Source organism: Cupressus sempervirens, chromosome 8 (assembly GCF_028749045.1).
Source record: "Cupressus sempervirens isolate cs-2001-9-10 chromosome 8, ASM2874904v1, whole genome shotgun sequence".
NCBI lineage: Eukaryota > Viridiplantae > Streptophyta > Pinopsida > Cupressales > Cupressaceae > Cupressus > Cupressus sempervirens.
The window spans coordinates 551,361,523-551,433,611 of record NC_143125.1 but is presented as its reverse complement, the minus strand read 5'-3'; positions in this window follow the sequence as shown (position 1 = coordinate 551,433,611).

Here is a 72,089-nt window from a genome sequence, read left to right as displayed (position 1 = left end):
AAATCCACATGTGAGAGAATACATACTCACAAAAATGGGACACAAGATATACCCTGGGAAACCCTCATTGAGCAAAAAGCCTAGCCTCCAAAATCATCCATCACAATATATTATTCAGAAAAAAAAACCATTAAAAAAAAACCATCGAAGCCTTCGAAGCCATGGACACAACCAAGAAATCCATTTGAACAAGCATGAATTCACAGATCCCATGCCATGTTTCCAACCTTTACAAATTCTTCCTTGGCTAAACTGTCAAGTCTTGTTCCACTCAACTCTTGCCTTTTCACCTTTTCTTCATTTTGTCTTGTATCTACAACTACCGTTGTGGCTTCTTATATAGTAGAAAGTCCCACAAAACCACCAAGTGATATTACATAAATCATGTCCTAAAACCATGTGCTACCTAACCCATTGACCCCACATTTAGTATTGGATATTTAATTATTTTTCCAAATATTAAATAATTACATCAAATATTATCAGAATGTTGCAATACAACTCATGAAATATATCCCATGGGAATCTTTACATGTTGCATGCTGATCTAGGTGGTCCTAGTTGCAACATAATATAATAAAATAAAAGAATAATATAAAAATATTATGTAATGTATGCAACACTCATAATATCAACAATATCTCACATGTTGTATGCATTGCATAGGGTCAATCCGTAGTCACATAAATGAACAACGAAACAATCCCCCCTAGCACATCCACCATCATAGATCAAAGTACACCATGTGCTCCATCCTAGTAACCACAAAAAAATCAAAGTATCCAACATTTAAAATATGAATAATCCCACCTTCTATTATGTTACTACCATCAGACATACATATAATCCATCCAAAGAGAAAGCCAGTCAACTTGTCACATTAGAAGATCATAAAATACTGTACTAATTGAAAATCCAAGCACAAATACCTAATCCAAAGGAAATCATATGTATCCATAGTTATCAAAATATCCATAGCTACAATAGAACCCACAAAAAGTTCCAACCAATCCAACTATCCATACCTCTAAAGGTCTACCAAGTGAATCTCACATCATCAACATATCCAATCTATAACCTACAATCACAAGCCTCATGAGCAATACTTGCCACATATATACCAAGAAGCTCCCACTACAAAAGATAATATCAAATCTATAACCAAGCCATTCACATCTCAATGAATTGAATCCATAAAGTATAAAGAACATCCACAATACATAAACTAATAACCTTCAAGAACAACTCTTGTCCAAAGTCTCCAACAGTCTCCCAAGTTCTCCACAGACAACAAAGAAAATAGATAAAGGAATCACCATCTCATCTCTCACATGATATACATGAACATAGAATAGTGATCACAGTCTCCAACCAATCTCAAATTCAATTTAGGTGAAACCAAATATTTAGGAAGATAACCAAAATCAAAGAGAAACCATGCAAATCATAACTTGTATCATATTGTTCTACACACACCTCTAGATGCAAACTGTGCAAGTATAATCTCTTCCATAAAACCCCAACCAAGAAGCCACAACAACACCAAACTATACCATATAATTAATCATGGATGTAATCCTCTCACAAGAAGATCAAACTTGAATACTATTCCTAATCCAAGGAATGCATTTAATATAAAACCATCTCCTAAACTCAACCAACAAAACATGATATACAAAAAGGAGATAACCAATATTAAACCATCTCTCAAATTAAACCTCTAGAACAAACTCATTTACCATAGCTCAAGATCCATATCCATGTAAGATAAACATAAACAATATAATACACTTGAGAGAAACAATGGGTTATACCTCTCAAGTACTAAATCTCCAAGTAGACCAAGAGTGGGGAATGAGAATGATCATCACGATATCCAAGTTTCCAACCAACACTCATCTAAGAACAATCTGCTCTCAAATCCATATCAAGTGAATGCCCCTTGGATTTCCTATTGAGACCATCAACTATCCCAACAAATACTTCTCTCATCCAAGAGAAATCAACATCACCACCGTCTCTAAGTATCCATGAGAACTTGTAACCAACCAATCTATGCCAACTCCAAATGCAACATAGCAATATCATGAAGTATCTAGAAAATGATTAATGTAATCAATACTAAGAAACTAAACCAAGATCAATGTCAAATTTCTAACAATGGCCTCAGGAATATAAACATGTCAACATGATCTAAACCATCTCAACCAAAGAGATTATATGCTCCATATGAACATACTATAACATGCCAAAACTCTAAATGCATATAAAGAATACAATGACATAATAATGAAACCATCTTCACACCAAGGATAACATGTAAAATGAAAGCATAAACCACACCTTTACCAAGAACCCCATGAATCCTCAAGATGAAACCATCTCCACATACCATTAAGAACCACTTCCACACACCATGAATGTAACAAGTGCACCATGCAAATCTCAAAGATGCTTATTTAGGAACTAGATCTAAGATAAACCTCCAATATCTACAAACACTAAATAAATATATGAATGCCAAAAACTCCCACTCAACCATGGTACCAAGTCATCGTAACATCCATCTCCTAAATGAAGATCCTCCAGCTCTATAATCACACATACCCAAAGTGTCAATACCAAGTGAAGCCAAGATCTCTAGGTTAAGAAGATATGAACCAAACTAGGAAATAATCCTGCACTAGCACCTCATCGCTATTAGAAACTCCCACTAAACTATGTATTCAAGCTATCTATTACATCATAATGAAAAACCTTGCTCGAACCATGAGAATCAACCAAGGCATCAAATAATTAAAGAACTCAAAGTGGACACCATGAGCTCCTCAAAAGAAGCCAAATAACCATGATCCTCAAATAAGAAATATACCACCATAACCAAAGAAAGAAGCCAAACCAATAAAACACCAAGAATGTATTTGTATATCCAATCATGTCATGCCAAAATCTATGGCACCATGATCACATCCATGAACTGAGCAACTAACTCTCAATGTGTCCAACCTATCAGCATAAAATAGTCAACCACAATTTTTCACCATGACTGTACTTGGTAACAATATCTATTCCCTTCTACATGAAGGAAAAATCAAAAAATCATGTGACTAAGGGCATAGAAAAAACAATTCAAAGCCATAAATATAAATATTCATCAATAATAAAAGATCAATGGGCAAAGATAACCCATAATCAAGCTATAAATGGAAATTGTAAGTATAGACCACTTACAATGCTGCACAATTTGTAGATCTAGTAAGTCATTATACATAGCCAAATCAAATAGTGATAATCATATCATCATGAGACCATTTTGAAATATAAACTAAGTATACAATTATATAAAATCCAAATCTCCAAAATATACAATGTTATACAATCACAATGTTACCATAGTTAATATATATCATAAACCATTTAGATCAATATATCACCAAATAAATCATACCAAACTTGCACAAAGTCTAAACTAATGTGTAGAGCTCTCCAAGAACTTTTTGTTGACTATTTGAAGTCCAAAATTTGACTCTCTTTGCCCAAGTTATTCCCTAATCTGTTCTGAAAATAAACAACATCCAACTTTTAGGCTCTTAAAATTTGATAAATGTCCAAATCATAAAATCAAACCTACACCAAGTTTTAGTGCTCTAAATTAGCTTTCCAACAACTATAAGAAGTCCAAAATCCAATATCCTCAGAGAAAGCTATGGTCATTTTACCAAGATATCATTTTTATCATTTTTGCTACGATATTTTTTAGTGATGAAATTTTTGACGAGATTAAATTTTATGGCCATCACAGGCTAAAGCTAAAAAACTCTTTCATTCCCTCTCAACATGGCCAACTAGGGCATATTATATATCAAAGTTTATGGAAACATCGACCCAAATTTAATGGTGAGGTCTAATTTTTACCAAGAGGTCATTTCTGCAAGCTTCTTCCTAAAACCCTCATTTAAATGAAACATCCAAAATATCCATTTGACCAACAATTTTAGATGCCCAAAATCTGCCAAGATCCCATCATAATAGAAAACCTAAAACCCTTAAATTTGCAATAAAAAAACTCATACATCTTGCCATTTCTTTTATACTCTCATGCATTCTCATGGATTCAATCTAGGGTTACAACAACAAAAACCATAGCTCTTCTACCACTTGTAAAAAAACTTGTAAGAAAAAATATATCCATTTCCATATAACCCATAGTAGATATGAAATAAATATGTAATTGAAATCCACATGTAGTAGAATAGGCAACATAACCAGAAAAATGTGACACAAGATATTGGGAAACCCTCTTTGAGGGAAAAAAATAGCATCCAAAAGAATCCATCACCATGTATTATTCATCAAAAACACCATTGCCATATAACCATAGAAGCTTTCAAATCCATGGCCTCAACAAAGAAATTCATGTGAATAAGCATGAATCCACACATCTCATGCCATGTGTCTCACCTTTACAAATGCTCCCTTGGCTAACCTGTCAAGTCTTGTCCCACTTAACTCTTTTCATTTCACCTTTTTATCTTATATCTATTGTTGGGAATATAAGGAAGGAAAGGTTACTAAGAGGGGAGGGGTGAATCAAGAACCACTAAAATATTTAACTTACTTCAAAAATCAATCCTTCATATATTATTTTGATCTAATTGCATGTATGAAAGAATAAAAGTAATAAAACATTCATAACACTTTGACAAAAGATATGGTGACACAAAAACCTTGCATATAGAAAGTAAAACAAGGGTGGAGATGATACCCATAACATTTAGTACAATAGTATACAGTTGGCCTATTAAAGCTTACAATTGACCACTTCTGGTGATCTTCCTTCTTAGGAGCAATAAGGATTGTTAGGTCCACCTTGTTAAAGGATTTACAATCATACAATGAAGTATGCACTCTATTAAAGGATTTAGAAAGAAATTGTTAAGTCCATGTTGTTAAAGGATTTTACTGATGCACTTGTTAGAATGAATTAGTGATTGATTTTGATCTACAACTTTGATTTACTGAATGAGATTTCTTGAATTACAATGATCACCTTCCTCTGATAGATAAGTCTCTACTATACCTTATACTTCTTGTAGCCTTCTTTAATTCACACTCATCTACTTTCTTCACATTCCATACTTGGATATGATATAATACATTACATATATACCAATCGAATTAATTACTTGCTAGAGTCGGCTACTATACCAAACTCATCATAATTCACAAAGTCATCCCATTGTTGTAATTTGGGTTCTGAACACAACTTAGTGATGTTCTAACACTTAGCAAACACTATCAACACTTGACAAACTTTGGAACTTCGTTGATGTAGAAGCTCAGTCCATATTGATCACTTCAAGTAGCATAAATAATGAAGGGTGCTCCCCTTAATTCCATAAACACATAATAGAAACAAAGAAAAAACAACAAGTGCAAGAACAAATATGGACTTATTATTATCGTTGCTAACCCACATGGGCACCTTCATTACAGTAATCTTCAAGATAAGTTGTGAACTATCACCCAGAGTTGTCCTAGACAATGTTCAGGTCTTTCTTAAATAGGAAATTTTATGTCACCTGGAAAGATTTTGGATGCTCAAAATTTTAGGTAGCCAAACATTGGAAGGTCATAATTCTCAAACCATTGCTCTGATTGGCTATTATAACCACTTTTTAGAAACACTAGCTCCTGATCTAGCATCATAGTCCACTTGAAACACCTTGTTAAAATCTATAAGTGCTAAAATAGGCTACTTAGTAACTTTATATTTCAACATATTGAAACTCTTAACTACTCCTATAGTCCACTTAAATTCTTTCCTATCCCCTCTCATTTTTTCAGTCAAGGGTCCACAAATACTGCTAGAACCTCTTATGAACTTTTTGTAAAAACTAGCCAGTCCATGAAAAGATCTTACCTCTGTCACACTCTTTGGAGTAGGCCATTCAAGGATAGCCTTCACTTTCTCTAGGTCCATTTTTAGACTTTCTAGTAAGAGATCCCAAGTACACCAACTCCTTTACAAAACTACACTTCTTTAGGTTTATAAAAAAATTTTCTTCCCTCAACTTATCAAACACCTTGCAAATATGAATTAGATACTCCACCAAAGTCTTACTGAAGATCAAAATATCATCTAGGTAAACAATAACAAACTTACCCATAAACTCCTTTAGTACCTAATTCATGAGTCTCATGAAAGTTCTTGGTGCACTAGTTAGCCCAAAAGGCATGACTAAGCACTCATATAGTCCTTCCCTTGTCTTGAAAGCAATATTCCACTCATCACCTTCTATGATACAAATCTGATGGTACCAACTCTTTAAATCTATCTTTTTGAAATACTTAGCCCCACTCAAACAATCTATAATATCATTCATCCTTAGCAATGAAAATCTATAATTGACTGTGATCTTTTTAATAGCATGAAAATTGGTGCAGATCCTCCATTCTCTATTCTTCTTTGGTGCTAATATGACTGGTACAACACATGGACTTAGACTCTCTTGAATCAACCCTTTTTGCAACAATTCATGGAATCGTCTATTCAACTCTTCACTTTATAATGGTGTCATTTTGTGTGCTACCTTGTTTGGAAAAATGGATCCTAGAACCAAATCCATCTAGTGATTGATCTTCATCATTAGGGGCAATCCACTAGGTGCATTATCTGATACATTATTAGAAAACTCTCCCAACATATTTTCAAATTCTGTAGGCACCTCCTCTACTTCTTCTTTACTATTTTTTGGAATTATAGAAAAACATACATGCTCATACCTCATACCTTTAAGAAAATCTTTTCCATCAACAAAACATATTCTGGTAGTACTACATACCTTTTCTTCTTTATCCTTCAATAGCTTTAGCTTATGTTTCACTCCATCCTTGGTCAAAGTATAGGTATTTTCTTGACCATTGTGTACAACATGCCTATCAGATTGCCATAATCTACCTTGTAATATATGACATATGTCCATAGGTATGATATCAAAAAGTCTAGTAGCTTCCAATCTTGAACTTCACTAAGCACTTCTCATTGACCATGACCTTATGTTTAGCTTGAACCTAGGCAATATGGTATGGATGTGAGTGTTTCTATCTTTTCAGCTTCAAATTTGTGACCATCATTTTTGACACTAGATTTTCAATACTTCTACCACCAATGATCTCATCACAACACTTATCCTCACATCTACACCTTGTGCAAAACAAGCTCCTTCTTTAATCAAGTTCATTCTCACCACTCCAAAGGACTCTTCTGTTAACTAGGACTTATCCTCTTTCACCATCTTTAGAATGTGATGATCTAACATCTTCATCAACATTTGCAACTTTGGCCTAGCCTTTGGTTCTTTGATCTATTCTTCCTTAGCACTGGAAACATTCAAATGCTTTATGCCCTTCTTCTCAACAATGAAAGCATTTCCCATGGAAGCCTCCTCTTCCAGATCCTTTTCCTTTGCATCTTCCTCTTTGATCTCTATTGTTCTAATAATAGAAATGATTGGAATTATTTCCCCTCTAGTTCTGACTACTACTCCCAACCTCATCCATGTTGTTCTAATCATCATTATAGCCTCCATAAGATCGTCCACTAGATCTTCCACCACAACCTCTTCCACTATTTTGGTTGTCAAAATTCTTTCTTAGTTTCTCATCAACTATTAGAGAAAATTTGTATGCCTCCTTAATATTGTTCATTCAAACTAGACTTAGCTCATCCTAAATACTTGGCCTTAACCAATTAAGATAATGGGCCACTTTCTCCTTATTAGCTTTTGCATGGTTGATTGTAATGAGAACTCAGTAGAACTCTTCGGTATAATCTTGAATATATTTTCCTACTTGCTTCAACCCTTGCATTTTTTTCAATAGATCAAGCCCATAATCCATGGAAATGAATCATTACTTTAGTTTAGCTAGCATCCAATCCCATCCAATGATTTTTTCCTTTCCCTTTCTATTCTGCTCCAACTAGATCTCCTATCACCAAATCTTTGCATGCCCCTTCAATTTTGACTTCACAAACCTAACCCTATAAGGATCCTCAATATTTCATACTCAATGTACTCCTCCAATTCATTGATCCAATTTATTAGCTCCTCTGGGTTAAGATTTCCCAAAAAATGTGGGAGCCTCAAACTTGGGTCTTTTTCTAATCTTGGAGATGTCCTTAAAAATCCTATCTTCCTCTAGATTTAGAACTGCCTCTACTTCGACATTTTCTTCTACTTTTTCCTCATCCTTTCTTTTATCTATTACATAAAGATTTATTTCTCTACACATTTTTTATTTCAATGCTTTCATTTGTCTTTGGAGGCCTTTAAAACCCTCATATATAACACCTACAGCTCTTTCACCATGCTCTCTTCGTGGAGGCATTTTTGCATTCCCACTATAAGCCTAGTGCAAATTGCCTCACAATTGGCCATTTATCTACATGCTCAGCCGAAATAATGGTCCTAGTGCAAAGTGCCTCATAGTTGGCAATATGTCTACAAACTCAAGAACCTAGCTCTAATGCCACTTGATGAAGGGTGCTCGCCTTAATTCCTTAAACATATAATAGAAACACAGAAACATCAACAAATGTGAGAACAAAATATGGACTTCTTATTATCACCACAAATTTGGAATTACATAATTTACAAGTACAATATGCTAACCCACATGGGTGCCTTCATTATAGTAATCTACAAGACAAGCTATGAACTATCACCCATAGTTGTCCTAGATAATTTTTGAGCTTTTCTTAAATAGGCAATTTTATGCTACATGTGAAGGTTCTAGATGCTCAAACTTAATACCTAGGGTTGACAAATCGTAACAATACATATCAAGTTGGCCAAATACATCTTTGACAATTATTTTGAAAATTTTGGGTAGCCCAACTTTAGAAGGTCATAACTCTCCAACCATTGCTCTGATTGGCTATTATAACCACTTTTTTTAAATGCTAGCTCTTGACCTATTCACTTGGAGTGGTGCTAGTGCCCTTCTATCAAGTTTTTAGACCTCATCTGGGTAGTCTAAGGCCTCCAATAGTGAGCCTAAAGATTTTTTTGCAAAATTTCCCACCGAAAATCCACAATAGATTCTTTGATACTTAAACTAGAGCAATGATATTTTTATGGTAGGATTATAATTCTAAAATGAGGATATTCTGAGCTTGTATAACAAACTTACTAAAAATAGCAAGTTACTAGAAATAGTAACCCATCTGTCTACTATTCCTTATTAAAATAGAAAAGAATAAAAATAAAAATAAATTTGGGTGATGCAAGATTGCCCTCACACCCAGGATGCTCCTGCATGAAGTAAACTTGGTCAGCACTATGTGAATCGGTGAACACTAAGACACTAATATACTTGGTTGGCATTAAAGAGCTTGTTTGGCAATGTGCTTCATCTTTGAAGCTCAGTAATATTTATATAACTTGGTAATTACTATAATCCATCTTAGATGCTTGAGATGAACTACAATCTGATTGTTTAGCTCTATAGCAACTAAACCAACTAACTAAATGTTAAGTCACTAATAGACAAATTGACCTTCATGTCAACAATCTCCCCCTTTGGCATTAGTGACAAAAATACTTATCATACCAAAATCTAAATTCTCAAAATTATAAATCAAAACTCCCTCAATCAACCATTTGAATCTTCAACTCAAGTTTGACTGCTATCTACTATTGTAGCTCGGTAACCTCTTACTCTGCTTCACTCTTTTTTTTTTTCATTTTTTAAAATTTCTTTTGTAAACATATTTTCTATTATTTGTACATGTGCTTCCATATTACTATTCCCCCATACATATATCTGTCTTGCATACCTAAATCTAGAGTATGATAATATTAATTTCTATACAAATAATCTTCTCCCCCTTTGTAATATAAATGCAAAAGGTGTAACATGTTTAAAATTTAATACTGAAATGTGACAAGAAATCACAATGTACCTTCAAAATTATTACCATGGTCTTGTCCCAATTGTCTTGCAATACCTTAGATGCATGCAAGGCTATCTAAACCTTTGCTAAAAGTTCCATCATGTGGTCAGTTATGGAGAAGTTATTGTCATGGACCAATGTTTTTGCATGTGCAATATGTTTTTGCATTGTATTCATTTTTGGAAGAATCATGCCTTGAATTTCTTAAAGTGTTGTCTTTATTCTGCCTTCCTCCCTTACTGATTTTTCCTATAGATCTATAAAGTACCCAATCTTTCTGAAATGTATAGAACTACAACTAGGATCAAGTGACAATTGATGTGCACTTGCCTTCAAGTCTTCATCTATCTTAAATAATTTATCCTTTATCTCCTTAGTAAAGATAGATGTGTCACTTAATTTGACAAACAAAGAAATAACATTATTGGTAGATGTTTCCAATGTAGCAAAAATAGTAGATAATTCTACTTGATCTATACCTATCTTCTATGCTACTTACTCCAAAAATTTGTTTTCAAAATTTCTTTCTACCTTTGACAATTTTTTTCTGTCCATTTAGTTCTTCATTGTATTTGTGGAAAATTTCAACCAATTGATTGAAAATAGGTTATTTCTCATCAACCTCAATGCTCAAAGAATCAAAAAATATGACCTTGATGTCTTCAAGTACCTAGTTTTTCTTTTTCTTTTCCTCTTTGACCTTTTTCTTCATTTCTCTTTTTGTCTAAAGTTCTCCAAGGGTATCCATCTGATCAGGAATCAGATTGGAAAGATCCCAATTTGGTATTACAATATCCTCCTCGAGATCAATTTCCTCTTCTTTACCTTTTTCTAATGGAATAATAGAGGCAACAATTTCCTTTCCTTTTCTCTTGACTTCTATGCTCAATTGAAGCATAACCTCAATTGTTATTGCACTTATGCTTGATATAGAAACAATAGTGGAAATAGTAGAAACAAAAAAAATGTAGGGGAAACAAGACTAATAGTAGGAAAATCTTGTTGCTGCTCAATCAAGCTTGATGGTGGAAAGATCTAAGGCTTTTTCTTGGTAGATGAAGTGTTAGACACTTCACTTATTGAAGTACTAAGTAAAATAACCCCACAAATTAGTTGGGTGCTTGGTGTTGCAGATTTGACCACAACCAACTTGGTAGAAGCATTCTTAGAGCTAGATTGCACTATGGCATTTCCCAAAGAATGAGAAAGGGAGATTAGAACCTCTATTGCTATTTTATCTACCTTAGTATCCTGAATACTCTAAATTTCTGGAAGACTTCCTCCTATAACTTTTGTTTCTTCGTCATCAACATCATCTACATTTTCTATTTCAACATCTTTTATTTCTTCATCCTCTTCCATATCATCTTCCTTACCATCCTTATCAAATATTTGCACAACATTATCACTAGGCTTATACATCCCATATATGTTTTCCAATGCAATAGTATTTGGCTTCACCATAGATTCAATTTCCTTTGACATAATCAACAATGTATTGAATTTAGGGTAAGCTTCTGCTCATTTTTCTTTAATGATTCCTTGACTTCCTTTTCTGATAGATTAGGCATAACTTGCCTCAAGGTCTTTCTTTGATTTCCTTAGCAACATTGAGTGCATTCTCCCAAAGTGCTATAACTACTTTTAGGATATTTTTAAGAACTTGTTTAACTATTTTATTAGAGGTATACTTCATTTTTCCATCCATGTCACTATGGTATCCTCAATCTATTTCTTCTCTTTTGCACTCCTGGTGTCATACTTAGGTGATTTGAAGGATATCATGCCTCCTCCTTCTTTTAGTCTTTTCAGCATCTATTCAAAGGTAGGGATAGTCTTCTAAGGTATGATATGATTTGCTTCATCCTCATCATCACCCAATTTAAGATTCCTTTTGGATTTGGTGGATCTCCTTGTGAACACAACAGGGAAAGACTTTGTAGGCTTCATTATTATGACCTTCCCTTTCTTCTTGGGAGGCTTCTCTTCTTTAGTTTATTTTTTCTCTGCATTCTCCTCTTCATCTTCATCTTCAACTATGTCATCTACCTTACTTTCAGTAGGCTTGAAAGGAGAGCTTGATGACTTGGTGTTCTTCATGATTTTCTCCATCCTCTTTCTTCCTTTGTTTACTGCTGGGGCAGCTTGATTTCAAGTTCAATCTTGGCTTTTTCCTCCTCATATATTCCAAAGTATGCAACCTTGGGATATACAAGATCATTAAGGAGAGCCTCAATAATATATTTGGTGTCATCAATATTCACCTCATAACACAAATGTTTTACCCATTTCACTCTTGACCTGACTACTTGTATGTGAACCTTATCACAGTCTACTAGAAAAAAGATATCCTGCTCAAAGTTTTCTACTAATCTCGTAGGAATCTTATCTCTGCTCCTTATTTTCTCTTTGAATTTTTCAAAGTATGCATCCATTATACTTTCAAAACTTTCTCCCATTCTAGTTATGAAATCATTTATTCAATATAATATAGGTGTATCTTTCCTCCATACCATAGTTCCTTTAGAAGGAAGAGAACATTTGAACATAGAAGAGTAAATAGGTTAAAAGAGAACCAAACATACACAAATTGTTCTTGGAGACTTAGATACTCTCCATGTTTTTTCCTAATTGATTTGGTAGTAGCTCACCAAGGTGAAAGGATAAATTGTTTTTCACCACCTTCAATGCTAGGTCAACTACTTCATAGTGAATGTTGTTCTATCTACTTAAGATATATATCTTATGTGCAATAACATGTATTGAAAACTTGATTTCCATGTTTATTACTTGATTAAGCTTCATTCCTCTAACATCCCACTCAGCAAGAGTTATCTTTTCTAGTTCAACCTAACCTAGTGTTTTCATAGTCTTAGCTTTATTTAACATCGACAACCTGACAATTCTATGTATCATCTTCTTTGTGATCTAGATAGGGTGATCCAACCACAAATACATTTCATGAACTCTACTCAAGATGTATCTGATCCACTTCCCTGGAAAATCTTATGGCATATGTATTTCCCTTGAAAATGTTAATGAACTTTGAAATGTCTCTTCACACTTAGCTCTATAAATTCATGGTGATTCGATGAATTTTCTCCTTTTAATTTTTTTTTTCTCTTTATAATTTCCATTAGTGCTTCATAAAAATGTTCATTTGATGATAGGCTTTTCTCTACTTGGTTTAGTCTTTGTGGCTCAGAAAACACCTTAAAATCGATAAAGTCTCTTGACTCAGTAGGAACTACCAACTCAAAGAGAAATTTGAACTTGGTAAGGTCACTCAATCTAAACTTGGTACTTGGTAGAGTCACCAACTTAGCGTCTGTATCCAAAACTACGTAAGTCTACTACATCCCTACCTTGCTCAATAAGGTCTTGTGACCCGACCTTTCTCGATAAGGTCTTCAACTTCCATCATCACTTGATGATTCTTGTGCATCTTAAATGCTAATATGGATCTTTTTTCTTGCTAGATGGAACTAATGTTAGATGACTTATTTTGAATCATAGTTTTCAGTGATCTCCATAGGGAACTAAGTCAAAATGATTGTGCTACCCAACTCATTAACTTGGGTGCCAACAACTTTAGTACTTTTTCTTGCATTCTCTGGAGAATTTTGCACCCATTGCTGCCTCTTTTTTTTTCTTCTAATATTATCAACCTTTTCTTTCATCTTCAATTCTTGCTCGATTCATATAGTTCTTGGAAAGATGTCCAACTTTTGTAAACATCTCTTTGTCGTCTCTCTCTTCCTCATGTTATGTTTTATGCAATTCACTCCAATGTTCCCAAAATCACAACAATAGTGACATCCACACCATGTATTTTAATCACAACCAAATAGTATTTTCACAATTTGTTCTATTGGGTTCCACTTCTTTTAATGATGTGATGTTCAAATTTTTGAAGGAAACACACAATCTAATGTCACCATTCTTTTTCCTTATAGGGATGAGATTAGAAACCCATGTGGAGTGTCTAATTGGTTTAATAAATTTCCTCATCCCTCATCTTTATTAGCTTCTCCTTTATCTTTGGTGCTAACATTGGATTTTTAGGCCTTTTATTTTTTCTGAATGAGTTAGCATCTTGTTTCAAAGGTATTTCATATTGGAAAAAATAATCTTTATAAGATTTTAGTTCATCACAAGATCATGGAAATCCATGCCTGTATTTTCTCAATAGAGAGATAAGTTCTGGTTAAATTTTAGAACTCAATTTTTTTCCAATGAAGATTTTTTTGGGGGATTTTCATTCCAAATATTTATTTTCTCAATCTCCTCTGACATTGTAGTAGGTTTGTAGGTTTTTGAGATTTTCTTATGTTAATCACATATTGGTTTTGACAAAGTAGAGATAAAAAACTTAGTAATTACCTAGCAAGAGTAGAGTGCATGCCAAACATAATTGTTCAGATAGTACATGTCCAGCACTAGTAGGTTCCAAGTAGTCAGTGTGTGTTGAGTCATTCTGGTGTCAAGCTAGTAGAGGAAGTTGAGTAGATAGTATGTCCCAAGTGACTTAGGTGTGAAGGAAATAGAGTGTGTCAAGCTATTCAGAAGTCAAGTTACAACATTAAGAGCATAGTGAAGGCTGACCAATAGAGCCTTTGGATGCCAAGTGAATAGTTTATGACATAGATATTTATAATGGCACAAAATTCTATATAAATTATTTTTTGGCTGACATAATCATATTTTATGATTATGAAAGATAAATATGGAGTCATAGTATGAATCCCTATGTAATACATGCAACCAATCAAATTGAGGGAAGGATTAAGTGACGATAAGTATAAACCTTAGTCATTGATTCTTACATAATCCATCACCACAAATATTTATAAAAGAAGGATAAAGCCTACGAAGTTTAATGTGTGTGTGAGGAGATGAATAGTAAGAGTTTAGAGGGCATTCATGGTGGTTGAGATGGCTATGACAAAGCTATGCATTATAGAATTAGTTTGAGAAGAACATAGTAAAGAAGTGAAAGGACAAAGGAGGCATATCTAATTAGGAGGATCAAGGTATAAGATCCGACATCAATAAAAAAGGTGTTGATCGAAGGATCATGCTGTTGAATCATTCTAATAGGTGATATAAAGAAAATATTTTAATTGAGTAGCCATAACAGACTGTTGTAAATCTCTTAACTAAGTGCTTGATTTATTGTAAGTTTAAATCCTCTCACAATGGAAGACCTAATAGTCTTTGTAAGTCTTTAATAAGGTAGACATTTCATGGGATTGATCATAGATTATAATCAAACACATTGTAGCCATGATAGGTCACACTTTACAATTGTAGTTGTGCAGAATTGTGGGTGTCATCCCCACCCTTGTTTTACCTTCTTATTGGAGGGGTTTAGGTAACCAAATTTATTGCCTTAGTTATTTACTTTCTGTTATGGATGCGATGCATGTTATGTTATTTTAGTTTACATGTTAAGTTATGAGATGGATGTTGGTGATATGTTTTACGAGACAAAATTTTTAAGTGTTGATTCACCCCCCCTCTCTACTTACTTTCCCATTGTTATTGCCAACATATTATTCATCAAAGATCCTTTCTAATGCTACCAATCCTTTGGGTATTTTGTTAGATCTAAGATAAAAAAAATTTCTTCTACAAATAATGTTTCCTCATCATCTTGATTTTCTACAAAATTATTCTAATCAATAATTTGATCTTTCTAATGGTCTTCACATGTTGAAAAATCAAGAAGATCTTTGTCATTATTAAAAAAAAAATCCAATTGTGCACATTATCAAGTATATATGACCTATTTTTCATTTCAAATTAACCAATATCTTGTACTAGGATATCATTATGTTTGATAGCTAAATTATCCATCATATCACCTTAAAAAAATTCACTCTCGTCAATCCATTTTGTTGAAAATGCATCAAGAATTTCAATCAAGTCCCAAAAATAATTTTTGTATTTCCCTAATCTTGAATTCATGTTGTAAAATTATTGGGAATTTGGATAGTTTATAATTTTTTATGTTGTCATTTATGGAAACATATCATCTATATGAAGTGAGCAAAATAGGAATATAAAGTTATGGCATGTATACTTAGAAAATTGTTTAAGTTTTACATAATTTATCTATCACAATAGATGAAGTTTTGATCAAAGTGGTTTACAAAGGCTATATTGGCATACGCATACTTGAGGACAACTAATAAAGAGTATGAGGATTCTATAATTGAGTTTTCAGGACAATATGATTAGTACAAACTATGGTATAATGTATTTTTCAGATACAACAGTATATAGACAGAACAAAGCATGGGGACGAAATGGGTTTTTTTGGATTAAGTAATTTTTACTTTTATGAAATAATTACTTAAATAATTATGGATGAAATCCTAGATATTAACTATAAGCAAAAGAAAAAATGTATTTTGATAAACCATATAAAGGTATGAAGGCCAACTAGGAAGATATTTTATAATTAGCAAGGTATAAAGGAAGATTACTAAATGCAAAGTTATATGTGAGTGAATGTGATATTGATGTAATGTTTTATGATTTGAATCAAAATGTATGATCAAAGGAATGAAAATTGTGATAATTTTTTGAAGAGCAGAAAAGGTAGTATTATATATTGAAGATGTTAGCAATAGTGTAAAGAGGATTTTGTATCTATCTCTTTTTATTTAAGAACTTTATTGTACATTGCATGTTTGGGTAGTGGGATTATCTTGCATACATTTTGTAATTGTATATAAAAAGTCCTAATAGGGTTGAACCTTATAACAAGTCCTAAGCCCTCTAACAAGGACCAAGACACTATACAGATGTAATAGAATCTTACTAGGGTCAATATCTATAACTAGTTACTTTTGATTAGTGGATCATTTTGTAGGTACCATCCCCACTAGGATTTTCCCTTTGCCAAGGTTTCCCTAGTTAACAAAATATGGTGTTATGAGTTACTTTATTGCATGGTTTTTTTTACTATTCAACATAGTTAGTTTACTTTCTTATCCATGTTATAAAGTTGTTAAAGATATCCAGTTTTAGGATAAAGTTTGTGAAATACTTATTAACCACCCCCCCTCACTCTTAGTTTTTCATATTTATAAAAATTGGTATTAGAGCCTAGTTAATTAGATAAGGCTTAATAGGTTGAGTAAGATCCCTATGGATATGGAACAATTACATATTAACCTAGGAGAACTTCTTGAGAAGATTGATATTCTTATTGAAGAAAGAGATTCTTTGAAAGAATGATAGGAAGGTAATAAAGACTACATTGGAAAGTTGAAAGACATGATAGATTACTTCAATTCCAAGAAAGAGCCAAAAGATCATATCAAGGAAAGTAATGAAGTTTCAAGAATGAAGAAACAAAATGAGATCTTAAAGCATGAACTTAAGATTACATATCTAAAGTTGATGTTGAAGGATGATACCAGTAAAGTTGAATCATATTTGAAGTCTAAGAATGTAGATCTGATATCCAAGCTTACCAAAGTGAAATCTGAGCTTCAGTCTACCAAGTTTTTGTATGGATAACTTGAAAAGTATAACACTATTGTGAAAGGAGAGTTAACCCTATCTAAGACAAAACTTGAAAAATTGTATTCTAGCAATGAGAAGATTGATGAAAAGATGTTTTTTCAAAGGCCTTCTTATGATAACACTGAACTTATATATTTCATTAAAGTAAATTGTGCTCAAAAGTCTAAAGCAAGAAAGAAACCTAATCCCAAAAATCACCATCCTATGCAAGAAAAGGTAGATCTGAATAAGATTAAATCAAATCAATCTAATGATACACATAGTGAGGTTGAACAAGCTAAGAAACCTGAGCAAGTTGATAAACCTAACTAGCCAAAGAAAATTGAATCACCTAAAGAAGTGAGATATGAATTCAAATGTAGATGTTTTAGACAAAGGAAAAAATAGGTTTTGAGGGAACCTGAAACCACTCACATCAACCAGAAAGATAAACATTAAAGAAACCTATGTTCACAAAAACAAAAGAAACCCACATTTTATAGGGATCTAGAACTAGCATAATAAAAAAACCCAATGAAAAACACCAATTTTTATAAGGAACTCAAACCTAAAGTAAACAATAATACAAAGATGGAAATGAGACAAAAAACTAGAAAACTAGAAGCAAAAACTAGATAAGTTCTTTAATAACCTTTACTAATTCCTTGATAGCTTCTATTGTACCCTATAGGATGTCTTCAATAGTAGAGTCTAGAGGCTCACTAGCATATTTCTTTGTGCTTTATCTCATTCTTTTACTAGGCCACCCAGAATCTTGATGTTAATAGCAGCAAGGGACATAATCTCCTCATTGCTCCTTTTACCTAAACTAGCAATAGCGACACATAAACTAGAAGTCACCATCTCCATTATTTACCCACTATCTTTTACTAATTGGGAAATTTTCATTTCATAGGCCTTCAACTTTTCCAAGATGTTCTCGACCTAATTCTTCAGTTTGACTCTCTTCATTTTTTCATCATCTAGTTCTTTCTGGATTTCTCCCATCTTTTTCTTGAGAAAAATAATTTCATTTTAGAGCCATGAATCAACCTAGAGAGAGGCACAAACTTTTAACTTGGCCTTGTAGAGAAACAACAACTTCACCATATAGTTTTCATCTCAAGTCTCATCATCTAACCTTTTCTTAGAAATAGTAGTAACTTCCTAGGTCACCTTAAGATGTAACTGATTTTCTTTTTTCAAACCCTCTTGATCCATCATTTCCTTCTAGTTCTCCTTATTTAAATTCTAATCTTTTATGAAAAGGGATTTTACCTCCTCATTCTTCTCCTTGTAAGAATCCTCCAGGTTCTTGACATCAATAATTTCCTTTTTAGATTGTAAAGGGCTAGCGCTTTGGTTCAAAGTATTCTCATTCTACCCCAAAGGTTCTAAAGTCAAATTTGAAACTAAATTCCCTTCTTTCCTAATTTCCCTATCATTATAAGCCACAGATATACTCCAACTATGAGAATACCTATTCAAGTTAAAACTAAGATCCCCATTTTCTGTTACCTCCTTTTCTTCAACACTTTTCTCATAATCCAAGTCTTCCTCTTTCACTTTCTTCTTTTTCTCTATCTTAGCCTCATTATTTTTAGCCTTACTATCACTAAAACCCTCCTTAGTTTTAATAGTCTTATTTTTAATTTTCTTAGTACTTATCTTACTATAAGGCTCATTACCAACCAATTTTCTCTTTTTCTCTACTTCTAGTGAGAACTTTACGATATTTTTACTACAATATCTTTTTATCAAAAAAATAAGCCCTTGATGGAGCATGAGCCTAGTTTCCTTCTTCCTATGGACCTAGACACTTTTAAGTAGATAAGATTTCAAGTAGAAAGGGAAGGATAACTTATCCTTATATTGGAAATGGTTCAAAAACACAAAATGGAATTTATGAACCCTTTCAATCTACCAACCAAAATAAAATACTCACGAACACATGATAAAACATCTTGCCAAATTACCTTGATTTGTTCCAAGTTGTAGAAGTCCCTGCTCATCACAAGCCTTTCTTCCTCCTTTTCATTTTTTGGGAATTGTTTGAAAGCAACATTTGAAATACTAGTTTCCTTTCTAAATTTTAAGCCCACCATTGGAAGCCTAGATATGTCTGCTATCAACTCCTCTATCAACTCCATAGTAACCCCATGAAGAGTGACCCTTTCCTTAGACCAATTCTTAAAGAAGTACTGAATAATTTAGGGTTCTTAACCTTGTAGCTTCTCAATATACACTACCACTTTTCCCTTCTAGAGAATCTCCCATACAACACTTTTCGATTTCCATTTTTTTTAGCTTGACAACTCCTACCTCCTTGGCTCTCCTCCCATAGTTATAACTACTCTATAAATGTAATGAGAAATGGTAGCTTTCATAGAAGACAAAATATGATTAACCTCACGAAGGCTTTTCACCCAAAAAATGTGCCAATTCCTTTTGATGATGACACAAAATTACCTCCTTGAAATATGATTACAGTCTTTAATAAAAAACCACTTTCTATAGTAAACCACAAAATCTCATGTAATATTTCCTTCAATTTCATTATTCATGTCATGATTAATGATTTCCCTTAACTTTCTTTCCTTGCTGAGGTAATGACTCAAGGTTAGCTTTTCATCCATATAGAGAACTTTGTTGGCTATCTAGTCAACAATTTTATTGCCTTCATGGAAATTATGAGTAATGCTGATTTTATCAAATTTTTTAATCAAATTTTTAATTTCCATAATATTACCATCAATATTCCAAGTAATCATATTTTTATTATTAAGCATGTTAACTATGTGTAAAGAATCCCCTTCCAGCCATAAGTTCCTACAACTAGATTTCACTACTAGTTTAAGAGTATAAAGGGTAGAAATGGCCTCAACTTTATGGCTAGTCAAGTGACCTATAGGGACAGCCACAACATCCACTACTCTTCTATTATGATCTTTCAGAACTTCACCACACATAGCTCTTCTAGGGTATCCTTTAGCTGAACCATCAAAATTGGCTTTCACCTATTCCATAGGAAGGGATCTCTAAGTCACAACCTATCTTTGTTCATTCTATTTTTTTTTAGTTCTTTTCATTTTCATTGGATTTCTTATCTGGACTTCACTATTTTTTTTATGAGAGATAAACTTCTCTTTAATAGCCCTAATGATATTTTGACCCACTACCCATTTAGTCATTTCTTTATTTCTAAAAATTCTATTGTTCCTTTCTTTCCAAAGACCCGAATAGAGATGGGGGATAGATATATTTGAGAGAAATTTAATTTCAGAGCTAATAGGAGATTTCAAATTTTGAAAGCATTTATCAATATTTCTAGGTTGAACCCACTAGATATTCCAATATTGATGGAGGGAACTCTAGACATTTTTACTCTATTTATAATTCATGAAAAGGTGGTTCATGTCTTCAATTTCCATCTTACATAGGGAACATCTATTCACTCTACGAATACCTCTTTTTTACAAATTAAACAAAGTTTAAAAAAAAAAATTACAACATAGTCCAAAATAAGATATTAATCTGGGGTATGAGACCCTTTATCCATGCTTTATCCCAAAGATGGGTGTTTACCTTCTTCTTGGTTATGAAGAGAAAAGAAACCTTGAAATAGCCACAAGGTTCAATCCCCCACACCATAGTATCTCCTTATTAGGATAAAGGTTATAAGAATTTAGGTAAATTTGAATACTAGAAAATCTTTGGAAAATTTCACCTATATTAACCCACCCATTGATAGTCTAGTAATACCCCACAAATACTCCAAAGACCTATTTTCATTTACTATAGGAGTGATATAATCAAAATCATCCTTTAGCAAATGATCCAACAACTACGCATCTTCCCAAAATTTTACCTTTCTACCATCCCCAATTTTACACTTACAACCTTTATTTACAATGTATCTAGATCCTTGAACAACTCCACAAATTGTAGAAGAGTTAGAGATAGTATGGTAAGATAAAAATTCAGACATAGAGGGAGCATTATAAAGGTATTTGTGTCTCTAGATAAAACTCCATTCTTTATCATCATGGTATACTCTCCAACCTTGTTTAACCAACATAACTTTATTCATCATTCTAATAGATTTGATACCCAAGCCTCCTTCCTTCTTAGGTTTTTAAACTTTTTCCTATGCAATCTAAGTCATTCTCTTCTTCTTATTTTTTAGTTCGAAACCACCAAATATTCTTTTGGATTTTATCAACTACGTCTACAATTTTTTTTGGAATTTTAAATAGTCTAAGTGCATAAGTAGGGAGACTTTGAAGACTTTCCTTAAGTAAAGTGACTTTTCCAACTTGAATCAAAATATTATCTTTCCAGCCAACTAATTTCTTGTTGAATTTCTTCTCTAACACCTCCCAAAAGGATTCAAAAGGACTAAGCCCCAAAGGGAGACAAAGATAAGTACTCATGAAAGATCCTATAGAACACCCCAAAATATTAGCAATTTTCTTTTATCTAAGAGAAGGAATATTGATAATAAAAAAATAGAGTAGTCTTATCCTAATTAATCAATTTCCTAGTGGCCACAGAGTAAAGATTCAGAGCCTTTTTTAGACTTATGGCCTCCCTAACATCAGCTTCTCCCAAAAAAATAGTATCGTCTACAAATTGTTCATGGGAGCAGATATGAGGATTTGAGGTAGGTCTCAAACCTTGAATTTCCCCTCTCAAGACCAATCTACCAATATACCTACCAAGACTATCAACCATAATTATAAAAAGAATAGGTGAAATTGGGTCACCTTGTCTTAGACCCCTATAGGGTATTAAGAAATTAGAGGAGCTCCCATTAACTAAGAAAACCAAAGAGGAAGTGGAAACAAGCTGCATAATAAGCTTAAGAGTCAGATTACTAAAACCAAAAGAAAGTAAAACCTCTTGAAGAAAGCTCCAATCAACTCTATCATAAGCTTTAGCTAGATCCACCTTCATAAAAAACCTTGAGAATTAGAAAGAGACAAAGAGTGAATATTTTCATGCACGGAGATAATAGATTTCAAAATTTTCCTTTTGGGAATGAAACCATTTAATTGTTAAGAAATAAGGTTAGGAAGAATGACCAACAATCACAGAGTAAGAACTTTAGAGATAATTTTGAAAATAGAATTACAAAGGCTAATGGGTCTAAAATCTTCAAGGGAGTGAGCTCCAAACTTCTTTGGAATAAGACAACGAAATGTAGAATTAATCTCCTTAAGCATTTTTTTTACTACAAAAAATATTTTCTCTACATCACACACATCTTTACCAACAACCTTCCAAAGTTTGTGGAAAAATTAAGAACATTGGAAATCTATCTGGTCTAGGAGATTTATCTCCTTCAAGGGAGAAAATAGCTATATATAAATTTCTTCTCCAAAAGGAGTAGCTATCAAAATTTTGTTCTACTCATTAGTGACCACATGAGGAATAGCTTCAAGAAGCTCTTTCTGACTAGTGCCATCAACATTAGGGTTTAAAGATATGAGAGAAGAGAAATAGGAAACTAATTCTCTAGCTATTTCATTTTCATTTTTTATTTTAATCCTTCCCCTAGAAAGACTAGAAATATGATTCTTAGCTCTATGTTTCATCATAGTAAGGTGGAAAAACTTAGTATTTATGTCATCTTCTTCAAGCCAGATAGACCCTAATCTCTGCAAGGTATTTTTTAGTGGCTAATATTCACAAATTTGCCAATTTTAGAATTTTTGGCTACTAATTTGGCTAATAATTTAAGATTTGATAAAACCTAAATTTCCATATTTTTATAAAAAAAAATTTCTAGAATATTTAAAATCACTCAATAATTTATTTTATTGAAAAAATTAAACTCAAATATTCATTATATGATCAGATTTGAGTCACCTAAATATAATATGCTATTAGAGAAATTAAATTGAGTTGATTAATAAATATTAGTTACTTTGGGGATATATCATCAATATTTAGTTTCACTATTGATTTAAAGTATATGTAACTATCCTCATAATATTTCACGTGGTAAAAAAAATCTTCAATTTAGATTTGTAATATTCCATGGTGATTAATGAGCTTCCTATTATCATTGAGATTTGTCAATATGTTATTAAAAAAAAATTATGATTTGAAAATAATCGTCAATATTAATCATATTTAAAATAAAAATTTGAGAGATTTGCCAATAGAAATAATTTTGATTTTTCAAAATAATGAAAGATTCACCAATATTTTATATCTCTTTTCGGAGGTGGCTTTCTTAAAGTTTTCTTTGGATCTCTGCCTCCAAAAGGTCTCTTCTTTCAAGATAATATCATGGTATTTAACCAACTTTTCATTTTCTTCTTTAACCACTTTATCTGAATAGCCTTCCACCTAAATTTTGTCTTAGATAATTTGAAGCTCATCATTTAGATTCAATTTTCTCTCAAAAATATTACCAAAAGGCTTCTTATTCCATTCTCTCAATCTTCCTTTAACATACTTAATTTTGGAAGCTACTCAGAATAGTGCAGTACCTATAATTTTGATATCCCACAATTGTTCCAGAGAGGAATTAAATTTTGGGTATTGTATCCATATTTTCTCAAACCTGAATGGGAAGTTCTTCCTTTTTTGTAAAGCTTCATCCTTAAATAGGAGCAAGAAGTGATCAAATGAAATATTTTGAATTGTTGTGAGAGAGAAGGCACAATAATTAGTCCAATGTGGAGAGGTTAGGGCTCTATCCAATCTAGCCTGAATGCAAACTTTTAAAACTCTTTTATTACTCCATGTAAAGTCAATACCTTGGAGTTCCATATCCATAAATCCTTCTTTATTAATAAAATCCATAAGGTCCAATCTTCCTTCCAGTTGACTTTTTTTTCCTCCTTTTTTTCATGTTCATAAAGAGGAACATTAAAATCCCCCAACATTATACATTTACCATTGTAATCTAAACTCTTAAATTTAGAGAGAGAATCACAAAGCTTTTTTCTTGAATTTTTGTTATTAGGATCATATATATTGAGAACATACTAGTAGTTTCATTGAGATAAATTCTACATCTTAACCACAAAAAAGTTCTTATTAGAATCCATCAAGGTACTAGAAAACATAGAATTCTTCCACATAATTAGAGTTCCTCTTGATTCTCCTTCAGAACAACTCACTAAAAAATCATAGTTATTAAAATATTTTAAACTTTCAGCTTTACCTTTCTACATCTTGATTTCCTAGTTCACCATAATGTTAGGCCTATGATCCGACACAAAATTTATAACTACATCTAATTTATGGATGTTGTTCATCCCCCTTACATTCAATGTTCTAATTTTCATTGCTTTTAAGGGTAAAATCAAAAATAGTTTCTTGCTTCCCATCAACAATATTCTACAAACTTTGTGATTCTCTCTTATTTTTGGATAATTCTCCACTAGATTTCTCTAGGGTTCCAACATTTAGTTTCAATTTGAGAGGTCCTATTTTGAATTCACTTCTTTGAGTTTCTAATCCTAAAGGAATAATAAGAGGTATCATTTTATTTTCATCCTTCTTTCTTTGTTCTAGTTTTTGTTTAAATTCTTCTTTACCTAATTTTGGTTTCTAAGAAGTAGGTTCAAATACCTACAAAGACATTTCATCAAAAAGAGGTTCCAACAAAGGAATATTTCTTCCATCCAAAGAATCCTCTAGAAATTTATTCAATAAGTCTCCCAACTATTCAATCCCTTCCACTAGGATTTCTCATTCCTGTAATTGCCCTAGTCCCTCTATGTCATCCATATCCTCACCATTATTCTAATAGATCATGGCCATCTAGTTCTATATACTCCTTGATTCCTCCTTATCTTGTGAAGAGGTTAAGGTTATATCCTCTTGATTCATAGTTTTCTTACCTTCATCCTCCAACTTCTCCTTCCTCTCATTAGGTTGTGGCCTAAGGATATCTTCAATTTTCTTACTTTTGGGATTAGAGTTTACAACTAAAACTTTAGGTTTCCATACCTTTTTCTGCACTTTATTCTTCACAATCACTACCTTTTTAACATTTTTAAGTTTTAGAGGACAAATTTTAGCCCAATAACCCTTTTCTTTATAGATAAAGCACACATTAGGAAGATCTTCAAAAATAACTTATTGAGAAAAATTTCCCAATTTTAAGTTGATTTCCACCTTCAAGTGCTTTACTTTGACTTGGATCCTAGGAAAGAAGAGTTTAGCTCTAGAGGTAGTCTATATTATCAATAGAAATAAGCTCTCCAAAGGATCCAAGTATCCCCTTAAAATATCTTCATGCTAGAACTCAAGTGGGAGCCTCGAGAGTATTACCCATACTAGAGTAGTGAGAAAGAACACATCTGAGAGGTCCATATTTGGTTCCCACTTTTTAATAGTTAAGCATCTATTTCCAAATAACCATGGTCCACCACATAACACCATATTAAAATCCTTCTTACAATTAAATAGAAAGGAGAAAAAACCTTTAGACATTAAAGCAATGTCAACCTAACCACAAAGGGCCCATTTTTTTTAATCATATTTCTAAAGGTTTCAATATCTAGATAGGTCCCTAGAAACTTCCCAACTAGGGTTAACTCTAGAGAAGATATAGAAAAAATAACTATTGGGTATGGGACAAAAATTTGAAACTCACATTTTTCCCAACATGATTTAGAGGTAACATGAGGGAAGGTTAAATTACCTCCTAGTCTTCTTCCAAATAAATAAGACCACTTTCTTTGACCATCTCCATCATTATCCTCCTTATACTCCTCATAATAAGAAACATCAGTTTCCTTACATTTTATAGAAGAAGGGCCCCATTTTGAAATATTCTCAATTGGGTCCCTAATAGTGGTAACAATTGTAGCCAAAGGATCAAATTGATTAAATTCACAATCCCCATGCCTTTTTGAACCAAAGCCCAACAAGACTTTGTCTTCTTCCTTCTCTAGAGATCTACTTGAACCACAACTAGAACCCACTACCACATGGCCAGCATTAGGGTATTTTTTAGTGGCTAATATTCTCTAATTGGCTAATTTTAGGAAAATCTTGTTGATAATTTAGTTCTTAAAATTTTTTAAAATTGCCACATTTTAATAAATTTTAGTTATAAAAATATTTAAATAGTATAAGATTTTCCAATTCAATAATAGAAATTATTTTTATTTTTCAAAATAATGTAAGATTTGCCAATAATTTTATATCTCTTTTTATAGGGGGATTGCTTAAAGTTTACCTTGGCAAGCATAGCCCTTTGTAATCCCCACAACCAGATTCCTACCTAAAACCTTCCCTTCCAAACTAGAGTCTATCCCCATAGCCAAATTTTTGCCTATCATCCTGAGTCTTTTGGTCATGTAATGCATGTAATGAAATTGGTCATATGAAAAGGAACTAAAAAATTATGTCATTTAAACCTATTATTAATTTGTATTGTTATTATTGTCATGGTTTTGGTCATAGAGTTCAACTAATTATAAAAATTCTAAATTTGATAATAATAATAATAGAAAAAGTAGAATACTTAGAGATACTAACCCCGCAAGAGGAAAATATGATGAACCAAAACATGGAATGAGAAGAAACATTGTGTGTTAGAAGTGGAACAACTTTTGACATATTGTTAGAGATTGTAGAGCACCTATTAACCAGCTTGGACCTAGATTTGAAACAATGCTCTAATATGCTAGTTATGTAATAACTTTGGTCATATATCAAGATTTCTATAGAATGGACATGAGAAACAACTAAAGTAATCCAAATTTTAGAAGGAACATGAACAAGAATTTTAGAAGAAATGGCAACACCAATAACAACCAAAAAGATAATATAAGAGAATGTGTAGAAGAATCTAAAGAAGTATTTTTCGAAGCCAAAGATCTATAAAGTTCATATGTGGTGTTCGAAGAATAGTCAAATGAAGCACTTGAAGGTAGATTGAAGTTAGTTATAATAATTGATTCATCCTAATTGAATAAAACACTTTTATAATGGAATTAACATTAGAAAGGTAGAAAAAGTGTTAAGAGAAGAGTTAAGGGATGGACATTTAGTATGAGGTCGATTATGTTGCATTAAAGATATGGTTAAGTATGCAGTAGATTCATAATTCATATGTGAGTGTGTGAAAGAAAACAAGTCTCCTTGTAATACAAATATCTTTTGTTTATTGTATACTTGTGCAATTAATGCAAAATTGAATTTGATGTAATTTAAGGGTTGAAATTGAGCTATTAAGAATCATTCGATCATACACAAGTTAAAGGAGAGATTTAGAGCCAATTTAAGGAGAATTTAATGAGTTTTAAAGATAAAATTGAACTATGCCTTAGTTATATAAAATCAAGGTATTTATCATGTGCATAATCATAATTTGATGTTTCAATTTGGAAAAATAGAAAGTCCTATAGTGTGTGATGTAAGTGATGTTAGAAACAATAGTCCACCAAGATAACTAGAGGGGGGGCTATGAATTAGTTACCAAAATATTAAAACATTTATCTTGTTTTAACAAACTTAACCATTCAACCAAAGTAAACAAAAACCATATTAAAATGCACATAGACAATTACACCAAATATGTTAACTAGGGAAACCGTTGATGAGAGGGAAAGCCCCAGTGGGAATGATTCCCACAAGATGATGTACTAATATAAATATTCCTTATCAGAGGATGGACCCTGTTAGGAGTCTATTACAAAATTTAGTACATAGAGTCCTGATGTAGGAGCATCCTAGGTTTCCTTACAATCTTGCACTTTTTCTCTTTCTGTAAGTGGCTACTGAATAGTCGATATCGAGTCATTCCTTTGATTGCTGATGATTCCTTTGGTTGTTGAGTGTTCTTTTGGTTGCTGAGTGATTTATTTTGGATGTTGAGTCATTTCTTTTTCAGCCAAGTTCCTTTGGTTGTTGAGTAATTTCTTTGGTTGCCAAGTGTTGGAGGATGTAGAGTTCGTAGTTGTTGTTGAATGATTCCTTTGGATGTCGAGCTCGTGTGGATTTCAAGTGCCAATATTTCATGGAGTGTTCATTTGTCGATTTATCTATGTTTGCTTCTAGTTTGGGCCAACTTTTCTTGGATTTAATTTCAGTATAGAAAGTTAATATCTGATGTTAGCTGACTTGTGGCTAGACATGAATTTAATATAGGATTCAATCATGTGATAGACCAACCTATGGCTGCACTTGTATTTAAGGAAGTCTTTGATCAAGTGGAAGATGTGAACTTAAAGTTGGATCATGGATCTATATTTGAATCTATTTTGTAATTGGTTGAAACCCAAAAGGCTTTTTAGCTAGGCATGTATGTTGAATATTCAATGAATTTATGAGCATTTGTTTTCTCTCTATCTCTAGTGTGGTTCTTGTATTTTTTTTTTCTATTGTGTAACTCTGGTAGGGTGGTCTAGATAGTTGGGTGTGCCCTTAGGCCTTGGATTCCTCCTTTCACCCTGCATTAGGAGGTACCAGAGCTTGAGTTTCATCCTTGTGGTAATTGGATCGTGTAGAACCCGAAGTGAATTTGGGTTATACGGTAGTAGATCTATGGATTTGACCTATAACTTGTAGAGGATTATAATCTTGTAGGAACATAATTTGTAAAGATGGTTTGAGGTAGAGGAAAACTTTGATAATGCTATCTTGGATACATCAAGACCAATAGAAGCTAGATTAGATGTTGTGAAGATAGCCCAAAGGAGAGGAGCACATCTAGATGATGTAAGTGATGATGAAGAATTAGCACCAAATCCAAATCAAGAACCTAAAGAAGACCAAGATGAAGCAAGGTTGTTGAGAGTATTGTCTAGAGAAAATAAAAAGCCTATTGTAGAAGTTGTTCCTTATGATGGAAAATTGGATACCAATGTTGTGTTGGATTGGATCTCTAAAATGGAGAAGCTCTTTGAGTATGAAAACAATCCTAATAATAGGAAGGTGAAAATTGTAGTTACAAGGTTGAAAGGTCGTGCCTCACTATGGTGGGAGCATTTGAAAACTAATAGACAAAGGATAGGAAAGGAGAAGATTAGGACTTGGGTGAAGATGGTGAGCAACGTAAAGAACAAATTCCTTCCTGCTAATTACCAAGTAAGCTTGTTGAGAAAGATGCAAAATTTGAGGAAAAAAGACATGATAGTAAAAGAGTATACTGAGGAATTCTATAGATTGGAGATCAGATCTAGACATGTGGATGATGATGTTGAGAAAATTTCAAGATACATAAGTGGATTAAGATTTGGAAATCAAGAGCAGATAAGTTTTTGAAATTGGAAAGTGTGGAAGAAGCCTATCAATATGCCTTGAAAGATGAGGAGATCTTGAAAAAGAAGCATGAACAAAGAAAAAGATGTAGAAGTGGTAGATTCCAAAGAGGCAGAGGTAGATCCTATGGAGAAGGTGGTAGATTTGACAATTTTGTGCTAGATAAGGGAAAATCTGAATGGAAGAGTGATGATAGAAATAAGACTGAATGGAAAGGTGGTAGTTCATACCAAGGAGGTATTAGTTCTTACCGAGGAAGAGGTAATTCTTATTCTAGAAGTGGTTTTCATGGTAATTGTTTTAGATGTTGTAAAGAAGGACATAGATATTTTGAATGTAGATCTTCTAAAAGTGGACAATGCAATAGAAATATTGTGATTCAAGGTGATAATGGGGGTTCACCAGGTGGACCTTAGGCTGGTGAAAATTTTATGGTGAGAAGAACCTTATGTAATAATGGAAGTGATGAGGAACCTATTTTAAGGAGAAGTATTTTCAAGACAAGATGCAAGATGGCTAGAAAATGTTGCAAAGCGATCATGAACAATGGAAGTTCTACAAATTTGGCATTAGAAGTGTTGGCTACAAAGTTTCAATTGCAAAGGCTGAAGCATCCTAAACCCTATCATGTTTCATGGATCAAATATGAGCATAAGATAATTGTAAGTGAGCAGTGCCTTGTGAAGTTCAAGATTGGACATTACTTTGATGAAGTTTTGTGTGATATTATACCTATGGATTGGTGTCATATTCTATTGGGTAGAGGTTGGCAATATGATAGATATTATATACATGATGGGAGTTTGAATCAATATACACTTTGGGTGAATGGAAAGAAGAAAATATTGTTGCCTTTGATTGAAAGTACAGATAAGGTTAATTGTACTACTATGAAAATTTGCATGGTCAATGTGAAACAATTTAAAAAGGAAATGAAAAAGAATCAAGTTTGTTTTGTCGTATTTCCAGGAAGACTAAGTTGTGTTAGCGGTGGCCTACTGACAATAGAAACTAATGGAAGCCAAGTACCAATAGAAATTGTTAAATTATTGAATAAGTATAAAGAGATTGTTGCAGAGGATATTCTTGATGGTTTACCTCCAATGAGAAGTATATGTCATTGTATGGGTCTAATTCCTGGAGCTATTTTTCCAAACAAAGGACCATATAGAGTGACACTTACAGAAATTGAAGAACTTAATAGACAAGTGTATGAGTTGTTATAGAAAGGTTTGATCAAAGAAATTTTGACTCCATGTGTTGCACTTGCTTTATTAGCACCTAAAAGAATGGAGAATGGAGAATGTGTATTGATTCCATAGCTATTAACAAGATAACATTGAAATATAGGTTTCCTATGCCAAGGGTGGATGACATAATGGATTGTTTAAGTGGAGCAAAGTATTTTACCAAGATTGATTTCAAGAGTGGCTATCATCAGATTAGAATCAAAGAAGGTGATGAATGGAAGACTACTTTCAAGATAAAAGATGGCTAGTTATTCCTTTTGGTTTGACTAATGCACCTAGTATTTTCATGGGGTTGATGAATGAAGTTCTAAAAAGATTCTTGGGTAAGTTTGTGATTGTTTATTTGGATGATATTCGTATATTTAGTAAAACTAAGGAAGAATATCTTGAGCATATTAGATGAGTGTTGCAAAAATTGAAAGAGGAAAAGTTGATGATTAATTTGAAGAAGTGTTCTTTTATGCAAGAAGAGATTGTGTATTTGGGATTTGTTATTTCAGCTGATGGTTTGAGAATGGATCTTGAGAAAGTTAAAGCAATTTTAAAATGGCCTACACCTAAGAATGTGGGTGAGATAAGATCAGTTCGTCATTTGGCTAGTTTTTATAGAAAGTTTATAAGGAGTTTTAGTTCTATTTGTAATGTTATGACTGAAACAATGAGAGGAAATAAAAATGAATTCAAGTGGACACATAGCGCTAATAATAGTTTTGAGCCTTTGAAAGAAAAGGTTGTTGAGTTACCTATATTGTCTTTGCTTGATTTCAATAAAATATTTTAAGTTGATTGTGATGCAAGTGGTAATGCAATAGGAGCTATATTAAGTCAAGATGGAAAACCTAATGCTAAAAGGAAGTATTTTGTGTATGATCAAGAGTTTTATTCTATTGTTCAAGCCTTAAAGAAGTGAATACATTATTTGATTCTTGAGGAATTTGTGTTGTATATTGATCATAAAGTTTTATAGTAGTTGGAAAGTCAACATAAATTGAATTAGAGACATATGAAGTCAATTGAGTACTTGCAGAGTTTTAAATTTATTATCAAGTATAAGAGTGGAGTTAATAATAGAGTTGTTGATGCATTGAGCAGAAGAGGTTCTTTGTTGACTAAAATGAAAGTTGAAGTTCTTGGTTTTGGTGAAATGAAAGAGTTGTATGATACTAATCCAGATTTTTCTGAAGCATTGAGAGAGTTCAAAGCACCAAATCTAACAAATCACATAAGAAAGTATGATGAGTGTTTCCTTCAAGAAGGTATGTTGTTCAAAGACATTTAGTTGTGTATTCCTAGAAGTTCTATGAGGTTGAATCTAATTAAGCAAAAGCATAGTGGTTGATTGGATGGACATTTTGGAATTGATAACACATGAAGTTTGTTGAAAGAGAAGTATTATTGGCCAAAAATGTGTAACGATGTTCAAAAATTTGTAAAGAGTTGTGGAGTTATTCATATTGAAAAAGGAGCAAGTCAAAATACTAGTTTCTATACACCTATTGTTGTTCTTGAGAAACCTTGGAGTGACATCAGTATAGATTTTGTTTTTGGATTACCTAAGACAGTGAAGGGATATGATTTAATATTTTTTGTAGTGGACATATTTTCTAAGATGTCTCATTTCATACCATGTAAGAAGACATCAAATGTAGAGAATGTTGTTGAACTTTTCTTTAAAGAGATTGTGAGATTGCATGAATTACCAAGAAGTATTATTTCTTACAGAGATAGGAAGTTTGTTGGTTATTTTTGGAAGACTTTGTGGAAGAAGATGGGTACAAAGTTGAAATTTAGTTCTTCATTCCATTCATAGATAGATGGATAGATAGAGGTTGTGAATAGAAGCTTAGGTAATTTACTAAGATGTTTATTTAGAAGTAAGCCAAGTAATTGGGAAGTAGTGTTGGCACAAGTTGAGTTTGTATATAACAATTCTATGAATAGGATTATAGGGTAAACACCTTTTGAGATTGTTTCTAGAATGCATCCTAGAGGTATATTAGATTTGAGAGATGTTACTGGTAAAGAAAAGAGAACCACTACAGGAGAAGAACTTGCTAATTTTATGGAGTCTTTGCATAAGGAAGTGAAGTTGAGGTTGGAACAAAGTAATCAGAAGTATAAGAAAAATGCTGATAAGTCTAGAAGACATCATAATTTTGAGGTTGGTGATGAGGTGATGGTTCATCTGAAGAAAGAAAGATTTCTTGTTGAAATATATAATAAACTAAAGATGAATAATTTTGGACCTTGCAAGATCTTGAAGAAATTTGATAGTAATAATGTATATGAAGTTGAGCTACTTGATGACATGGATATATCTCCTATATTTAATGTTGCTAGTCTATATAAGTATCATGAGCTAGATGATGATGTGGTTGTACCTGATGATTATCCTAAGATTTAGATTGAAGAGGTTGAACAAGTATTGGGTCAAAGAATTGGTAAGAGCACAAGAGGAAAAGATTACTATGAGTATTTGGTGAAGTGGAAGAATAGACCAATTGAAGATGCTACATGGATTTCCTAATTTGAGTTATATGCAACTCAAGTTGTGGTGCTTGCATGATTTAGGAGAGTCATTTCTCCAACCCTAGTTATTTGATGCAAGAGCATCCTGGGTTTCCTTGCAATCCTGCACTTTTTCTCTTTCTGTCAATGGCTACTGAGTTCTTGGTGGATTCTGAGTCATTCCTTTGGTTGTTGAGCAAGTCCTTTGGCTATCAATTTCCTTTGGTTGTCGAGTGTTCCTTTGGTTGTTGAGTGATTTCATTTGGATGTCGAGTCATTTCTTTGGTTGTTGAGTCCCTTTGATTTCCAAGTAAGTTCTTTTGGATGCTAAGTAATTTCTTTAGTTACCAAGTTCCTTTGGTTGCTGAGTAATTTCTTTGGTTGTTGAGTGTTGGAGGATGTCAAGTTTGTAGTTGTTGCCAAGTGATTCCTTTGGATGCTGAGCTCATGTGGATGTTAAGTGCCAATATCTCATGGAGTCTTCATTTGCCAAGTTATCTGTCTTTGGTTCTTATTTGGGCTGACTTTGCTTGTATTTAATTTTAGTATATGAAGTCAATATTTGACGTTAGCTAACTTGTGGCTAAACATGCATTTAATATAGGATTCAATCATGGGTAGGGAAACCTATGGTTGCACATGTATTTAAGGAAGTCTTTCATCAAGTTTTAGGGTAGAACTGAGAAGATTGAGAGGAAGATATGAACTTAAAGCTGGATTGTGGATCTATATTTAAATCTATTTTGTAATTGACCATAACCTAGAAGGCCTTACATTTGGGCATGTATGCTGAATATTTGATGAATCTATGAGCATTTTTTTTCTCTCTATCTCTAGAGTGGTTCTTGTGTTGTTTTTTTCCACTGTGTGACTCTGGTAGGGTGGTCTAGATAGTTGGGTGTACCCTTAGGCCCTAGCTTGCTCCCTTCTCCCTACATCAACTCCTTATTAGGAGACTTTGAACCTTTTCTAGGAGATTCCAACCCTGTTAGGAGTTTTAGTACAATGTATGTAAGAAGAGCTCACTACCCAAACATGCAATTTCAACTACAAGAAGAGCTCACTTCTCAAACATTTATTTTACTATTATGTTCTCCTTTCCTTTGTTTTTTCAATAGAACCAATTATTTTTAGACCTTGTAGACTATGTCATAAACCTTGGATCAAAATACCAAACATCATATCACTCAAGAAAACCTTGGTAATGAGGTTTCCTTCACTTCATCACTACTTTTCTCAACTTCACATTTTGTTGTCTATCTACATATAATCTCTTCAAATAAATATAATTCATATCTTATGTCACAATTCATGATAAAGGAAAATGTCCTTCCTTTATACTAAGTCCTCAAAACAATTCCTTGAGTCAGTTTTTAGACCTTCTCAATTAATTATTATATGACCACATTAAGAACACATTACACTTAGAGAAAACATTAATATTCTACCTTGCAACTTGAATAAATTTCTTTACACACAATTTTATGATGATCGAGCTTATCCACATCATCACCAACATGTCTTCTTCATTTCCTCAACCTCAATCCTTAGAATATCAACTCTACTATGAGATATAACAAGTTACTAAAACATGCCTCTATAAACTCTATCTCAGAACAGACATCACCAAAACTTACATAACTTCTTCTAGAATTGTCATTTCTTCTTATGATCTTAATTGCATATACTAGATACTTTTAAGTATCTCCCATAACCTTGGATAGTGTAAACACTCAACTAGTCATCTGTACCAACTTGATATTTTCATTGTTCTTCTTTCAGATACCATAAAAAACTGCTATATTGACATCATTGAAAAACTTAGTCATGAATGTAACATATTATCATAGTAACATATCTACAGTACTCCACCATAGGAATACCATTATAATTCATGCTTGCAACAATCTTCTAACAATCTCCCCCTTTGGGACTGATGGCAATATAGATGAAAAAAAATCTAGTTCCAAGAATACAAACAAAAGATTGTTAATCTTCTTTTTCAAATCCTCTTCATCAATCATTCTCCCCTATTGATATACCTCAATGTGCTTTTTGTCAAACTAAGTTTACTAAAATTGGTGCTTCTATAACTAACTTGTTCCTTCTCTCTATAACACAATTCTCTTTAGAGGTTCTCAAAGTTGATACCTATCTTTTAATTTCATTTTCTTCACAAAACATTTTAAACTCATTTGATGTAAATTCTCCTCCTCTATATGATCTTAAAAATTTAATCATCATACTAGATTCATTATCAATCCTATTCTTGAATATCTTAAACTTATCAAATGCCTCAGATTTCTCTTTAAGAAATGCAACCCACATTATTCTAGAAGAATCCTCAACTAGAATCATAAAATACCTTTCACCATAGAATCATTTAGTCTTTGTAGGACTACTAAGATCTGTGTGTATAATCTCCAAATTTGCTGTAGTGGTAAACTTCTTGCTAGGAAAAGAAGTTCTATTATGTTTAGCCTAAATACACTTGCAAATTGTGTTTGTAGGCTTTACAATCTTTGGCAAATCTCTAACTATAAACATTCTACTAGTCCTCACAATACTGTCAAAGTTTATATGATAGAATCTCTTATGTCATAACCAATTGTCATATGCCTTTGCAATAAAACATGTCATTTTAGTAGGATTCAACTGAAATACATTACCTATAGAGTTGGTTCCTATTCCAATTACCTTTCTATCTTTTTCATTGATCATGCATGTCCTTTCTATGAACTGCAACTGATAACATTTTCCTACTAATTGTCCAACAATCAAAAGATTGTGCTTTAAACCATCAACAAAGTATACAACTTCAATGTTATCCTTACCATGCTACATTGTTTCCAAATCTAACAATTCCTCCAACCTAACTTTTGAAGTCAACAAACTTGTTCATGCCACCAGTCATATGATGTGAACAACCACTATTAATTATCCAATTAGATTTCTTCTCAACCTATGACATAAAAGCTACCTTCTCTGGACTTTCTTCTTTAATTTCCACAAATCCAATTTCATCATTACTAGCACTTAATGCTTGTTCATCAGAATCATTATCTTCATTTGCATACAAACACTCTCTATCCTTTCTTGGTTTGTAATTTCCCTTATACATTTTCTCTCTTTTAGGATACTTAGATGCATAATGACCATATTCATCACAAGTCCAACATTAAAAAATTTCTTACCTCCTTTTTCTCTTCTTACCAGAATGGCTACTCCTTCTTCAATCTTTTAGTCCTCCTTAGATCTTCTACTACTAGTAAAATCTCCTCTAGCACTTGTGCTCCTTGATAAATTAGTTTGAATATCCAAAGCACTAAAAGCTGTCTCTATTCTCGTCAATTCTCTAGATTGTCTAAGTTCATTCTCAACTATTGCAAGTTTTCCAAGCAAAGTCTCCCTTTTTGAAATATTTGGTACAAGATATCAACAATTGTATCATTTAAACTGCTGACTTAAATTGTAGTGTTGGAGTCTTCAGTATCTTCCATATAACCTCATCATCTTCTTTGGTTCCTCCTTGAGCTTTGATACCTACAATAATTTTTGATATCCTTCCTATATATATTCTTATAGATTCATCATCCATCATTTTAGCATCTTGAAACACAAAAATCCAACTTTGTAGTCTCAACTTCTTAGAATGTAGATCTCCTTCAAAACTATTTTCCAAATCTTTCCAAATCAAATATGAAGTAGCAAGTGATTTTACCTTATTGTAATCAATTTTAGGAAGTGCAGTAAATGGTACTTCTCTAGCTCTCATGTTGCAAATAAAAATATCTCTTTTTGCCTTGGTACAAGTTCCAAGTCCTCTTCAGCAATGATTTTCTTCTTTTATTTTGTCAAGATCCAATATCTCAGACCCATATACAATTGATGTGTCTTCATCTTTTCTTTCCAACTGTCATAATTTGTTCCATCAAACTTCAAACTATCTTTCCTGAACATGTTTTCCATGGATCTCCAAAGTCATTAAACTTTATTTTCAAGGACCTGATGTCCTGATACCAATTGTTAGAATCAATAGTCCACCAAGATAACTAAGAGGCAAGCAGGGTGAATTAGTTATCCAACAATTAAAACATTTATCTTCTTTAAAAAAACTTAATCATTCAACCAATGTAAACAACAATAATATTGATATGCAGATAGACAATTACACTAGATATGTTGACTAAGGAAACCCTTGATTAAAGGGAACACCCCAATGGGAATGATGCTCACAAGATGATGTACTAATTTAAATATTCCTTGTTAGAGGATGGACCTTGTTAGGAGCCTATTTAAAAATTTAGTACATAGCATCACTGTTAGGAGACTTTGAATCCCTATTAGGAGATTCTAACCCTATTAGGAGTTGTAGTACAATGTATGGAAGAAGAGCCCATTGCCCAACCGTGCAATTTCAACATGTAATTTACTATTATGTTATTATTTCCTTTATTTTTTCAACCAAACCAATCACTATTAGACCTTGTAGACTAGGTCACAATCCTTGGATCTAGATACCAAACCTCAGATCACTCAGCAAAACCTCAGTTTTGAGATTTTCTTCACTTTCTCATTACTATGCTCAACTTCACATTTTCTTGTCTATTTGCTTGCAATCTCTTTGCATCAATATAATTTATATCATATTTCACACCTCATCTTAAAGGAAAATGTGCTTCCTTTATACCAAGTCCTCAAAAAAATTCCCTGACTTGGTTTGTTAGACCTTCTCAATTAATTATTATAGGACCACATTAAGAACACATTACACTTAGTGAAAACAATAATTTTCAAACTTGCAAATTGAATAATTTTTCATACATGCAATATTATGATGAGTGAGCTTAGTTGTGTCACCACCAATATGTCTTCTTTATGTCCTCAACCTTGATCCTCATAATATCAACTCTGCTAAGAGATAAAACAAGTTTACCAAAACATGCCTCTATAAACTCTATCTCAAAACAAAGATCACCAATACTTACATAACTTCTTCTAGACTTGTCCTTTATTCTTTTGACATTAACTACATATACTAGATACTCAAAACTATCTCCCATAACCTTGCACAGCATAAACACTCAACTATTCATTCGTACCAACTTGATCTTTCCATTGTTCTTCTGTCAAATACCATATAAAACTGCTATGTTGACATCAATGAAAAACCCAGTCATGAATGCAACATATCATCATAGTAACATATTGACAGTACTCCCCCATAGGAATATCATCATCATTCATATTTGCAACTTCTAACAAGTGAGAGGCCTAGGTACAAGTTTAAGAAACACCCATATATTTCCATGGAAGATTATCCTCTAGGAGCCTTTTCTGAAGTTCCCCATAATTTTTTATATATTGAGGATGTTAGAGCATATATTCGCTATAAATTTGAAAGCATTGGTGATAGTGACATCCCTAAGGACATAGACCTAGTCTATAATAGTGACCTACTATTAAAATAAGGGGTTAAGCAATTGAATGAGTTAAACATCATCAAAAACATGTTTTACACCAAGCTTGATAATTATGAGTGAATTTGAATCATCCTAAGCAGAACTCATGAGAACATTTTTTACGTAGGTGACATCCCTATCATGATTGAAAGTGAGCTAATTCATAAGCTTAATGGTTTGAGAAATGAGGTTGGTAATAAATAAATGAGAAAAACATGAAGAAATTGGTAGAGACAAACTTGAATACTAAATAGTATGAGACTAGACATGATAACTAAGATAGTAGTAAGACTAATAAGGAAAATCATTGGTTAAAAAATGAATTATAGGTCAAGACTAAATTTAGTTCCTACTAGATTTATCCATGCAAGCTATTTGATGACATTGAAAAGGGAAAAGCTAAATATGTGTGAAATTATGAAACAATAGTTATTGGACAATATAGACAGATTAAATAAGACTAAGATGCAATGTTTAGATTTGAGTCCTTAATAACACATTTTTTTTAAAAAGAAATTTAGAAGATTTATTGGAATGCCATATCATCAATGAGACAGTAACAATTTTTCAATAAGCATGATCACTTACCATTACATAAAACAATAAAAAGATAGGATGACATAAGATATTGCAAGGATGATGAAAAATTCTCAAGAATCTATAAAGAAAAGGTATAGGATACCTCCATCATTGGTGGAAAAATATAATAATGACATTTATTTCGTGGTTGAAACCAATGTAACATGCATAGAGGAAATTGAACCAAGGGTCAAGTTCATTGATTCTATGGGGTATTAAATGATAGAGAATCTCATAGAGGGTTATACAAAGATAATCTTAGAATCTTAGAGAGACAAGTAGTGTTCTCTATGGTGCACTTGTGAGGAGAAAGTGAAGGAAGTTCCCAATGAGCATCATAGCAAAGAGATAAAAAAGGAAAGTGAAAAAGAAGATTGATAAAATTTTGAAGGAAGCAAGTGTGACAAGAGAATAATATAAGGAAGTCACATTAAAACAAGTGGTCAGTCTGAGATACTAATGGCTTAACCTTTAGAAATTAATGTTGGATCAATGCTAGGGGGTCACAATAGTTGGACCATCAGCTAGTGCACCTTATATATGGAGCAATCTCAAAAGTATAGCTACAAGTTGTACCAACAACCCATAAAGAAAAGGATGAAGAAGATGTGAGCATCACTAAGGTTCAGATAGTTACCCCACCTAGCAGTAAGATGTTTGTGATGTTAACTAAGGTTAAATATTAGCAAATGGAATCTTCACACACAAAGGAACAAAAAAAATGACAAGTGGAATGGGAAGGAAAAGGAAAACATTACATGACACATAGAGAAGGAAGACTCGGGTAATTGAGTTTGAATCAAATGAATCTAAAGAAGGTGAAACATAGGCAAGATAGACATAGCAAGTAAAGGAAGTTGTGAAGGAACATACTAGAAGGAATCCTTGGAAATATAATTTAGAAATAGTTAACATTTCAATCATCAATAATGGACATTTTGAATAACTAAATCTATTTTATGATTTGTATGATAGTATAGATAGTCTACAATTAGAAAATGTTGTAGTTAGATACATTATTTTGTCAAATAAGAGGTTTGAAAATATACACAAATAGATATAGAAGGATTTCTATGATATATTAATAAATGGAAAGAGAAGATTAATTGATGAATAAAAGAAAATTAGATAAAATATGCTACAAAAACTATGTAAAGTGAAGATTGATGAATGCCTCAAAAGTATAATGAAGGGTATTGAGACCCTACTAAGAAACAAAAGAAGAGAAATATTGTTGATGGGAGGGAAATATGAGGAGGTTAATGAGGGAACCAAAGAGATGTGTCGAATTCATGATCTCAACAGCTAGCCAAGATCAAGAAAGCAAAGACTTAGGGGGAGAAATCCCTAAAATTACAAAATCAATAGAGAAAAAAGATAAAGAGACACCATCAGTTGAACCAATAGCAAAAAAAGTAACTTTTTTAGAGGCACCATGTGTGGTACCAACTTAGTAGAGACACAAGTTGCAAAAGATATAGTTATGATAGATGTTACTCTATAGGTAACTATTGGTATTGATACCATGCAAGTGGACAGTACAAGAATTATCTTGGTTACAACAGATGGTCCATTCAAGGATTACATACCATTCATTGTTGATATTTTGGTTGGGTATTCTAGTTCTAAGGATGAAGAAGAGAAAAGGAGAAAAAAAGAAGAGGAAGAAAGGAAGAAAGAAGTGGAGAAAAAAAAAAGAGATTAAAAGAAAGAAAGAATAGAGAAGAAGAAAACAAAATAAGAAGAGGAGAAGAGGAAAGTAGAAGAGGAAAGGACAAGAGAGGAAGAAGAAAAGAGGAAGGAAGAAGAAATGAAGAAGAAAGAAGAAGAAGAAAAGGAAGAAAAGAAGAAAGAATAAGAGGAGGTCACAAAGGAGAAGAAACAAGAAAAGAGGATTGTAAGGAATTAGATAATAGTAATGTAAGAGTAAACATTCTTGCCACAACCAAAATGCATTGAAACTAAATTTAACATATTTAAATTACAACATAAAGAGACATTTTACTAAAGACCTCTGAGAAGACCAAATCTCCATTGGAAACAACATTAGAAATTTTTTTTAGAGATTATGATGATTAGTTAGGCTTGATAACATATTTGAGTAAATTATTTGAAATAAACAAGAAGGTGAAAGTATAGAAAAGACTTTAGAGAAAGTTTCTGAGAAATTGCAAGATGTGATAGCTATCAAGGTGATGGAGAATGATCTACAACTAAGAGCTAAGGAGTTGGTAAAATCATTTGATAATGAGTTTACTCATATATTAGAAGTAGGGGTGGCACAAGCATAGATCAAGCATGATGCACAACTATTTTTCTATAGTGTGCAAAAATGTTCAAAAATATTTTTGAATACTTGATGATTGTATCAAGCTTCCAAGAAGATGCTAAAAATAAGGAAGGACATTGTCTAGGTAGTGCACCCTATCATAAAATTATGTTAAGGACATAAATTATGAGCTGAATGGAAAACTGAATGAGTTGCAAAATTTGGTGAGAAAGCTCTAGTGTCTTGACACCAAGATTAAAGATCTTGAAGTAGCTATAGAACACATTCATGATGACATCAAGATCATTGATATGAAGAATGAGAGAATAATAAAGAGGTTCTCTTTGTTGAGAGAACATTTGATGCTAGAGATTAATTATGTAAAAAAGTAGTTGGATGAGTGTCTTGCAACAAAGAATCTTATGAGAAATGTGTGTATTATGATCTTAATGTAGTTCAAGTAGCATCCTATGGTTTATGTGCTCTTATCAGTATATCAAAAATAGTTAAGGTCACATGGGAAAAAGAGTTTGAGAGTTTGAAGTCCAACTTTGTAGACAATATTTCCATGATGTCAAACTTAGCATGAAGGGAAATATAATACAAATTTGACTTTTACATAAGTTTTGACACATTTTTCATTTATGTCAAAGGGGAAGAGACAAGGAAAATTGTATGTATTTGTAAGGAATAATATAGTGTAGAAATATAATGAAGAGAAATAAGGAAAGATTATATCTTATGACCTACAATTTTTATCATTTTTGTAAAGGCCAAGTTTTGAGAAGTTTTGTTTTGGGACCCATATGTTGCCATCAATGTCCAAGGGGGAAATTTCTGGCAATTTGGCTAGGTTAGACATTTTTATGTTGTCATTTATGGAAACATATTAGCTATATGAAGTGAAAAAATATGAAGATAAAGTTATGACATGTATACTTAGAAAATTGTCTGAGTGTCACATAGTTTATCTATCTGAATATATAAAGTTTTGATCAATATGGTTTACAAAAGCTATATAGGAACATGTACACTTGAGGATAGTTACTATAGAGTTAGTATTCTATAGTCAAGTTCATAGGATAGTATTCTATAGAGTGTCACTATGTACTGAAAGTATTAACTTTTATATACTAATTAGGGATTACATCCTATATGTTAACCCTAAGTCACAAAAAGTTAATTTTTTATTTTGATTAAGTATATAAAAGTATGAAGGTTGAATGAGCATATATTTTATAATTAGCAAGGTATAAAGGAAGATTGCTAAATACAAAGTTATATGTGACTGAATGTGATATTGATGTAATTTTTTGTGATGCAAATTCTAATGTATGATTAGAGGAATGTGAATTTTGATAATTTTTTAAAGAGAAACAAAGGTAGTATTAGATAATCACTATATCAACAAGATTTGTTGATTGTGTTCTTGTTTAGGTTTATGATGTCTTCTTACATAACTGGGTAGCATATGTACTCTCCTTCTTTATTCTTCAATAGGTTCATCTTGAAAAATAATCTCAAGTTCATTATTTATTTCTTTTTCAAGTTCTACATGATTGACATTTTCTATATGATGGTCAACATTGCATATCTATGACTTGACATCTTCTATCTATTGCTCAACACCCACTATCTATTGCTCAACAATCTATTGTTGCACCTCATCATTTCCTATCTATTGAGAAACTATAGCTTGGTTTTCTTGTTCAGTAGGAGTGTTGGAAGAATCATCATTGGATGTACTATAATCTTCAGGTTCATCATTAGATTCAACATCATTTGTTTCTACAAATTCATCAACTTTCACAGTTTCACTTTCCACAACTTTGTTAGTTTTAGAGTTTAAAAACTTAAGTTTTACTCTTGGTGGAATATCCTAGAATTGTACATTCATCACTCTTTATATCAAGTTTTCCGTTCCTACTATCTCAAAAAAATAGCATTTTCTTCCAAAGATTTTGAAATATTTCACATTAGGAGCATATGTTGAAATAATTCATTTATTGTGTATTGTCTTTGATGTTACACAAAATTTCATTTCATTACTAGTCAATGTATGTAGAGCTCACCCACACATTGAATATAGTTTTCTATGCCTACCAAGCATTCTAGAGTTTGCCTAGTTTTGAAGGCAATGTCTACCAACTTCACTTGGGTGCCAAGGCAAAGTTTATAGAAGATGAGTGTTAACTAAGATCACTCGATTAATGAAGGAAATGTTGGATGGAACTAGTGTTAACTTGTTGGATACAATTGATTAATTATATATTGTCTTTTATGTTACACAAATATCATATCATTATCAATAAGTACATGCTGAGATCACTCGAGTAGTGAAGATAGTTTTTGTGTGTATCGAGTGTTCCTATATTTTCCTAGTTCAAAAGGTAGTGTCTACCAAGTACACTTGGGCATTGAAGGAAATTCTATAGAAGATGAGTGTTAACTGAGCTCACTTGGTTAATGAAGGAAAGTTGGATGGAACTAGTGCTAACTGAGCTCACTCAGTTACCAAAATATTTGTGTGAATATGTAGTGTTAACCAAGTTTTAGTTGGTTAACATAGGAAATTATTTCTTAGTATCTACTAAGTTGGGTTGGCTAACAAAGAATTTTCTTATTTTGGCATATTAAGCTTAATTGATTTATCTATTGGTTCTAGCCAACTGAGATGATGAATATTAATTATTCTATGTTGTATTTGAGATGACTTGACAATATGAAAGATATAAGTATAAGGTCAAGTTGAGAATCTCAAAGAGTGTGTGAGTATGAATGAATTGAAGATTTGATGATGAAGAAAGGAAATGAATTTGAAGAATGAGTAGAATATCCCTAAGGAATAGAAAAGATATATTTGATCAGGAAGAATCAAGTACAAGCCAAAAAAAGAGATTTCTAATAAAAAGAATAGCTACATTTAACTCAAGTCATCTCATTGTTATTCTCTAACCATTGTAGTAGTGATCTAAATCTCTTAATAGAGTTGGCTTAACAGTTATTTGTAAATCCTCTAGCAAGATGGTAGTTTTGTTGAATTGTCTAAAGACCTCTAACAAGGCCACTCCTAACAAGGTGATTAAATCCTCAAATAGGGTCACACTTAACAGTGTATTTTGTAACCTTTAACAGGGTTGTCTCCTAATAGGGCTCACTTCAGAAGAGTGAAAATAGTAACTAGTTGTAACTGGTCATTTTTTCCAAATTTGATTTCCACATTAAATCCTGGTGTCAATTGTATTCATGCTATATTTTTTTATGTGTTTGCAACTAAGTTAAAGTAATGGTAATCATAATTAACATCTAAATATTTGCATGCTAATACTTACTGAGCAAAATCAATTCTTACTGAGTTACAACATTTTATGTGTGTTTGTCAAGCATCAATAGTATTGAGTTCTTTGAGTTTATTTTGTACTAACATCTAAGGGATCTGGGATTTATTTTAGTAGTAGTTGATTCACCCCTCCCCTCTCAATTACTCCTCTTATATTTCCAACAATTAGTATTAAAGATTTTGTTGCTTGAAGAGAAGGTTTCAAGGACCTAAGCTAAAGATCAAGATGTCTTATAGGAGAGAGATTCCTTAGCTAAATAGAGACAATTTAGTAGCATGGGAAGGACTTATGAGGCTACATTTGGATTCCATCAATGATTTAGGATGAAAATATCTTATTACTAAATACAAGACTCCCACTAGAACATTATCAATTGAAGATATTACTAAAAAGAAGAATCATAACATCCTGATGATTGATATTGCATCTACTCTAAGCTATGTTGAATTTGATGAAGTTAAAGATTGCAAAACTGCTCATGAAATGTGGACCAAACTAAATGACATATATGGAGGAGATGGAAATGTAATAAGAGCTGAGCCTAAAAGTCTTAGAGGCCATTTTGATCAGATCAAAATGAGAGAAGATGAGAACATTGGAAAATATGTGGAAAGAATCAAATCAAATGTAAGTGCAATCAAAGCATCTAGAGGAGACATTGTAGAAAAAATAGTTGGAAGCATGGCACTTAGAACTCTTCTTCCTATCTATGCAATTAGAGTATATTCTATTCAAGAGATGAGGTGTGATCCAAATAATAAAATATCTTTGGGTGCTCTTGTTGAAAGATTGGCATCTTTTGAGTTAGATAACTTTGATAACTATGTTCCTAGTTCAAAAGTTATTGAGTTTGTTAGCTTAAAGAATAAATTTGACAACTGAGTGTCAATACACTTAACCAAGATCAAGAGTAAGTTTCGAGTAAGATAAGGTGTCGAGTGATAACAAGTGCCGAGTGTAACAGGTGCCGAGTGATAACAAGTGCCAAGTAATAACAGGTGCTGAGTGATAACAAGTGTCGAGTACAGCATGTGCCGAGTGATACAGTTTTATTCATGTGCTGAGCTATCTAGGAAACAACATGTGTCAGCATAAAAGTTTGAAATTGCACAAACTATGATGCAAACAGTTTTTGCAACCGATAGAAGGTAAACTTCGAAGGACTTATGATATAATCCAATTTTTTATTTTTCCTATGTAATTTGCATGCAACCAATTAGAAAAATGCTAAAGGCATGCAACCAATCAGCAAAAGATAAGTATTGAGCGGGGAATTGAGAATCAATATGGATCATAGATCCAAAACAAACCCTAAATCTTTGAAGTCTTTATAAGGAAGACCAAATTTTATTGTAAATATACATATGGAAGGACATACAAGGGTGCATAAGAAAATCTATTTTTTGAAGCAAGAGTTATTAGATCGCAAAGGATCAAGATCAAGAGAAGGCAGAAAAGGAGCCTGTATTCAGCAATCAAGGATTGTAATCTATCAGGTTTATTGTATCTAATACTCTCTAGCAATTGTATTAGAATGAAAATCCTATGGTGATAGGTTAGCTTTACAGCTATTTTGTAAGATCCTTATGATTAGGTGATTAAAATCCTTTAACCGGGTGACACTTCATGTTAAGTGTTTGTAAATCCTCTAACCAGGTCACTATTAACACAATGTAAAGCCTTTAACAGAGCAAACCATTAGAAGTGGTCGAACAATATTGCTGTAGTAAATTTTTGTGGGTATCATCCCAACCCCAGTTTTACCTTCTTATTCCTAGAGGGTTTCTAGGTTACCAAAATTCTGGTGTTATGAGTTATTGATGAATGAGTTTTGTTACATGTTTATTTGATGTATTTACATGCATGCAACTTACTTTCAGTTAAAAATTTTATTGGCTAAAGTTTGATACTTATGATTCACCACCCCCCCCCCCCCCCCCCCCCCCCCTCTCATAAGTACTCTTTCTATATTTGAATATTCCAACAATTGGTATCAGAGCTGGACAGTTTCTCACAAGGAAAAGCCTAACAGCTTGGAGGGAAAGATCTAAAGATGGAAGCTTTCAAACTTGGAAAGATAATTGAAAATCAGGTGATAGATGTGCAACTTGCTCTGCATAGCTTGGAGGAATTCAGAAACAAATTGAGAAACTCATTAAAAAAGGGGAAGGATCTAGCCATAGCTGAAAATGATATACACTACAAGGAGATTGATACTACCAACATATTTTCCAGTGGAGACACTAAAGAGTTTGATGCAGCAATAGCAGAACTGATGGAGAAAAATAAAATTCAAGCAGATGAGATAAGAACTCTCAAGATGGAACATGAACCACAGGCTATAATGATATGTGAAATTACTGAACAAAAGAAAAGAGTAGTTGATGATAAGGTCACGATGGAAAATGACAAAAGGAATCTTGCAAACAGACTTGAAGAAAAATGTACTGAACTGACAAGAGTCTCAAACATGCAGATGGATACACTTTCCCAAATGATGAACCTTCATCATGAACTCAATGTAAAGGATATTGAGATCTCTACCTTGAAGATGCAGAAGGAAAAAATGCAGAATGAATTAAATAGAGAAAGAGAGGTGGCAGAGAATCTCAACAAATCAAGTGAAGCAATCAAGTATTTTGAACAGTTGCTGAAATCACCAAAATCTGCCCATGATACATCAGGACTGGGATATAACAGCACTGAAGTTGGAGAATCATCAAAGAGTGCAGAACAAAGAAGTGAAAAAGGTAAAGATGTTAAACCTACATGTCATTTTTGTGGAAAGAAAGGACATACATCTAATGTCTGTAGAAGCAAGCATGCCCATCAGCATGACAAACCCAAAAGCATAAATCATTGTCATAAATGCAAGAAGCAAGGTCATCAAGCATATGAATGCAGAACCCAAACTATCATGACATCAAGATTTGATGGACATTGTTATAATTGCAAAAAGTATGGACATAGGGCATTTGAATGCAGATCAAAACCTATGTGGACAGTAAATCAACCAGCAAAGACATCAAACCATGAATTTTGGGATTACAACACCAGGTACATCTGTCACTATTGTCAAGAATACAGACATATCCCATAGAACTGCATAAGAACACATTTTAGAGGGAACTACAAAAGATGGTTGAGTCAAACCACATGTTTCAATTGCTTAAAAATTGGTCATGTCAGCAGGAATTGCCCAACAAAGTCAAAGGCATCAAGTTCTGAGTTCAATAATAGAAAGGCAAAGATAGATGTTGGACATATCAGAAGCAAAATGAATAAGACATGGAGGAAGAAAGATGAGTCTAGCACATCAAATACAGAGATCACTTCACCTAATAGGTCAAGTGATCACACTTCATCAAATTAAGAAAAGAATGAGTGTGTGGGATTGATAAACCTAGTCACATCATAAATCAGTCCCAAGACATATAAGAACAACAAAAATGAAATCAGCATAAACAAAGATGCTAAGTCAAAATTGAGAATTTTCGTGAAAATTTGTCAAAGTTACCTTCAGGAGCTGAGTTGCTAACAACAATCAAGTCAATAGTTGATGCCGAGCTATGAAATATCAATAGGAGTCGAGTAAAGTAAAACACAATGGGAGCCGAGTCATGAAGAAACCTTTCAAGTGCTGAGTAGACAGTTGGCAGCATACTAAGCATTTATTACTCTATTTTGAAGGGTACATAAATCCAATGTTCGATCATTGTCCCACCATTCAAACAAGAAGCAAAGTCAGAAAAGAGCGGAGAAGATCAAGAGAAACTCAAAAGCCATTCGTGAAGATTTCAACAGCGATTCAAGACAAATTTCATCAATTTAAGGTATTTTACTTAAGTGTTGAGCTACGTAGGACTTATAAACTTGTTTAAATTATAAACCCTAGTTTGGAAAATAATGGCATCTGGGTGAGGAACCACTAAGGGTTTAGAGAGTCATGAAGTTCAGTTGGTCAGCAACGAAGTTAAACAACCTAAATTTAAGCTCATTCTATAAGTAGCATACAAGAATGACCCTGCAGATGCATTATCAGTTATTTTGGATAAAGTTGTTATGGTCCAAGATGTTTGCAAATGTTATAATTGCAAAATTGGTGCCATAGGAGACTTAAAAATTCATAATGCATATGATAAACTATGTGAAAACAAAGTACTGAAAAATGAGATTTCAATAATTGAAAGAAAAGGGTTAACCAAAACCCTAGCATTTCTGACTATTTTCAAAACTAAATGGGTATGGATAGTTTTGAGCTGAATACATGACGGAGCTTTTTGGTTAGAGTCAGGGCCAGTAAAAGTCACCAAGAAAACTATTCATAGGGTTATTGGTATTCCAACCCTAGATCGGCCAAAGACCCTACGAAGTGACAAAAGGGAAGTAATAGAGAAAAATATAGGTGCCAAATGGAACAATAGAGGAATGACTATCGACATAGTCATAGATCCCCTACAAGATTTTGTTGAGAGAATCATTTCACACAAATTCTATCAATCAAGTAGGTTGAACAGTGTACCTTGTATAGCAGTTGATGTTGCATACAAGATAATCAAAAGGGATCACACTTATGATTTGGCAGAGCTCATGTTTCAACAGATTAATAAAAATCTGGGAGCTATAAGGAAGAGCAAGGGAGCTCAATGCAAATTTGGATCAGTTTTGATGTGTATGTTTTTCTATCTGATGAAAGAATTTTCTTCTATGGGTAAGGTAAGATGGAATCCAGATAAAACAATTGTTGAACAAATTAATGGATACATTGAACAAATGGGTGAAAATTTTGATGCCCAAATGACTAGTTATTTTGAAGACTTGAAAAAGTCCATGAAACAAAGAATGAGAATTCTAATCTCATTGACTGAGAAATATGAAAAAGAAATTTGTTTTCTTGTAGATATAGATTATACTTACATACAAGCAGTTATACCTAGAATAAGATGGCTTAGGCCACTAGGTTATGAACTTGATGTTGATCAAGCCTCTGCAACAATAACAACTCTACTTGTAGAAGAAGCTGATAAAAATGCAAAAAAATTTGGAACCTATGATGTTGTCAAGTCAAAGGTAATAACAGATTTGAAGACTGCTTCAGCAGTAAAGAAGAAAGAGAAAATGGTGAGACAAATCAAAAGAAAATTTGGTGTGGAAGAAGAAGAAGGAGAAGACATTGAAGAAGAAGGAGATAAACTTCAAGGTCAGACTCAAGGGTCAGGAGAAGACAAAGAGGAAAGTGTTGAGGTAGAAGAAGCCAAGGAAGCACCAATTAAGAGAAAGACCACAACTCCTTCTGCTCCTAAATCCAAGGGGAGGAAAGTAGCTGCCCCTGCACCAAAGAGACCTACCACAAGGGCTGCAGCACAAAGAGCCCAAGAGGAGGCAAAAGGAAAGAAGAAAGACTCAAAGAAGACTGTTGCTGAGTCAAAGAAAAGGAAATTTATTCCCCAGCCTGAAACAGATGAGGAGAAAACAGAGTCAGAGGACAATAGTCAATTTCAAGTGGTAAGACACAAACCCCAGACTGTTGTTGATAAATTATGTTCAAAAATTAGAAATAATGATTTAAAAGGTCTAAAGAACCTGAATTTTTCTAAGCTCACCAAAGAAGAGCAAAATAAATTAGAGGAATCTGTGTATGCTATGATGGCTAAGTATAAGCACACACCTCTAGAATTAGATGAATCTATGCCAAGAGAATTGTATAAAATTATAGAGGATAAATGGCATTTTTGTTTACAAATGGAAAAATAAATAAGTGAGTCAACATTGGCAAGATTGTTGCCTGATTTGACTAAAGATCAAATAATAAATGCCGTAAAAGGCATAATAACATATTCAATCCCAAGTATAGAGCATTCAGCATATTGCAGAATAAAATTGAAGAGGTAGTTACTAAATCCACAAGATTGTGGAAAATAGTTTACAAGAAAATTGAAGATGTATATAATGAAGAATATAAGGTAGAAGCAATTGCCAAGACAAAGGAAAGGAAAGTGTCAAAAACCAAAGAGAAGAAACTAGTGGAGGAGGAGAGTAAAGAAGAAAAGGAAGAAGAGGCACATAATGAGGAGAAAGAGGAAGAGAAAGATACAGCTGAGCCACAAGATCAAAGTATGCAAGACACACAAGTATCTCCTCCTAGTCCTCCTCATGCCACCATCAGACCTGCAGATTTCATAAAAATAAAGGATGTTACAGAAATTTCAAATCTAAACATCAATCCATTAACTGCAAAGGATTTGGAAATCCTTGACCAATCATCACCAGTAGCAAAATTAAGTTCAAATCCTATATTGGTCAGTGTTGATGAATTACAGAATCTAGAAGTCAAGGTAAAAGCACAAGTGCCACCTTTGACCATACAAACTACTGGTATTCTATTCCTTCCACCACCACCTCCACCAAGTATAGTCACTCATACAGTCAAAGTGCCGAGTACAACAGTAGGGGAAATAAAAGAAACATCTGAACAACCAACAAGTTCAACCCCACCTAGCATTCATAAAAGGGATATTCAAGCTGAAGAAAAAAAGACACAAAAAAAGGAGGAGACTGCAATACAAAAATTGGTTACATTACCAAAATCAAGTACTCCAACACAAACTCTTTAGCAGCCAAGCACAGATGGATTACAGCTGAAAATCAGAACACCAGGCTCGAGCTCATCAAAGGCAGTTAGGAGACTTCACTATGGAGTTCTTGAGCTTGATGAAGAAATAAAGATTCCATATTATGAATCTAGCACTCTTACTGAAGAGAAGATTAATGAAATTCAGAGTGCATTGAACAAAAGAAGAAGACAAGAAGCACTAAGAAAGGAATACAAGCATAAGCTTACATTGAATGAAATTAAAGACATGTTTATAGAAGCTTTTTGCTTACAATCTCTAGATGAGTCAAGACCAATCATGGAACAACTATCTGATATAGTTAACCAGGTGACTAATGAAGACCAGGAAACAAATGCCAGATTGCTTGAATGGTTAGAAAAGAAGTTCCAAGGAAAAGTAAATAGTAAAATATCCGATGATATGGCACTGTCTAAAGAAGAACTAGCAAAGAAAGTTATAACAGTTAAAATTGTACTAAGAAACATCTTTCCCCTGTACAACAAGTTGTCTGATTTTTCCACATTCACACAAGACACTAGCCAAAAAATACTGAGCTTGGAAAACAATCTGAAAATTTCTAGCATGCAACTCCCCACAGATCCAGCTCAGAGTGAGAAGCATTTTGCCCAATCACTTCACACATAAAGAGAGTTAGCTGTCTTAGCAGTAGAGGAGGCAACCACAAAAGCCAAATTGATACAAATTCAATCGTCAATTACTCCTCATTTGGAATTACTTCACAAGGAGTAGATAAATGCAGAGACAATCCTCAAGAAAGACCCCAATCTTTCTTCATCTGATGGACTTGTACACCTAGCAGCAGAGATTGCCATCTAGCATAAAACATTGGATATCACATTAGCAAATTGGGATGCAGCTCTGAAGGTACTCCTTGAAGTAAACAACACATTTTTGGCCAAGTATGGCATTTCATTGTAAAGACCCTTGACATAAGTGTCAAAAAGGGGGAGAATAAGTAATAAGAGTTAAGTACAGGAATGAAATGATAAGCATGATAAAAGGGGGAGATAGAAAATTTTGAAATTTTGGGGGAGATAGCAAATTTTGGGAGCAAATTTTGAATGAAGGATAAATTACTGAGTCAAATGGATCTTAACTAAGTGTTTTTGCCACTCATGTCAAAGGGGGAGATTGTTAGCTTAAAGAATAAATTTGAAAACTGAGTGTCAATACACTTAACCAAGATCAAGAGTAAGTGCCGAGTAAGATAAGGTGTCAAGTGATAACAAGTGCCGAGTGTAACAGGTACTGAGTGATAACAAGTGTCGAGTAATAATAGGAGCTGAGTGATAACAAGTGCCAAGTATAGCATGTGCTAAGTGATACAGTTTTGTTCATGTGCCAAGCTATCCAGGAAACATCATGTGCTGAGTATCAGAAATACTTCAGGAGTCGAGTAACTCAGTAAGATCAGCATTAAAGTTTGAAATTGCACAAACTATGATGCAAATAGTTTTTGCAGCCAACAGAAGGTAAACTTCGAAGGATTTAATGATATAATCCAATCTTTTATTTTTCCTATGTAATTTGCATGCAACCAATAAGAAAAATGCTAAAGGCATGCAACCAATCAGCAAAAGATAAGTATTGAGCGGGAAATTGAGAATCAATATGGATCGTAGATCCAAAACAAACCCTAAATCTTTGAAGTCTTTATAAGGAAGACAAAATTTCATTGTAAATATACATATGGAAGGACATACAAGGGTGCATAAGCAAATCTATTTTCTGAAGCAAGAGTTATCAGATCGTAAAGGATCAAGATCAGGAGAAGGTGGAAAAGGAGCCTATATTCAGCAATGAAGGATTGTAATCTATCAAGTTTATTGTATCTAATACTTTCTAGAAATTGTATTGGAATGAAAATCCTATGGTGATAGGTTAGCTTTACAGATATTTTGTAATATCCTTATGATTAGGTGATTAAAATCCTTTAACCGGGTGACACTTCATGTTAAGTGTTTGTAAATCCTCTAACTAGATCACTATTAACACAGTGTAAAGCCTTTAATAGGGCAAACCATCAGAAGTGGTTGAACAATATTGTTGCAGTAAATTTTTGTGGGTATCATCCCCACCCCATTTTTACCTTCTTATTCTTGGAGAGTTTTTGGGTTACCAAAATTTCGGTGTTATGAGTTATTGATGCATGAGTTTTGTTACATGTTTATTTGATGTATTTACATGCATGCAACTTACTTTTAGTTAAAAGTTTTATTCGCTAAAGTTTGATACTTATGATTCAACACCCCCCCCCCCCCCCGCTCTCATAAGTACTCTTTCCATATTTGAATATTCCAACAGAGTCTACATTTGAAGCTGAAATTTCCCTCAAGAAAAAGGGTAAGAAATTAAAGTCTAGTGAATCAAGAAGTGAAGAGGAAGAATCTAAAGAAAGTTCAGATAGTGATCTTGAAGTTTTTGAAGCCCTATTTGCAAGAAAGTATTCCAAAGGAAGAGGAAAGTACAAAGGTAAAGTTCCTCTGATCTACTTTTCTTGTGAAGAAATTGGTCACATTGTTGCAAGATGTCCAAATAGAGAAAATAATGGTTAAAATAAAAGCATCAAGAATAAACGAAAGAAGGATTTCAAGAACTACAAGAACTTCAACTAAAAAGGTAAGAAATCTTTCTTTATGGCTAAAGATTCTGATAATAGTGAAGATGAAATGGTATATATCGTTGTAAAAGATGAATCTGAAGATGAAGGAGATAAGATGGCACTTATCTCCCATGTTAGAAAAATCGATACATGGATTATTGACAATGGCTATTCATATCATATGATTGGAGATTAAAAAAAATTGAGAATATGGAACCTTATGATGGAGGTAGTGTGAGATTTGAAAACAATGAACCTTGTTGCATAAAAGGAAAAGTGTGTATCTCATTAACTAATAAACTTGTATGTGACAATGCTTATTGGGTTTACAGATTAAAGTATAATCTACTAAGTGTGGAATAGTTGAATAACATTGGATTCAAGGTAGAATTCATGAGTGCATAGGCCAACTACTAGATGGTAAAGGAAATCTAGTTGGATCTACCAAGAAAATCAAAGGTAATCTATTTTATCTTGATCTCAGTGATTGTTCATGTTTTATTGCTCAAGTAGAAGAAAGATGGTTATGGTAAAAAAAGATTTTTTCATGTAAACTTTGATAATCTAGTTAAGATAAGAAAACATAGAAGAGTAAGGGGTATTCCTAGTTTGAAGAAACTTGATATGGGTTTATGCAAGAATTGCCAAATTGGTATGATGGGAAAGACTAGTTTCAAAAGAAAAAACTATCAATCTAAAGAGGCTTTAGAAATTGTGCATATTGACTTATGTGGACCTATTGGAATAGAGAGTTATAGTGGAGAAAAGTTCTTCATTCTTTTTGTTGATGATCATTCTAGAATGATGACTATAATGTACTTGAAAGAAAAATTTGAAGCTTTTCAAAAGTTACTAATAAGAGGTTGAAATGTTTAAGATGAGACAGAGATGGAGAATTCATCTCCAATGAATTCAATAATTTTTGCATTGAAAGGGAAATTATGAGAAAAGTATCAGCTCCTGGCACACCACAATAGAATGGTATAGCTAAAAGAAGAAACAAATCCATCATGGATTGTGCAAGGACATTGATGATTGAAAAGAATGTTTCTCTCAAATACTAGAAGGAAGAAATTAGCACTATAGGTCATACCTTGAACAAAGTACAGTTGAAGAAAGGTTAAAAAAAAACTACTTATCAACTATGGTATAGCTACAAGCCTAATATAAGTTACTTGAAAGTATTTGGCAACAAATTTTATAAGTTGAAAGAATCTAGAAAAGGAAAATTTGACGTAAAAGGTGATGAAGGCATATTTCTAGGATACTCCTCCAAAAGTAAAGCATACAAATGTTTGAATCTTTCTACTGATAAAATCATAGAAAGTGCACATGTTAGAATTGATGATTTTGCAAAAAAGAGTGAAGAAGAAAGTAGCAAATAACCAAAGGATTATAGAAATTTTTTTACTATAAACTTAATACCCTACCAAATCTATGTGAAATAAAGAAGGCTTCACCTCTCGAGTCCCCAAAATCACCAAGAGTTACCAAGTTGTAGATAGTGCAACCCAAGTCTCAGTCTAAAGGACCTGAGTCATAGTAAGCGGCTATCAAGCTAGTTCAAATTGAGACTGATGGACCTGGGACACAGATAGAAGGACTGAAACTTGAAACTAAAGTTCATAATGAAGATAGTGAAACTCACTAAAAGCATAAAGAGCCCATGTTAGCAAGATATTTCAAAAGGCATCATGCACCTGATTAGATCATTGGAGACAAATTTGATGGAACAATGACAAGAAGTAAATTAAAAGGTACATGTTTACTTGCTGAATTTGAACCTAGAAATGTTTAAAAACCTCTAGAAAATGAAAGTTGGATTGACGCAATGAATGAAGAGATAGAAAAGATTGAGAAGAACAAAACTTGGACTCTTGCTCCTAGACCCAAGGACAAAAATGTAATTGGCACAAAGTGGATATTCAGAAATAAGTTGAATAAAAATTGAAAAGTTTTAAGAAATAAGGCAAGACTAGTATGCAAAGGTTATTCTCAAGAAGAAGGTATTGATTATTGTGGAACTTTTGCTCCTGTTGTAAGATTAGAAGTTGTTAGAACTTTACTAGCATATGCAACACATAGAGGATTTAAAGTATATCAAATGGATGTTAAATCTACATTTTTGAATGGAATTCTTGATGAGGAAGTCTACATTTAAAACCTATAAGGTTTTGTAGATCCTAGCAAAAGAGACATGGTTTGCAAATTACACAAAGCATTATATGGTCTCAAGCAAGCTCCTAGAGCTCGGTATGAAAGACTTCATAATTACTTGGTATAGATTGGATTTTAAAAAATAAATTATAACAATAGTCTGTATATCAAGGAAGGACCAAACAAGAAGATTGTGTTGGCAAAAAAATTTATTGATGACACTTTATTCATAGGAAATGATGACACATGCAATGCATTTTTAGAAGAAATGAGTAAAGAATTTGACATATCCACGTTTGGTGAGATAAAATTCTTTATTAGGTTGCAGATATAATAGAACAAAAAAGATATCTACGTCACTCAATCTAAGTATGTGAAGGAAATATTAAAGAAGTTTGGAATGGAACACTCAAGACTAGTTGGAACCCCTATCTCTAAGGACACAAGCTTTCCAAAAATGATGATTCTAAAGAGGTAGATTAGACCACATATAGATCAGTGATTAGAAAATTGCAATATGTAGTGCATACAAGGCTTGATATTTCTTTTGTATTTGGTATGGTGGCAAGATTCTTAGCGAATGATAGATAAAATCATATGATGACAATCAAAGAATCATGAGATATCTAAAAGTTATTGAAGACTATGGCTTATGGTACAAACTTGTAGGCAATTTGGACTTGAAGGTGTTTACTAATGTTGATTGAGCATGAAGTATTGATGACAAGAAAAGTACTAGTGGTGGAGTATTCTTTCTTGGTAGCAGACTAGTATCTTGGACAAGAAAGAAGAAAAATTGTACATCTCAATCCATAGTAGAGGTAGAATATGTGGCTATAGTAATTAATTGTTCAAATATTTCTTGGTTAAAAAAACTATTGGTAGGTATGAAGATAGAAATCAAGGATCCAATAGTCATATACTATGATAACACCAGTGCAATCAATATATCAAAGAAATTGGTGATGCATCCCAAAAAAAAGCACATTGCTATAAAATATGACTTCTTAAGAGAATTGGTGCAGAACAAAGAAGTCAGATTGGAATATGTTAATACAAAAGAATAGATTGCAGACATATTCACCAAGCCATTACCTAAGGATTAATTTCTATATCAAAGAGGTAAGATAGGGATCATCCCCATGTTTGAAGCTCACTAAATGAAGTTTAGTGATGCATCAATAAAATCTAAGTTGAAGATCAATCAGATGGTGTAGAATGGATACGAGCATATTGCAAATGAATAAGTACTTCAGGTACATTGATATTGACAAGTTGTTGTCTTTGGCATGTGTTGTCAAAGAGGAAAAAGTTATTTTATCATTTCTCATAAGAAATTTCTCTAAGGGGAAGAAGTTTGTAGTAAGAGGAGAAGTTTTTGAAGTTTTCTATCATAGAAACTTTATGAAGAGATGTCAAAGAGGGAGGATGAACTTAGCAAGAAGTTGTTGGAAGTAGAAGTTTTCTGATAGAGGGAGAAAACTAAGGGTAGAAGGAGCTCATATTAGTAGAAGGAGTTTTCATGGATGAGAATCAGAATGAAACTAAGCATAGGTTTCTTACCTTATTCTTTCTCCAAAATTTCATTATGTTATGACATGTTGTGTTGACATCAATGCCAAAGAGGGAGATTATTGGATATAGTTGATTAATTGTGTATTATTTTTTATGTTAAAAAAATGTCATATCATTATCAGTCAATACATGTTGAGCTCACTCGACTAGTGAAGACAGTTTTTATGTCTACTAAGTGTTCCTATGTTTTCCTAGTTTAGAAGGCAGCATCTACCGAGTACACTCGGGCATCGAATAGAAGTCTATAGAAGATGAGTGTTAACCGAGCTAACTTAGTTAATGAAGGAAAGCTAGATGGAACTAGTGCTAACTAAACTCAATCAATTACCAAAGGATTTGTGTGAATATGTAATGTTAACTGAGTTTCAGTTGGTTAACATAGGAAATTGTTTCTGAGTTAGTATCTACTGAGCTAGGTCAACTAATGAAGGATTTTCTTGTTTTGGCATATTAAGTTTAATTAACTTATCTATTGGTTCTATCCTACTGAGGTGATGACTATTAATTATTCTATGTTGTATTTGAGCTAACTTGATAATATAAAAGATATAAGGTCAAGTTGAGAATCTCAAAGGGTGTGTGAGTGTGAATGAATTCAAAATTTGATGATGAAGAAAGGAAGCAAATTTGAAGGATAAGAATAATATCCTTGAGGATTAGAAAAGATATATTTAATTAGGAAGGATCAAGTACACACTAGAACAAAGATCTATAATCAATAATTCAGATGCATTTAAATTAGGTCATCTCATTGATACTCTCTAACAATTGTACTAGTGATCTAAATCTATTAACAAAGTTGGCTTAACAACTATTTATAAATCTTCTAGCAAGGTGGCAGTTCTATTGAATTTTCTAAAGACCTCTAACAAAGCCACTCCTAAAAGGGGGATTAAATCCTCTAATAGGGTCACACCTAATAGTGTGTTTTGTAAGCTTTAACAGGGTTGGCTCCTAATAGGGCTCACTTCAGAAGAGAAAAAATAGTAACTAGTTGCAATTGGTGGTTTTTCCCAAATTGGGTTTCCACATTAAATCTTGGTGTCAATTGTGTTCATGCTATTTTATTTTATGTGTTTGTGACTAAGTTAAAGTAATGGTAATCATAGTTAACATCTAAATATTTTCATGCTGATACTTACTGAGAAAAATCAATTCTTATCAAGTTACAACATTTTATGTGTGTTTGTCAAGCATTAGCAGTATTTAGTTCTCTAAGTTCATTTTTTAATAACATCTAAGGGATCTGGGATTTATTTTAGTAGTAACTGATTCACCCCTCCCCTCCTAGTTACTCCTCTTATATTTCCAACATAACTGAGCTCACATGGTTACTAAAGGAACTTTGTGAGTATGCAGTGTTGACTGAGTTCACTTGATTAACACAAGAAAATCATTTTTGAGTTAGTGTCTACTGAGAAGGGTCAACTAACAAAGGATTTTTTTTTTTGTGGCATATTGAGTTCAATTGATTTATCTGATGATTCTAACTAACTAAGAAGATGAATATTAATTATTCTATGTTGTATTTGAGTTGAATTGACAATATGAAATATAAAACTAAAAATTCAAGTTGAGGATTAGAAGTCTCTAAACGCATGGAAGATAATTGAAGATTTGATGATGCTAAGAAGAAGTGAAATAGAAGGAGAACTAGAATATCCTTGTGATGCTAAAAAGATATATTCAATCAAGAAGGACAAAGTATAAGATAGAATTGTGATCTATAATTAGCAATTTAGTTGCATCAAGAAATCAAGTCATATCATTGTTACTCTCTAACCATTGTAGCAGTGACCTAAATCTCTTAACAGAGTTGGCTTAACATCTATTTGTAAATCCTTTGACAAGGTGGCAATTCTACTAAATTGTCTAAAGACCTCTAAAATAGCCACTCCTAGCAAGGTGACTAAATCTTCTAACATGGTCATACCTAAAAATGTGTTTTTTAACCTTTAACAAGGTTTGCTCCTAACAAGGCTCACTTCAAAAGAGTGAAATCAATAACTAGTTGCAATTGGTGGTTTTTCCCAAATTGAGTTTCCACATTAAATCATGGTGTCAAATTTGTTCATACTATTTATCTTATGTATTTGCAACTAAATTAAAGTTAAAAAAAACATAGATAACATCTTAATATTTACATGTTAAGTGTGTCCCAAGAATTCTTAATATTTACCAAGTTACATCATTTTTCGTGTGTTTACCATGCATCAACAGAGTATAGTTTTTACAGATTATCTTTTTGTACTGACATCTAAGGGATCTAGGATTTATTTTATAGGTAACTAATTCACCCCTCCCCTCTCAGTTACTCCTCTTATATTTCCAAAAATTGGTATCAGAGCTTTTGGTGTTTTCAGAGAAGGTTTCAAAGATCTAAGCTAAAGATCAGGATGTTTTATACAAGAGTGATTCCCAAGTTGAACCAAGACAACTTTGTAGCACGGAAAGGACTTTAGAGGTTACTTCTATAAACTATCAGTGATTTAGGTTGTAATTATATTTATGTTAAATACACAACTCCCACTGGAACATTGTCAGTTAAAGACATTACTGAAAAGAAAAATCAAAATATCATGATGATTGATATTGCATCTCCTCTTAGTTATGTTGAATTTGATGAAGTAAAAGACTGTAAAATAGTTCATGCAATTTGGATCAAACTAAAAGACATTTATGGAGGAGATGAAAATGTAAGAAGAGATAAAGAAGAAAGTCTCAAAGATCAATTTGATCAAATGAAAACGAGAGAAGATGAAAACATTACAAAATATGTGGAAAGAATCAAAGCAAGTGTGAGTGCAATCAAAGCATTTGAAGAAGACATTGATGAAAAAAGAGTTGTAAGCAAGGTACTTAGAACCCTTCTTCCTATATATGCAATTAGAGTGTCTACTATTCAAGAGATGAGATGTGAATCAAATAGAAATATAACTTTGGATGCTCTAGTTGGAAGATTGACAGCTTTCGAGTTGGATAACTATGGCAACTATGTTCCTAGTTCCAAAGGTAATGAGTCTGCATTTGAAGCCAAGCTTTCACTCAAGAAAAATAGTAAAAAATAAAAGGCCAATCAATCAAGAAGTGAAGAAGAAAAAAAAGAAAGTTCTGATAGTGATCTTGAAGTTGTTGAAGCCCTACTTGCAAAGAAATATTCAAAAGGAAGAGGAAAATACAAAGGTAAGATTCTTTTAGATTATTTTTCTTGTGAAGAAATTGGTCACATTGCTACAAGGTGCCCAAATAGAGAAAATAAGGATGAAAATAAAAACAATAAGTAGAAACGCAAGAAGGAATTCAAAAACTACAAAGACTACAAGGACAAAGGTAATAAATCTCATTTTATAGCTAAAGATTCTGATAATAGTGAAGATGAAATGGTATATACTGCTATAAAAGATGAATATGATGATGAAGCAGATAAAATGACACTTATCTCTCATGTTAGCAAAAATGATACATGGATTATTGATAGTAGCTACTCACATCATATGACTAGAGACAAAAAAAAGTTTGAACATATGGAATACTATGATGGTGATAGTTTGAGATTTGGCAACAATGAACCTTGTTGTATAAAAGGAAGAGGATACCAATGAACTTGTATGTGATAATGCTTATTGGGTTGAAGGACTAAATCATAATCTACTAAGCGTGGCACAATTGAATAACATTGGATTCAAGGTAAAATTTATGAATGTGAAGGCCAAACTGATGGATGGAAAAGGAAATCTAGTTGGATCTGGCAAACAAACAAAAGGTAATCTATTTTATCTTGATCTTAGTAAAAGTTCATGTTTTTTGGCTCAAGTAGAAGAAATTTGGTTATGGCACCAAAGATTATGTCATGTAAACGTTGATAATTTGGTTAAGATAAGAAAATATAAAACAGTAAGGGGTATTCCTAGCTTGAGGAAACTTGACATGGGTCTATGCAAGAATTTTCAAATTGGTAAGATGGGAAAGACTAGATTCAAAAGCAAGAACTATCATTCTGAAGAAGTCTTAGATCTTATGCATATAGACTTATGTGGACCTATTGGAATAGAAAGTTATAGTGGAGAAAAAAATTTCATTCTTTTTGTTGATGATTATTCTAGAACAATGACTGTAATGTATCTAAAAGAAAAAACAAAAGCTTTTCAAAAATTCAAATGGTATCTGGAAAGAGTAGAAAAAGAATCTAAAAATAAATTGAAATATTTAAGATTAGATATTCATCTCTAATGAATTCTACATTTAAAAAGGAATTAAAAGATAAGTATCAGCTCTTGGTACACTAGAGTAGAATGGTATAGATGAGAGAAGAAATAGATCCATCATGGATTGTGCAAGAACATTGATCATAGAAAATAATGTTGCAATCAAATACTGGAAGGAAACAATCAGTACTATGGTACATAACTTGAATAGAGTATAGCTAAAGAAAGTATTTGGTAGCAAATGTTATATCTTGAAAGAATCTAGAAAAGGTAAATTTGATGTCAAAGGTTACAAATGCATATTCATAACATACTCATGTAGAAGTAAATCATACAAGTGTTTGAATTTGTATGCTCATAAAATCATAGAAAGTGCACATGTGAGAATTAATGAGTTTGCATAAAAGAGTGAAGAACAAAGTAACAAAGATCCAAAGGATTACAAAAGATTTGTTTACTATGAACCTAATATCTTGCCAAACCTGTCTAGAAGAGAGGAGGCTTCACCTACCAAGTACTTAAAATCTCCATCAATTACCAAGTTGTAGATAGTGCAACCCAAGTCACAGTCTAAAGGACCTGAGTTAAAGGCTACCGAGCTAGAGCGAATGGAGTTTGATGGACCCAAGTCATAGATAGCGAGCCCCAAGCTTGATACTAAAGTTCATGATGAAATCAATGAAACTCATTCCAAATCCAAAGAACCTATGTTAGCAAGATATGTCAGAAGGCATCATGCACCCAATTAAATCATTGGAGATAAATTAGATGGAATAATGACAAGAAGAAAATTGAAAGGTACATGTTTACTTGTTGAATTTGAACCCATAAATGTTAAAGATGCATTGGATAATGAAAGTTGGATTGAAACAATGAATGAAGAAATAGAACAAATAGAGAAGAAAAAAACTTGGACTCTTGTTCCTAGACCCAAGGATGAAAATGTAATTGGTACAAAGTGGGTATTCAAAAAAAATTTGAATTAAGATGGAAAAGTTTCTAGAAACAAAGCAAGGTTGGTATGTAAAGGTTATTCTTAAGAAGAAACTATTGATTATGGTGAAACTTTTGCTCCTGTTGCACGATTAGAAGGTATTGGAACTTTACTAGCATATGGAGCTCATAGAAGATTTAAAGTTTATCAAATGGATGTAAAATCTACATTCCTAAATGAAATTCTTGATGAGGAAGTTTACATTGAACAACCTGAAGGTTTTGTAGATCCTAGCAAAAAGGACATGGTCTGCAAATTACACAAGGCATTATTGTTGATAAAATTGATTAATTTTCTATTATCTTCGATGTAACACAAATTTCATATTAGTTTTAGTTAGTGTATGTTGAGCTCACTTGAGTAGTGAAGATAGTTCTCAGTGTCTACCAAGTGTTCTTGTGTTTGCCTAGTTCAAAAGGCAATGTCTATCAAGTTCACTTGAGCATCAAAGGAAAAGTTGTAGAAAGTGAGTGTTAAGTAAGCTCACTCAGTTAATGAAGGAAATTTGGATGGAACTAGTGCTAACTGAGTTCACTTGGTTACCAAAGGATTTGTGAGAATATGCAGTGTTAACCAAGCTTCTATTGTGTTGGTGTTTTTCAACTATTAAATAAAAATACTTAATACCAAGATCATAAAGATCACAATAATCTAATGATCAACTACTTCCCATAAAAAATTAGATGTGTTTCATATCTGGACCCAACTTCAACAAAATCAAGATAGATTTTCTACTCTTTAGGCTCTGCAGAACCAAGGTGGATTTATGTGAGGGATGGAAGACTTTTAATCTGATATTACATACATTTTTTACTCATTCCATGATAATTCACAACAATACACATCCCTTATAGCATATTTGGTCACAATTCTTCTCAATTTTACAAATATTTATGGGCAATAGTAGCTAATTAAGACTCAGAAATTTGATGCAAATAAGTGTTGACCAGCTTTAATACTCTTCAAATAGTAAAGGAAGGTTGGTTTTGATTTTAGACTTGGTACTTATTCATGATCTCTCTATCTACAGATTGGATTAACTAGATCGGTGCCTTATCCATTGGGATTCAAAGTTCACTTCAATTTATAGATCTAAATAATTGCATTACAACCAATACTATCAGTAATTCTTACTGAAATTAATTCTTATAGATAACCTTCCTATTACCATGGAAACCCTATCAAATTCACTAAATAATTTATTTAATTCATTAAATTAATAGAAATAATGAATTGACATACAACCTAAAATGAATTGCATTCAATTGGACAAGTTTTTCTTACACAACATCAAAATGACCAAGTAATAACAATGGAGACAAATTTCAAGAAGAAAAAATATGGGGATAGTTCATCTTTGTATTAATTTCCTTTGAAAATTGTATACAATTGAAATAAAACTTTGAATGACTCAAGAAAAGGCACTAGAAACATGCAACATCAATGTATTCTTAGAAGTTTGCAGAGAAAATACATCACAAGGTTTGCACCAATAAACTAGACTAACCAATATTCAACATGGACTAAAATATACAATAAAATTAGACCCATCTCTAGCCTTAGAATCTCACTTAAATAATGTGAGATGCAACAAGCTTTAGGCATAGAGAAAATGACAGTTGTCCTTTAAGATAAAAGATATTTTCATTCTACTATCATAAAAGACAAAAGTGCATGTAATAGAAAACTTATACATCAAAATATTCTTTTGGTAGGCCTTAACTCTATTACATTTCCAAATTCTACTAATACCATGATTAGCTCTTATGCTACTCTAATTCCTCAAAATACAGAGCCATCAAATTTTCCAATGAGGTGTTAGGTTTTGATGCTTGCAAGTTAACCTCAACTTGGGGATCTTAAATTTCTTCATCATAAACTATTAAAACCACATTTATTCTTGTTTATTCCTCTATCATGTCATCATTTTGGGCCTCTAAACCTACAACTTCAATTGGTTGCTTTCCTTTATCCTCCTCTTTCCTCTAATCTCCTATAGGTGTATTAATGATCTATATTTCATCTCATCATTATCACTTTAAACTTCCTCTCACTACGCATTAGAAGCAATATCTATCATCCACTTGTCAAAAAGTGTGTCATCTAGCCAGTTAAACTATAGAATATCATTTTTCTTCTTGATTACATACTTAGACACTTTGTCAATGTTAACAAAATCTTGTTTCAAAAAATCAAAGAATAACTAGACCTTCACCATTTGTTCTATTGTGGTTGCCCACCATGCATACCCTATTTTATTAATGACTTTATTCATTCTTAAACAAAACAAGTCATCTAATTCCTTGGCTCACTCATCTTTACTTTTCAATTTATTTCTTTTGTCCAAAGCAAGTAGAAATAAATCAAACTCTACACTTTTGTACTTATCCATGTAGCTAAAAATTCTTCTTTGCAACTCAACTCTTTTATCATCAAATTCTTGAAGATCATTACTAACATCATAAGTTTTTGCTATGTGGTCATGTAATTTTTTTATGATAGAATAACATAAAAATGAGACCTCTTTTCTCCTTTTAATCCACTTATTGACAAGGGTTTCAAAATTTCATCACTTGCTTTTATTTCATCCCATATGTTTATTACTTTTGCTAATTGATCATAAAAAAATGGCCATTCAATTGTATCAACCAGATACATGATAGCCTTTCTCAATTTGTCTTCATAGTACACATTTAACTCTACATGTAAGGCCCACAATTTTCTCTTCTCCTCTTCAAAATCTTCATCTACATAATACTGCGGCCTCTGTGGTGTATCAGGAATCTTGATAAGGGGAGTGGATTTAAAAGGCTCCATTGTTGGGCGAGGGTATGTAATCCTAGGCCTAGTAGACCATCCCATCACCTTATTCTCAAGTTCAATTCTCTTTTGAACTTCTTTATTGTAGGCTTCTCTTCTCTTTTAGTTGTGGAAAAATTCAAACTAGATACTTCCTTACCTAGGCATGCAACTTCTACATTGGTTACCTATCAATCCAGTATTATTAGGCTGAGAGGAGCTAGTCCTAGATCCTTTCCTTACTAATTAAATGACTAATGCAGCTTGGTCCTCACTGAATTTGGTACCTGTCATTTCTTTAATCCCTTGATCTTCTATGCTTAATTTTCCTGAAATAGAATTAAAAGATAAGGCATCTGCTACATCCCAATTGGGTAACAGTAGAATACCAGATGATTTTACCATCTATCTCGCTTCAGGGGTTATATTTTAGAATTCTTGTATCATTTCTTCTTTTATTTGGTTTTGGGCATCTACTTCTTGTGTCTCTAGATGTTCTGCTATCAATTTATTGCACCTTTCTTCAAAAATCCTATATTTGTTCTCCAAGAAAACTGATAAAAAGCTCTTGATTTAACAAAATCATCATCTAAAAAAAATTTGTGGCTAGCCTATTCTAATATAGGGTCCAATTCTCTTCCTTTGTAATCTACCACTATCAAATCAAGTCTTGGCATTGGAAGCTCTTGAGAATTTCCTTCATCTAGCTTTGCCTTGGTAATAAATACTCACCCTTGGGACCCTAACTATTCAACTTTCTCTCTAGTGAGCTTCTTCTCTCCAATCTGCAAAGGGGATTGGGTAGGTGAATATTTCTTAATGTGAGGACCTTGTTCTTTCATTATATTTTGCCTCTTAAAAGAGGGCTCATCAGGTCTTTCTTCCAAGATGATGCTAGTGGATCCTATTATTTGTTTTCCTTTATCTATATTGGTCTTCTTATTTTGGATTATATTATAGCCTGTCCTTTTCTGGATAATCAGTTGTTCTACTCCAACATTATGAATCCCAGCCTTCGCATAACCTCTCTAGCTTTATTAGGATAGGCATTAATGAAGAATTTCTTCTTCTCATTCATTGTCTCCATTATCTCAGGAAAATTCATCATGAGTTTATTTATTTTATTTGCCTCTATTTTTGCATTATCAAGATGCTCATAATCCTTGTCAAAAAAATGGATAGATTCCAAAATTCTTGAAAAAACCCTCCACTTCTCCTTTTTGGTCTCTTGCTCTTGCAAAGAGAGCTCATTCCTTATTATATCCTCAGGGAAATAGTCCTCATATTTCATGGAACCAAACTTAGCCCTAATTCTAAAAACCAGATAATAAAATCCCATAATATCACAAAAATGGGCATGAGACACAGCAATCTTAAATTGGTCTAGAAAATTGTATAAAAACAACCAACCACCTTTTATGATTAAAAACTAGTGAGCTATAGTACAAATTGGGAAAATTGAGCCTCTACCTATTATATTCAAATAAGCTTCCTCCAATCCTCCTAGCTACCACAATATCTCAGCTATCCCTACTTTTAGAGGCACCTAGTAGGATAATACATGAGGGGTCCCTTGGAAACCATAAACTCTAAAAATAGTTGAAACAAAGTCTAGTATAATATCTCCTCAATTATGTGATACTTTCAAACTAGAGGGTTTATCCATAGGCCTGATAAAATTTATTAATACCCTAGGGATTCTAGGATTGTCACTTAATATAAAGCACCTTAACCTTGAGGCAAAATACCTATCAAATCTGACAAAACTAGCATTTTCTACATCCCAAGTCATATCTGCACTCCATAACTGAACTGGCAGAGCTTCTCCCTCCTATTCTCTGTTCAAAACCATTTCTTTCCAAAAATATGTTGTACCTTTAAACAAGAATATATGCATCAGTAGTGAGTAATGACCTAAAGTTTTTCTATCTTGCCCTTGGAAATTCCAACCAAGCTTGTATGGATTTCTTCTGCTAAATAAGAGGCAAAATCAAAAATAATATAAACACCAAAATAAGAAATTTGAGCCATCATATACATTAAATTTATAGGCATGACATTCTGCTCATCCTCACCAAAAACCCTACATAGAGTTCTATATATGTCCACAGCTTGGGAAACGAAATATTCCTCTATAAAAGGTTCCCTAGTAGATGTTGTGATTATTGGTAGGTTCCCAATTGTGCCTATGTGTGCCCTCAATGCACCCTAATTGATATTATCCCTTTTATATAGATATTCCTTTTCCAATTCTTGTAGGTCAATAGGTATATGATAATTTGAAAGTAATCAGACATTTACCATCCAACCTTCTCACTACTCTAATTGTTGGGTCATAATTTTTGGCAATAGCTACTAATAGGTCATAATCCATAAAAACACTAGGGACCACTAGTTTTCCCAAGTCAAAATTCTAGATGCTCCCATGAGGGGCAAATAACTTTCTTTCTACAAACCATTTTTTGAAAAGAAATAGCCATGTTTGAGAAATTCTAGCATCCCTGACCCAATTTCCCTTATCATATAATCTGTCAACAATTTTGAGTCTAGGGTTTAGAGAAATTATTTTTTTCACTTTAACAGTCTCATTTGTGAACTTAGGCAATAATTCAAGGAGATCATCATGAATAGTTCTGGCTAAATAGTCTTCTTGACTAGAGAAAACTTTCTTTGGAGGCATGGTGAATAGAATTGCAGAAAACTAGAATACTTTGATATATATGGTGAAAACAGCAACTTACTTGACTCTCTACTACCTTTCCTCTACAATTGTACAATATTCTATAAATAAATGGAAATTCTTTCACATTCTGATTACACCTAGCACAAGTTTTTAATAGCTCTAAATTCTTTGGAAGCCTAAATATTTGTTCACGTATGAAGGAGATAGCAAGATTTCTACAATATAATATATTCCTAGTTTGCACGAGGAGCCTTCACTCTTTATAAATGAATAGTAAGGCATACAAGGTGGCACTAAATTTGAATTTTGAAAATACATCGTTGATCTTAAAAAATCTAACGATCTAGGAATAAAACTAGGAATGACTCTTTTTGCACTCACCAAGTTGTAAGTCAATCCAATAAGCTTTCTCCACATAAACTTTTCTTTTACTACTAGCAACTTGGACCAAACCCATTGGCACTTGCAGACACGTGTCACCTTCTCACTACATTTCCATGCATAAACAGTGAGTAGTTTTTCTATGTAACATAATAACCATAGTAGATTTGTTATCATCTGATGACGTACATTTGATCATTGTTTTATTATGACTATGATGGGTCCCTCCATTTCTCTCTCTGGTCACTATGTTGCTACCATTAGAAAACAAGCACCTCCTTATAACGACTCAAAATCTACCATTGATGTGAATTTGATCTGATGGTCTTGATTCCTCATCTACCCTTTGCTTGAGTATAGTGTGACTTGGAAACACTTTGACACACTGGAAAATATTTTAGTCCTTTTCACAACACATTAAAATCAAGACTATCATGTCTTTTCTTTTTCGGCAAGGTGCTATTTCGCTACTAGTAGTTTTCTTTCATTTTCAACTTCCAACACAGATGTCTTAATTGTTATCAACATGTCACATTGATCACGTGGCTCATTGCTGACTTAGGGAATTTTTTGGGACCCACCTTCCAAACTATTGTTGTGTTCCATCTTTTCTAGCAGGGTGTTATTTCACAACCTGTGGGATTTATGGATTTCTTAGTCATGACATAGTGACTCCCTTAAGATGTTAAGAAAATATGGTGCTAAGAAAAATACATGTTTCCATCGTTATCACTACATTCAATGATTTTGACAATGCATCATAAGAATACAACCTCATTGAAGCAAAAAAAATTTATGGTGCTTGTCCATTTATTAATCTCACACCTTTTTACTTTCATAGTAAGGTGCTATTCATTTCCAGTAGGATTCTCACATTTTTTGGTCATGAAATAGTGACCTACCAAACTTTTCCGAAATCGATAATAGAAAACAAAACATCTTCCACCTAGTCCATTTCTCCATTGCTGATGTTGATGACATCCATCTAACTGCCAAGAACCTTACAATAATGAAAAACTAGAACCTATTTTTCTATTTCCCATCATTATCTTTATATTCCGTGATAGTCGCCATATCACATATGATAAAATACTCACAACTTCACTGTGCAAGATGATGACCATCATAGATCGAGAAGAGATCTGATGGTAGGAAAAAAATTGGGAAGAAGAGGCTAAAAGTGAGAATTTTAAAATGATATCCTGAAAGAGTATTCCACTTTGAAAATTGATTTGGCCCCCCAAGCCTCCTTTTTTAAAAATAGTAACATGTGAATTAACAACTTTGGTTGGTGCATAAAAATATTTAATAGGGTTTCACCTAGATTTCTTTTTTATAAAACTTGCACAAACCAAACCCTAACCTACAAGATACATATTTATCTAATTTTTATATTGTAAAAATTCATACCACCATGTTGGTTAACACAAGAAATCATTTTTGAGTTAGTGTCTATTGAGTTGGGTTGGCTAGTGAAGGATTTTCTTGTTTTGGCATATTAAACTCAACTGATTTATCTATTGGTTCTAGCTGACTGACATGATGAATATTAATTATTCTAAGTTGTATTTGAGCTAACTTGACAGTATGGATGATACAAGTATAAGGTCAAGTTGTGATTGCAAAGTGTGAAAGTGTGAAAAGAGATGATGATGTGATTGAAGATTTAATTATGAGAAGAGGAAGCCAATTTGAAGGATAAGTAAAATATCCATGTGAAGCAACATAGATATATTTTATCATGAAGGATCAAGTACAAGACAAAATAGAGATCTATAATCAGCAAATTAGTTTCATTCAAATCAAGTAATCTCATTGTTACTCTCTAACCATTATAGCAATGATCTAAATCTCTTAACATATTTGGCTTAATAGCTATTTGTAAATCCTCTAACTAGGTGTCAATTCCATTGAAATTTTCTCAAGACCTCTAATAAGGTCACTCCTAATAGGGTGATTAAATCCTCTAATAGGGTCATTCCTAATAGTTTTTTGGTAACCTTTAATAGGGTTGGCTCCTAATAGGGCTCACTTTAGAAGAGTGAAAATAGTAACTAGTTGCAATTGGTGGTTTTTCCCAAATTGAGTTTTCACGTTAAATCTTGGTGTCAAATGTGTTCATGCTATTTTATTTTATGTGTTTGAAACTAATTTAAAGTAATCATAGATAACATCTAAAGTTTTATAAGTTAATCATTTACCAAGCTAATCTGGTTATTACTGAGTTATAGCATTTTGTATATATTTACCAAGGTTTAGCAGTATTTAGTTATCTATTTGCCTTTTGTACTGACATCTAAGGGATTTAAGATTTATTTTAGTAGTAATTGATTCACCCCTCTCATCTCAGTTACTCCTCTTATATTTCCAACAACTTCTATCAGAGCTTTTAGTGCTTGCAGAGAAGGTTTCAAGGACCTAAGCTAAAGATCAAGATGTCTTACAAAAGAGAGATTCCCAAAGCTGAATAGACAAAATTTTGTAGCATGGCAAGGACTAATGAGGTTACATCTGGCTACCATCAATGATTTAGGTTGTAAGTACCTTGATGTTGAATAGAAGACTCCCACTAGAACTTTATCAGTTGAAGACATTACTAAAAAGAATAATCTTAATACCATGATGATTGATATTGCATCTTCTCTTAGTTATGCTAAATTTGATGAGGTAAAGGATTGTAAAACTGCTTTTGAAATGTGGAATAAACTGAAAGATATCTATGAAGGAGATGACAATGTAAAAAGACCCAAAGTAGAAAGCCTTAGAGGACAATTTGATCAAATGAGAATGAATGAAGATGAAAACATGAAAAATATGTGGAAATAATCAAGGCTAGTGTAAGTGAAATTAAAACATCTAGAGGAGAAATTAAGGAGGAAACTGTTGTAAGTAAAGTACTCAAAACTTCTTCCTATTTATGCAATTAGAGTATCTAC